The sequence below is a fragment of the Ammospiza caudacuta genome, chromosome 17, assembly GCF_027887145.1.
Source record: "Ammospiza caudacuta isolate bAmmCau1 chromosome 17, bAmmCau1.pri, whole genome shotgun sequence".
Classification (NCBI taxonomy): Eukaryota; Metazoa; Chordata; class Aves; order Passeriformes; family Passerellidae; genus Ammospiza; species Ammospiza caudacuta.
The window spans coordinates 1,608,009-1,679,325 of NC_080609.1; the positions used below are offsets into that span (position 1 = coordinate 1,608,009).

The 71,317-nt window shown below is 47.4% G+C and overlaps 1 protein-coding gene across 2 annotated transcripts; it reads right to left on the minus strand.

Moving 5' to 3' along the window:
- Positions 1–6,421: 6,421 nt before the first annotated feature.
- On the minus strand, positions 6,422–43,602 carry TBC1D24 (TBC1 domain family member 24). 2 transcript variants are annotated; one of them, XM_058815896.1, is made up of 9 exons: positions 43,545–43,602; positions 31,498–31,628; positions 28,024–29,058; positions 23,863–23,880; positions 19,363–19,521; positions 18,355–18,418; positions 14,421–14,516; positions 12,044–12,278; positions 6,422–10,388 (listed from the first exon to the last, which is right to left on the minus strand). In XM_058815896.1, the coding sequence occupies exons 3-9, from the start codon at positions 28,980–28,982 to the stop codon at positions 10,234–10,236; spliced, it is 1,686 nt and encodes a 561-aa protein (XP_058671879.1). In that variant the 5' UTR covers positions 28,983–29,058; positions 31,498–31,628; positions 43,545–43,602; the 3' UTR covers positions 6,422–10,233. The 2 variants fall into 2 exon arrangements, with proteins under 2 accessions (XP_058671879.1, XP_058671878.1); XM_058815895.1 differs by having other exon boundaries at positions 31,392–31,628; positions 43,545–43,582.
- Between the last annotated feature and the right edge of the window lie 27,715 nt (positions 43,603–71,317).

A 71,317-nucleotide genomic window follows, 5' to 3' on the forward strand; every position in this document is an offset into this window, starting at 1 on the left:
GGGAGCACAGCCCGACCCCCTGGCTGTCCCCTCCTGTCAGGAGCTGTGCAGAGCCACAAGGTCCCCCCTGAGCCTCCTTTGCTCCAGGCTGAGCCCCTTCCCAGCTCCCTCAGCCCCTCCTGGTGCTCCAGCCCCTTCCCAGCTCTGTTCCCTTCCCTGGACCTGCCCCAGCCCCTCAGTGTCTGTCTTCTTGTGAGGATCTCAGAACTGACCCCAGGACTGCCCCCAGCGCTGGAGGTGCCCCAGCAGTGCCCAGCACAGGGATGGTCACTGCCCTGGGGCTGTGGCCACACCATGGCTGGTACAGACCAGGTGCCACTGGCTACTCTTGACCACAGGCAGCTTCATGGGCTCTGCAGGCATGGCCTACTGCAGAGACAGCTTCAGTCTGGGCTCCTTGCTGTGCAGAGCTGCACTAATCACTGAGTTTTGCAGAAGACACAGCCAAGATGGCAAAGTTCAGTGGCTGCAGATGAAAAGGGCAAGAGCATTTGCAGATGACAAAAGATCATACAGGGATGTTGGTTCAGAAAAGGGGAAGAGGGAGAGGAGATTCAGTGGAAAGATGTGGGGGAGATATGAAAACAATTGGTTCCTCTTTCTACCATATTCCCTAAGTACAGCATAGAAATTAAAGGGCAGCATATGTTGAACAGATTAAAAGAAGCTGATTTTATATATTTTATTTCTTAGTTCAGAAAGTTTGTGCATTCTTCAGAAAGCCAGAGGTAAGGACAGACATGGCACGAAGCCCAGGGAACAATAAAAGTGACAATCAAGCACTGTGTTTTCCAGCACTGCTTCAAGGTTTTAAAAAAACAAGAGGTTTTACAGTGAACACAAAACCAGCTCTGTGACTCCTTTTGGGAAAGGAGGAAATACCAGCACTTTTAGGCCCTGATGGAAACTGGAGACAGCTGGGATGAGTGCAGCCACACAATGTCCTCACAGCCTGGTCCTGCACTGGACTCTCCCCTTCCAAACACTCTCCTCTCCCTGGAGTGAGAAAGCAGCTGGACACTCTTGGTGTGTGCTGGGAAAGGGAGGACAATACACAGGAACCGTGTTTAGATTGCAGCCCCAGATCTAAGATCAGGACAGGGAGCCTCCACCAAGCCAAACATCTCAACCAAACCTCAGTTTGGTCCATCTTCCCTCCAGGATACACGAGGCTCTGTCCTCACCCATCCCTCACACTCAGCTGGCTCCAGGCTGGCTGAGCCCAGAGGCGAGGCATGGCCTGCACAGTCTCAGGCCTTTTCAAGGAACAGCCGTTTCTTCCACACACAGATTTTTTCCCATCAGCTGACACAAGTCAGGATCACAAGGGGAAGCTGAGCTCAGGAACAGCTGGTTATTCAGAATGCCTGTACATGTGTATTAGTAATATCTGCTGAGGCACTGGCTCACTGGAACAGCCATGGCTTGTTCCCTGGGCACTTCTCATCCCTGTGGTCCAGCCCTCCCTCCCCATTTCCATCTTGCAGGAAAACTTCCCAGTGCTGCAGCAGCCCTTGGATGGAGATTTCTGCATCTCACTGGGAGCTGCAGGCTCAGAGCTCCTGGCTGGGTGGGAGGCAGCAGCTCCATGTGCTGGATCTCACCAGGCAGCCCTGGGGATGGCACAGCCAGCAGGAAGGGCAGTAGGGAACGTTTGGAATTGGGATTTAGGGATTCTTGGCCCCCAGGGGCTTCCACAACAGATCCATCTGTGGTGGCTTTGGTGATGGTGAGGGACCAGCAGTAGGGAGGATGGGCTCAGGACAAGGCCCTTTGGAGAACACCAGGGTTGTTTGGGGCATGGGCAGGGGGCTCCACAGGGGACAGTGGCTGGCTCCAGGCATCAAGAGGGACCTGTTGGATAATCCCCATTTCTGCAACCTTGGGAAAAGGGAGACCCTGATCCCATGCATAAGGAGGAACGGAACTGGTCCCACAGCCTTGACCAGGGGAACTGGCATTGCCTGGGGCCACAAGAGCTCACTGTTGGACATGACTGCTCCTGCCCAGAGCAGTGTGTTTCTGCAGAAAACTGCCCAGAAATTGAAAACTTCCCCATTTTCCCTCTACCATGTGCTTGCAGTGCAGCTCTCCTGCCTGGAGGGGTATGTTCATCATGTGCCTTTCATCATCTCTGGCAAGTGGCTTTTCACACGGATTCACATCCCTGGGTTTCACATCAATGCCCTTCTGAAAACCTCCCAGGCTGGAAGCACACAGAGCCTGGGAAGGACAAGGACCTTGAGCAGCCATCTGCAAGGCTCTTGTAACCTCTAGTTCTCCTCTTCAGTAGGGTCAGATTAAATATTAACCCCCTAAAAACATCCCCTGCCTGAGAAAACCAGTGTGAAGACAGGGCTGGAGCTGACTGGAGCGTACCCTTGTTGTGTGTACAAGGAAACACAGATCCAGCGCCGGCGAGCAGGCTCCGGCTGCCTGAGGGACGGACCACGGCAAAGGTCACGAGCAAATCAGGCCAAAAGCTTCTGCCTGGCGTGCATTTGTGCTGGTTACAGGATAAGAGCCTGCCCTTCCTCTTTTGGGCAGCTCTGGACCCTCTTCTTTATCAACATCTCTCATGACAGCCCAGGAGCTGGGACTGGATCTGACCCAGATGGAGGTTGCTGTGACCCAGGGAACAGGCTGGAGCAAACATCTGCTCCCACCAAGCAGAGGAGTAGCACATTTCCCTCCTAAATATGAGCTAGAAATGCTCCCCAAGAGACTGGTGTGAGCTGGAGGCGTCTCCAGCATTGTCAGAGGGTTGAGCACAAGGCAGGCAGCTGGTCTGGAGAGGTGCTCCCACACTTCCTTTGAAAGCCCTAAGTTGCCCCTGCCTCCACCCCAAGGCTCTGTTAAACACATTAATAAGATTTCCTCAGTGAATCAGTTATTCCTCCTGTGGTTTCCACTTCTGCAATTTCAAAAATCTGTTCATGAGTCTGTTCTTGCTCATTAGGGAAGAAAGCCATCCTGAGGAGACCCACATGCTGAGGAATTCTGGGAGCTATGGCTCTGCAGTCCTTGAGCTGAACTGCTGAGTTCAGCTTCTGAGCTGGAGTCAACCCTGGGACACAACCCATGGTGGGCTGTGAGGAAAGCCATGACTCTGGGAAATACTTTGCCCCACAAGAGCACAGCATCCTGCAGGAGCTGTGGCTGGTGCTCTGGAGTGCAAAAAAACCTTAATGAGCTTGAGAGAGAGGTTGTGCTGTTCATTGGGCAGATCCTTACAGGAGCATCCACAATTATTTCTGCGAGCTGTGGAACTGCTGAAATCCATTCTCCTCTGGCTTTGTCTGAAGGGTGGGTGACTGGGGGGCATTCTGCTCCCCAGCAGGGCTCCAGCCCCACCACAGCCCTTCTGTGTGGGAAGCAGTGCTGGAGTTCACTGCCTGGTTCTGTGGAACAGGCAGCCAAACCTGGGGAAATTCAGATCTCTGAGACATTGCTGCCTCTTTCCCCAACAACTTGGGCTGAGTGGGGCCATGGGGAAGTCCTGCAGCATTTTGGCTGTGGAGGCAGTGAGGAAGCTGCCTCCACTGCTGTGCCCAAGGGTTATCCTGCTGTCCAGCTGAGGGTACAGAGACACAGCTGGTCCTGGGGGTGCCAAAGGCTGATGCAGATGTACCCCTTGTGCCAGCTGGCTGCCAGAACCCAGACTGCAGGGCACCACAGCCCAGCAGGAGCCGCACAGCCACTGGCCTTGCGCTGCTGGAGCTGGCAGGGCTATCCTCAGGCAGGTGTGATTTGTCATGCAGGAAGTCCATGGACAAGATACTGGCCTGGATGTATATAGTAGGAGTCCTAGTAGAATATCTGTATTGTATAAGTGGCCTTGCCCCAATCCTAGTTGTTCTTGATGGGCTGCAGCTGTGATGCCCTTAATTGGGTGGCAGCTGTGGCCAATGAAGATAACTGGGATAAAAGGGGGTGGGTTGGCAGTCAAGGAGAGCCTTGGAGGAGCCCTGATGAAGAAGCAGGAACAACACTGCTGTGAAGAGTTGTGTGTGAGAAAACCACCCAGAAGGTATGGGACTCCAGAAATATGATAACAACAATAGAAGATAGGACAGCTGAGAGCTGTGGCAGCCTGAGAGCTGGGACTCTAGAAATATCACAACAACATGAATACAACAGATGTACACCTAGACCCAGCTCACCAGTGATAGCTTGTGGAGTTTCAGCCCTAAACCTCCCTTGAACAAAACTGGACAAGTTGTTGCTCTGCAGGATTCACAGCGAGCAGCCAACCTTGTTTGAGTTGTGGTCTTTTTTGGGCTTGAATTGAGAGGATCATCAAGCTGAGAGTGCCAAGAATGGTGTACTCAGACCCCTGCAGCAGGTAAGAATGCAAAAGGAAAAAAAATGTTCTAGGAGAGGAATTGGCCAAGAGCTTCTGAGAGTGAGGAAGCAAAAATGGGTCTTCACATAAACCCAGAGAAGTTTAAGGAGGATTTCAGCACGAGGAGGATGTTTAAGGAAGAAGAACAGACTGTGCCCCAGCCACCGCCAGTGGGAGAGTTCTGGCTGCAGCCAGCTGGGCTGCTGGGCTGGTGCAGCCAATGCTGCTCTGGAATGCTCACGGATCAAAAATGTGTAAATTTATGGGACACAGGATCCAGCATCACACAGGCTGGGAGGATGAGGTACTGATCACTGTCTTGCTGGGCTTGCACTTTTCCCCATGGGATTCCAGACCTGGCTCCTTCATCTCATGGCTGAGGGATCGGGAGGATGAGACCAGTCAGAAACCCTTCAGTCAATGACATGTGGAGGGCACAGCTGTAACTCTGGAGGACATTTAACCATGGAAAGGGAGGCGACTCACCATGGGCCATGGACTGAAACTGTGTCAGCACTGGGAGGTGCATCCCCCAGTTCAGGACAGTGCCAGCAGTCCTGGGGCCTTATCTACCCTTGCCCAGCAGCAGGCTTGCAAAGCAGGAACAAACAGGCTCCACTTTTCCCCAGCTGAATTCTGTACCCAGCTCCACCCAAGAGCTGTTTGTGTAGTCTGAAATCAGTCAGCGGCAGCCTGTGTCACCAGAGTACAGACAAGGAGTGGAGCCACGACCCTCCCAGAGGCTCAGGCTGTGCAGCCCAAAGCAGCGCTTGGGAAGGGCAATAGCAGGGCAGAGCTGAAAACACCCAGTGAGGGGCTTCAAAAGGCAGAAAACTCTCTCATTTGCTGCCACAGGCAACATTGTGCCACAGCTGGTTATAAAAATCTCTCAAGGAAGCAGGTATGTCTGAGACATTTACATAAAAGCCTGTACAGAAAATCCAGAAAAAAAAAAGAAAAAGCATAACTGACAAACATCAGGCTCTTCTCATGCTGTGGCAGCACAGCAAGCCACAGCACAGCCTTCCTTTTCCAGTTCAGGCTCCTGTAGCTGCTACCAGCACTGAGACATCATCCAGGACCTTCCCACCTCCGTGCTCTCTGGGCAGGACACCAAGCTTCTGCTGCCTGATGCAATCAAGCACATTCCCCTCTCAGGTCTGTCACTGGGTTTACAGCAGCTGCAAGGTCCCAAAACAGCTGCCTGTGCTGCTCAGCTCCTTACTATCCCTGACTTACACCTCCCTGCTACTAAGCACCTTCATGATTAAGTTTACAGATTTCAAGGGAGTTGTAAAATTCTGTTTTATAGTATTTAAGGCTCAGGTCACCTTTGGAAACCATGCAAAGAAAGCTCTTTAATATTGCAAGGATAGATTTACTGGTGATGGAGGCACAGGACCAGGCTGAGAGGAACCTCTAGTGGCCACGGGCTTCCTGTGCAGCAAACCTCCTGGCAGTGCAGAGCTGTCTGAAGAATTAATCCACTGGGAATTGCTTCTGCCAGCTCAGCAATCCCTTTTCCACACTGCACTGCCTTAAACCACAGCTCTGCTCTTGGAAATGCACAGCAGCATGAGGTGGACAGATTTGGGTATGAGGTGGATTTAGGGGAGTGGGACTATTTCTGAGGGGAAATAACCAAATCCCTTTAGCCTGACAGCAGTTTGTTTAAACCCCCAAATTTTGTGGAATTCCACTTTTTTCATTTACATCCTTGGTCACTGTACGGTCTGATTGCAACTTACAGGTGCTGGTGGCCAGAGGACACCCCTAACCTCCATTTTAAACCTAGGCTGGGCTGGAGCAAACCATGCTCTCTGGCCCTGCAAAGGGAGGAAGGCTCATGTCAGAACTGGCCATCTAGAGACTTCAGAGTCAGTGTGACACCTGACCTCAGGGGAAGTCTTGTGAGATCTGAAATGATCAGGAACCATGTCACCACCTCACCACAGTGAAAGCTCTGTCAGAGAACACACATTCCAGGGTTTCTCTTGGTCTCAGGGTGCCTTTTGCTATGAGCCCTACAGGAAGGAAAAGACAAGAATAAAGGACAAAGCCAGCAGCCTCCACAGTCAAATACCTTTAATACCCAAGATTCTGCACAGTGACAAAAATACCATTGACACAGGGCATGATTCCAATATAGGGTAGAAAACCAACTTGGCAGCACATCACCACTCATCTGAAGAAAACATCACCCCAAATAGTACACACACATTCATTCTGACTCTGAATAGTCTGAAATCCATGACAGAGAGCTGCAGAACAGCCAGGTGCCCACACCTCAGCTGTACCCAACAGCCTGACTCAGTGGCACTGGCAGGAACCCAGCTCTTGCAGTGCCACAGCTGTGGGTCAGCTCCTGACTGTGGCATCAGTGTCCCCACGGGCACAGGAGATGATGCTCCACAAAAAATGAGGATGGATTTCCAAGGGCAAAGGTACACCATTTCAATACACACACATGAAGAGCAGTTCATGGATCTGCACGTCACCCCTCTGTGGCTCACCACAGATCTCTATTGGCATGGTTTAACTCTTCAAAGAACAGTACTGACCCTCACTCCATTTTGACTTCAGATATGTCATCAGAGAGGAAAGGAGAATTTTTCCCTTCCCTTGGCTGATTTGTCTCTATTAACAGGAGGTTGATTAACATGCTGCATCAGAAAAAGGAGTGTGGCAAAGTGCAGGAGCTGCAGGAAAGACATCTCAGGTGCAGTGAAGTCTGTCCAGCCTGGCTGCAGCTGGATCCAGTTCCCATGGTCTGCAAACACTTTGGTTGCCATTTACAGTGAAGTCAGGTTTCTGATGTCAGGAGTTTCTAATGTTTTCTGCCTTCAAGGAATATGACAAAGCAAAAAGCAGCTTTTCAGGAAAGCACAGATGCTCTGACAGAACTGTGGCAACCCTAGCTTGCAGCTCCCAGCCCAAGCCCATCCCGTAACTCTGGCACTCTTGCTGCTGCCAGCAGGATCACAAACAGGGATTACAGCCTCCTTCAACAGGTGTGCAGAGCTGCTAGTAACACCTGACTAAAGCACTTCATGGCTGGAGTACTTGAGATAACTCCACTTTCTGATAAGGTGTCCATCGTAGTCATTGTCTTCAAAACCAGCCTGTGGCCTCCATCTCAAGAGTTTTGCATGAAACAAAGGGTTTGAACTTAGATATACAGTTAGTCAGCAACAACTTAACTAAACAGACAGGAAAAATGCCTCTCTGCTACTGGAAAGATAACCAAGTCAAAACGCTGCTCTTCTAAGGTGTCTCACAACCACACCAGGAATGATGGATGAGGACTTGCACGTGACAAGGAATATCCATTTTTACTGAACACAAGGATTGTGTGAAGTTGCTGCAGCACTGTAGAACTGCTCTCCCTGGACTATTGCTGCTTCTTGCTCATCCAGGCTATTCCAGTTCAAAGCACACAGATCAGTCCCACATGGGGGCTGTGGCAGGGGCAGTATTTCACCAAGCCAAACCAGTCCCAGGCCTGCTCCTTGGATCCTCACACTGATATCCTATGATGAGTTTCTGAAAAACCAGGAGTTATTTCAGATTCTAAACACTCAAATCTTGGTGCTCTGTGCACCAAGAACAGAGCAGGGAAATAACATGTTTTGGAATGTTTCTTAGATATGGCTTAAGACAAGGTTTTGACATAGCTGCACCCAGCAGGGATGGGAGCGAGGAAATCCCATCACACTGCCAGATGCAGCCAAGTTTTTGCAGATAAAATTTATTCATTTGGAGTAGAACATTACACTCCCATAAATCCTACCAACACACAGCTCCAGGGAATTTCTGACAACAAGCTGGAAATTATTACTATTGTGTTTTTGAGTTGCTTTTTGTTCCCAAGGGCACCTCCTCAGACAAGCACAAAACAGGAGATGCAAACCAAACTGAAATCCCACCTACACTAAGTAGAATCTGTACTTTCTGAGTGATTTCTTTTGTCTGAGGAAGCTTGTGAGATACCTGCAAGGGCAAAGAGACATGGGTGGCTTGGAAAAATAGAAGGCAGCATCAGCAAGTGTTTGCAAAAAGCCAGATATGAGTTCTTCCATATCAAAACATAACAGTATAACTGAATTACCTCTTGCAGTTCAATCAAGCCTATGGTAAACCTGTGGAAAGACAACTGGGCAGAACTCACTGTGTGGGAAGGAGAAAGGGAGGCCCAATGCTGACCCACAGGCAGGGTGAGAGAATCCAATTGCAAATACAAATGGTTCAAAAGACATCTTAAACTGTTCTGCACATAGGCTAATTTTTCAAAGAGTTACTTTGACAAAACTTCAAAATGGCATCTTAAAAAGCAAATCTTATTTTTGCCAAGTTTATTCACATACTTTGTAAGAGGCAACTCTTTCCCAAGCCATGAGGTACTGTCATGGCTGGCAAACTGGACAAGCCAGCATGACCAAAAACTCACCTCAGACCTCTGAATATGAATGTGACCTTGTCCAACCTAGCTTTTAACATTATTAAATTTTTTCTTTTAATGAACTTCAAGCTTAAGTAGCAATAACATTAAGTAAAAATCCCACTCTACAGCAATTTTTTAGATTGAACTGTTTAGAAAATCAGCAATTTCTCTTTCCCTTCATTTTCCCTGTTGTGATAAATCTTACTAGTGAGTTACTCACTGAAGCTCTGAGCATCCTGTTGTATACTGTGGACTACTCACTGATGTTTATGTATTTGTGCTTCATGTGGGAGAATTTCCACAACAGATAGTGCAATTTTTGGATAAAGACTCTAGGGAATTGTCTCCAGACACAGGGCATGACTGCAGAGAATGCAGGAATGCTCAAGAATGAGCAAAGCCTCTTTTCATCATCCAAACCCTACCAGAATATACAGGAGGAAAACTGTTAGCTTCTCAGGAGGGATCTCATCACTGGGAAGACATCTGGAGAAACAGTGTTGCCTCTAGTTCTCCTGAGGAATCCATTCACTCCCAGATTTGCCTCCTGCCTTCCTTTCTTTACTTGAGGGGACAGGATTAAGTTCCCACTATCACCAGGTCTAATCCCCCAAACACACAGAGATATCAGCACAGTCATTTTCAGATTTAAAGCTTCATTTCAGTTCCCAGGAAAGATGAGGAAATGAACATTTCTGGGCACTGCAGATACTCTCTGGCTTTCAGCTGCCTGACACAGGGAGTCACTCAGAAGTCATCATACTGATATGGAATAGGAATGTAAACAAAATCAACACTTGGACATATCACTGTCCAGTCTGGATGCCTTTCTCAGAGGCAGACTGCTCTAACATATGCAACTGGAACATGTCAAAGGTTTTGGTACAAGAAGATCAGCAATCATGGTTCTGGTGTGAATGAAGAGCTTCATAACTTAATGGTACTGATTTGTCTATACAACATCTGCTCATAGGAGGGAAGCACTTTTATGAACTACTCTTCTATGTCAGATCTGAGGTCACCAGTGCTCCCTGTGAGGAGACATTTGATATTCCTGGCTCAGGCCAGCTACTGGTGCCAGTGGCTCAGAGCTCTGCAGCACAGCTCAGCCAGGGCTGTGCCTCTGAGGAACTGTGGACTCAAACCCATCCCATGAGTAGGGCCTGTATCTACCTAGCATGGCTCTGAATTCATCACATTTTCATTTTTACCAACAGTCCCTGAATACAGATCTCTAGAGGTAAAGGGACAAACACTTAACCAGATACATTACTTCACCTTGACCTGTCTTAAATAAAGTAAGAGTAAACAATTAGGCCTGCATCCAAGTGCACCACTTAGGAATGACTCACAGCGCTGAGCCCAGCAGAAAGGATGTTCTAACTTAGCTCCTGTATCAGAATTTCCCTTGGACAACTGAAAAACTAGCTGATTAATGATAGTCACATCAACCATTCATGGTGTCCCTGAAGCCCCACACTTCCAGGATGGAGATCTGGAAGCTTTCAGAACACAGTGGCTGGTTATTGAAAGTGTTGCAGTGGCTGGTTCTCCCATGGTTCAGATCTGCATCAAGGTACAGAGCCTGGCCATCACCACCTCCTGGGAAGAGACAAAGACAGGGTAAGGATATCTCCACATTTCTTGGCATGGGAAACAGCTGTACAGATATTTTAGTGCTTTTCCCATGGGGAATAACTGGAAGCCCTCAGTAATGTCTGCTTGCTGTCTTCAGATGTAACAGTATAGGATCAGATGTATAGGCTTTTAATGATAATACCAGAACTGAATGATTTCTTTCAATGGTGATAAAGAAAAGTAATGCAACTCAGCAAGAAGAAAAACTACCTGCATTTGAGATTTGTACTTCAGTGCTGGAGGATATCAGAAGCTACAACTTCAAATTTTTCTCCATTAAAGGAAAACCAAATAATTCTGTTAGTAGTCAAAAATAAAAGCTGGGAGAACAACAAGATCAGTAAGTAGCAGCACTGGCTTGGTCTTCAAAATAATTATAAACCATGTACGTGTTAAAAGCATTTTGGTTATGTGTGGGTCTATGTCAAGGTTCACAGAGCTTTCAGTCAGAAAACAGAGAAGTGAAATAAAGTTAGACAGAAATATGTTAGGAGAACAAAAAGGAAGATTCCCTATTGCTTATTGGGCAACCATCAAAGAACAGTTACTAAAGCCATCTGAAGAATCAAAAGGGTTGGAATTCTGGTCCACAGCTGGAGCTGTGTCCAACACTCACTTCCATGTATCTGCTACCCAAGCCTGTATAGTGTAGTGTAGTAAACAGTAAATATAAGTGACTCTCTTACCTAAAGCTGGTGAAAGAGCTGGTGGGACACATCACACTCCACACCTCCCTGAAAGGAGGGTGGAACCTGATGGGGGTCGGGCTCTGCTCCCAAGGACCAAGTGACAGGACAAGAGGAAAATGCCTCAACCACCAGGGAATTTTTAGGCAGGATATTGGGAAAATTTCTGCACTGAAAGGGTGGTCAGGCACTTAAACAGGCTACCCAGGGCAGTGGTGGAGTCACCATCCCTGGAAATGTTCAAAAGCCATGTAGATGTGGCACTTGGGGATATGGGTTAGTGGTGGCCTTGGCAGTGCTGGGGAAATGGCTGGACTTGATGGTCTTAGAGGGCTTTTCCAACCTAAACAATTCCATGATTGTATGATTACAATCATGCTGCCAAGTGGGAAACCAGCCAACACTTGACATTACAGAGGAAATTATAGGCCAGTTGCTCTCCTAACAAGTGTCAAGTAAATACTTTTGGGAAAATGACAACTATGATTTTAGATCTGTTCCTTGTAAATCCCATTTAAGTGACAACCTTACTAAGCAGATTTTTGCCAAAGTCAGCAGCACCACAGATCCAATAAAGTTCCTGGAGAATTAACATGTTTTATAGCTTACTCTGTGTTTCAAAAACCTTGATGAAAAAGTAAGGTCCTTTTTGAGAACTACTTCTCATTGTGAATTAGGCAGTATGAAGTAATGGCTATACTTAAAGGCACGAATTACTCTCTTCTCTAAAATGCTTGTATGCAGTTTTTACCACAGAAAATTTTGATTTAGAAATGATGTCAGGTTTTGGGCAATTTTATCTCTACCTGTGGTGATACTGAAATAGATAAAGGGGTCAGGCACCATGTTTACAGGGTACATGTTTACCATCTATCTAAGGTGGACAGGAAGAGATGGGGTAGGATCTGCGCTCGAATTCTCACACGGACTCACCTACAATGATGCACTCACTGCTGCCAGCCATGAACATGGAGGCTGTTTTGGAAGGCAAGTTGAAGTGCCTGGCTGCTAAGAAGGGAGAAAGCCGATCTGAAGGATCTGAGGGAATGCTGCTGGAGGAAAGGGTGGTAGAAGCTGGCTGGGCATGGTTTTCTGTCTCTGATCCAGTCGAGGCTAGTTCTGGGTGTTTTATGATCACCCACTCGTAGCGTTCCACTTCTGGTTGCAGCTGCAGAGAGGCAGAAAAGGGCAGAGCTGACATTAGTGCACGCACACTACAGAGTTCTTCTCAGAAAAGAACATTCCAGCACCTCAGTCTCCACCTGCACAGTCAGCAGTAAAGCTTGGCTCAATATTTCTTTTAGGCCAGATGTTATTCTCGATTCCTTTACTTTTTAGGTGGTTGAAGAAATGATGCAATAACTCCCGGGTTACCTTAGTACATCTCTCTTCTCTAGATCATCTTTCTCTACAGCTGCATAAAAGGAGGGTGGAGTCCGTTGGGGTAAGGCTCTGCTCCCAGTTAACAAGAGACAGACAAGAGGAAATGGCTGCAAGTTGTGCCTGGGAAGGTTTAAATATTGTGAAAATTTCTGCACTGAAATGGTTGTCAGGCACAGGCACAGGCTGCCCAGGGAAGGGGTAGAGTGACTATCTGTGTCAGTTTTGCACACCCTGGTTCTTGATAGTGGGGAGGCCACAGAGGTGGCTTCTGTGAGAAGCTGCTGGAAGTTTCCACCATGCCCAGCAGAGCCAATCCCTGATGTCTCTGAAGATGGACATGCTGCTGGCCAAGGCTGGGCCAGTTAGAAATGGAGGTAACGCCTCTGTGATAACCAAGGAGGGGAAAGGAGGTGCTCCAGGTGCTGGAGCTGAGATTCCTCTGCAGGCCGTGGTGAAGCAGATTGTCACCCTGCAGCCTGTGGGGGTCCAGGGGGATGCAGAGATCCACCCACAGCCCGTGGGGATCCAGGGGGATGCAGAGATCCACCCACAGCCTGTGGGGATCCAGGGGGATGCAGAGATCCACCCACAGCCTGTGGGGGTCCATGGGGATGCAGAGATCCACCCACAGCCCATGGGGGTCCAGGGGGATGCAGAGATCCACCCACAGCCTGTGGGGGTCCAGGGGGATGCAGATCCACCCACAGCCTGTGGGGATCCAGGGGGATGCAGATCCACCCACAGCCTGTGGGGGTCCATGGGGATGCAGATCCACCCACAGCCTGTGGGGATCCAGGGGGATGCAGAGATCCACCCACAGCCTGTGGGGATCCAGGGGGATGCAGAGATCCACCCACAGCCTGTGGGGGTCCATGGGGATGCAGAGATCCACCCACGGCCTGTGGGGGTCCATGGGGATGCAGAGATCCACCCACGGCCTGTGGGGGTCCATGGGGATTGCAGATCCACCTGCAGCCTGTGTGGGAGGTGCCCAGGCCAGAGCAGGTGGGTACTGGTGGAGGCTGTGAGCCCCTTGCAGACCTGGTGGAGAGAGGGGGCCCTTGCTTCCAGGCTGGAGCAGCCTATCCTGGGAGGAGTGCACCCCGTGGAAGAGTGACCCACGCTGCAGCAGTTTGGGGACACTGTGTGTGTGTGGGAGGGGCTCATGTTGCAGCAGATTGCAGGGAGCTGCTGCTTGGAACCACAGAGACTGGAACCACACTGCAGAAGTTCATGGAGAACTGACTCATGTGGGAGGGACCCCACAGCATTGCAGGGAAAGGACCCCTCTCCCTGAGCAGTGGAAGAAAACCTGGGGTGATGAACTGACCAAACCCTCCAGGCCCTGTCTCGTTGCACTGTTGGTGGGAAGGAGGGAGGGGTTGGGGGAAAAGGTGTTTTTAAGGGCTTAATTTACTTCTAATTTTCCTGCTCTGATCTTGGTAATTATAAATTCACTCTATATCTCTAAGTTGAGCCTGTTTTGCCTTTGGAGTGTTTTTTCCCAGTCCTTAACTCATGAATCCTTTGTTAAATTTTCTCTCCTCTGCCCAGCTGTAGCAGGAGAGGGTGAGTGAGCAGATTTCATGGGTGCCTGGCATTTAGTCAGTGTCAAACCACAACACCTTAGAAGTGTTCAAAAAATGTGTGGATGTGGCACTTGGGGACATAGTTTGCTCATGAACATGATAATATTTCTGGGTTGGCGATTGGACTTCATGATCCTAAAGGTCTTTTTCAACCTTGATGATTCTATGATCTTTTTAGAAAATGTTCTGTGCAAGGGGAGAAAAAGAGTCACCACAAAACTTAAAAGTAAAATTTTTCCTCCACATAATCCAGCCTCTTGAAGTGGAAGGGAGGTGACAGCTAACCAGTACAGTTGTTCTGTCTGGGTACTGGGCAGCAACAACAAAATTTTACTCACCCTAAACACAAAGCACTCGCCCGTTCCAAAGAAACTCAGCTTGTTCCCTCCTCGCCGGCGCTCGCTCCAGTCAGTGGACAGGTAAGCCCCACAGACCTGGCACAGACAGCACAGTCAGGCTTCCCATTGAAAAAAAAAGTGTGTTAAACCCACTGATACTGATATTTCAGAGAGCAAATGCAGGCTTTACTTCAGTTTGAGTTTCAGAGTTTCTACACCAGTGGATTAAAGCAGCACAAACACTTCTATCTAAAGACAGATTTAAGCTGCTTTAAAGCTGTTGGTTACCTCTAAATCCTAAGAGTGTCACAGATTATTTCATACCTCCGATGCCTTAAAAGAGAAATTTTCTAAACACAATTTTCTAACACAACCTCAGGTACCAAAATAAAGATCACTCCAGGCCTGTACAGCCTGACTCCTGCTCACTCACTCTGGCAATCACAGCAGCAGAGCTGTCCCAAGTTACAGTATGAGCAGCTCTGCCTGAACACTTTTTAGTCAAATAGTGGCCTTGGTGGCTTTCTTACATTTCAAAGTATAGGTTAAAGCCAGCTCAGCTAAGCAAATGCTGAACTAGCTCAGATATTTAGAGCATCCACTCAAACCACATGGGGGCCTCTAGTCTCCAATAAAGGAGAAGCACCCTTTGAGGGCTGAGCTGGTCTCTGCAGTCTTGTGTTTGCACCAGAAGTTTTTGCTACCAGCAGCACACATCACTGCCATGTGCACACAGAGGAAACAATGAAGCTCCAAAAGTGGGATGAAGGCATCTGTGCTTACCCCCCTAGAAATCAGAAAAGCAATTATGATTATACAGAATTGTTCTACGGTACATTTGCTGTTTGGCCTCCACAAGCATTACAAGCAGAGCTCCTAGGACAAAATTTCTGAAGATCAGATTTCTTTTATATAGATAAATCTGTATTTAGATTTAAATGTAAATTCAGATTTAGAATTAAATCTAAATGATCCAGAATTCCATTTGATGTGATATGCCTGATGCGTATGAGAGGCAGAAACTCAGAAGGCAAATTTCCCTCATTCTAAAAGTTAACCATAGACATACGAATAAAGGATGAACAACCCTTTGCAAAACCCCTCCAAATCCATAAGCATGAAAAAAAACCCCAATTTTTTCTCCTAGTTTTTGTTTGTTTGCTTGTTTGTTTTGGCTAATACATGGTTTTTTGAGGGGTAAGGAACAAACCATCCTATAAAAAAACAGAATCCCTTACAAAGCCAGACTTTTGACAGGTTCCAAAACAAGAAGCAAAAGAATTGTTCCCTCCTGTACCCTTCAGACACCAGGGGCATTCCATAAGCCACTGGCATTTCAACACAGGCTTGAATGGACATAAACCACATGGAGAACTATGAAATGGCCTGGAGGGTGAGCATTGTGTAGATGTAAATGAGAGCAGAAATGGGCCTGTTCATGGACAGCCATCCTGCAGAGATACAGTAACTGCAGGTGAAGAGAAGGCAGAGGGGCTTAACACCTTCTTTGCCTCAGTCTTTAGTGGGGAGATGGCTTGTCCCCAGCTGTGCTCCTGGGCTGGTAGACGGGGTCAGGGAGCAGAATGGGCCCCCTGTAATCCAGGAGGAGGCAGTCAGAGAACTGCTGAGCTGCTTGGATGTTCAAAAATCCCCGGGAGCAGATGGGATCCACCCCAGGGTGATGAGGGAGCTGGCAGATGAGCTTGCCAAGCTGCTCTCCATCATTTACCAACAGTCCTGGCTCACTGGTGAGGTTCCAGATGACCGGAAGCTGCTCAGTGTGATGCCCATTCACAACAAGGTTGGGAAGGAGGATTCTGGTAACTAGTACCTCAGTACCCAGTAAGGTAATGGAACAGTTTATACTAAGTGTCACCACACAGCACTTACAGGATGGCCAGGATAGCAGAGCCAGCCGGCAGGGGTTTAGGAGGGGTAGGGCATGTCTGACCAACCTGACCTCCTGTTATGACCAGCTAATCTGCCTGGTGCATGCAGGAAAGGCTGTGGATGTTGTATACCTGGACTCCAGCAAGGCCTTTGGCACTGTGTCCCACAGCACACTCCTGGAGAAGCTGCAGCCCAGGGCTGGGACAGGAGCACTCTGTGCTGGGTTCAGAACTGGCTGCATGGCAGGCCCAGAGTGGTGGTGAACGCTGCTGCATCCTGCTGGCAGCCAGGCACCAGGGGTGTCCCTCAGGGCTCTGTGCTGGGGCCAGCCCTGTTCAGTATCTTTATTGATGACATGGATGAGGGGATTGAGATTTTAATTGGTAAATCTGCAGGCAACACTAAGCTGGGAGCGCGCGTCCATCTGTCGGAAGGTAGGAGGGCTCTGCAGGGAGACCTGAACAGAGCCCACAGGCATGGGCAGAGTCCAGTAGGATGAAGTTTAATCAGCCCAAGTGCCCAGTCCTGCATTTTGGCCACAACAAACCCCTGCAATGTTTTAGTCTGGGCACGGGGTGGCTGGACAGTGCCCAGTGGAAAGGGACCTGGGGGTCCTGGTTGGCAGCCGGCTGAACGTGAGCCAGCAGTGAGCCCTGGGGGCCAGGAAGGCCAACGGCTCCTGGTCTGGATCAGGAATGGATCATCCTGCACCAACAGCCTGTGGCAGGAATGCTGTGGCCAGCAGGAGCAGGGAGCTCATCCTTCCCCTGTACTCAGCACTGGGGAGGCCACAGCTCGAGTGCTGTGTCCAGTTCTGCGCCCTCAGTTTGGGAAGGACATTGAGACGCTTGGGCACATCCAGAGGGGGCAGCGAGGCTGGAGAGGGGCTGGGAACACTGAAGGCCTCTGAGGAACCTCTGAGGGAGCTGGGGGCGCTCAGCCTGGAGAAAAGGAGACTCAGGGGTGACCTTATCACTCTCTAGAACTCCCTGAAAGGTGCCTGTGCTCAGCTGGGGTTGGTCTCTTTCACCAGGCAGCACTGACAGAACCAGAGCACACAGTCCCAAGCTGCACCAAGGGAAATACAGGTTGGATATTAGGAAAAAGTTTTTTATGGAAAGAGTGAGAAAGTTCTGGAATGTTCTGCCCAGGGAGGTGGTGGAGTCACCATCCCTGGATGTGTTTAAAAAAAGCCTGGATGTGGCACCAGGTGCCAGGGTTTGGTTGAGGTGTTGGGGTTGGGTTGGACTCGATGATCTTTGAGGTCTCTTCCAACCCAGTAATTCTGTGTGATTCTATATAGACAGGAATAAAGCCCACAGTAATAAGCAGGAATAAAGGCTGCAGTAATAGCTTAATGTTATATAAAGAATATTTAAAAGTCATGTACAGTGGTACAGACAACAACACCATTACAGGAAGTTCGTGTGTGCCCTCCTGAGAAGGTTCTGGGAAGACTTCTTGGTTAGTTATTAATTTTTTAAACAACCATGTTGCTGTTTTCATGTTATGCTGTCCAATATTGTCACACACAGGAGCAGAAAAAAGGGACATGTGCACTTCTCCTCAGGTTCTCAGAGCTTTCTTGGCTTATTTTTTTCCCAGTCAAGAATGAGATGAACTAAGGCTTTTGTTTTCACATCATGTAGTCTAACATTATTCATACCATTTAAATTCTGCTACTTTCTTCCCTCATATCCTTGAGAAAATGAAAATGTCTTCTATGAATCATAACTTTAGCACAATTCCCACTCTGTCCCTCTGGTTCTGCATTTCAGTCTGTCCAAGAGCAAAATGAGCTACTTTAGTCCATCACCCCACACTACTTGCAAGAGAAAAAGCAGTTAACCAAGACCTGGTTTGCAAGGTCTGCCCAAGAACACATACTTCTATAACCAACAAATAGAATAATTTAAAGCATGGATTCTTAACAAAACCAGCCAAAGCTTGCTTATTCCTTTTATTATAAACAGCTGTGTGTTGCAGCACAGTATTACAGACTGCCCAAACACCAATTTAATCACTTGTCTTTTGCCTCACTCACCTCTTTCGCTGTTGTCTTGATGAGGAGCAGAGTTGGTTCGTGTCCCTCGCTGTGGGAATAGAACCTGAAGTGCAGAGCACAACAAAGTGAGCCCTCCACTGCCACCAACTGCAGCTCCTTTCCTCCTCAACGTCAGGCACTGCCTCCTTCTCCAACTGGTGCCATGGCAAAAAACCACCTGAAGACTGAGAATATTCCTGCAAATACTTTATACAGTCCATGTAAATAATATAGCTGAGTGTAAGCAAATATTATCAAGCAGTTGCTCTCTACTCAGTCCCCTGTACAGTTTATGTCTCTGAAGAATAACTAGAAGCTTACCTAGATGAACTGCAGCCTTTTACAGCATATTGAATTGAAACAGCCTAAAAGATTGTAAAAGCCTAGGACTGATGACCATGTTTGAAGGGCTTTAGGTCCTGAAGGAAATTAACTGAGATGCATTCTCTTTGCTTGCTTTTGCTTTTCCTCATAGGCATATAAGGCTGGGAGAGCAGGTCACTCCCTGCCTCAGTACCTGCGGATGTCAAAGTCATTATTAGGGGCTATAGGGTTATAGTGTTCCATACCAGGTGCAAGGACAACTCACATCTAGTTTATCTCACTTAAACCCCCCCCCCCAATCATTCATAGGTAATTTCCAGTTTCCAGTTCTCTTCTTCCTTGGATCAGTATGAATGTGGTTATCTATCAAAAGTGCCTGCAGAGCAGCCACTGACTTAAACCATTCAAACCTTTAAGGAACCAGACTCAGACCTGCAGAATCTGTGAAGTGATCCAAGTTTGACTTTTCCAATTGATCTTGAATAGTTTAAAATATTATGGCATAGGAAATATCCCAGTCAAATGCTACAGGCAACAGGAATTTGTCACATTTATATTCCATCCTTAATGATATTCTTCAGATCAAATCCTGACTAAGAATGGGCTTTTTGTCAATCCATCAAATACTTATCAGTTGCTCCTTTCTGCCCTACAGTAGAGAAGAGAGAAGAAGGTTTTCCTTACCTGCTCAGACTACAGCCATGTTCTAAGGTGGTGAAAAGCAGGAGGGGCTGGCAGAGTGCAAACCGCTCTGGGATCCATGACCAGATATCCCGCATCTCCTTCACACTGACAATTTCTGATTTGAAATTCTCAGCATGAACTGCCAAGTGCACATTCTGCCTGAGAAATACAACACAAAACACCGAGAAGCAATAATTTAACAAGTTTCAGATTACTGAACTGAAACATGAGAAGACAGCTGAATGCTAACAGACTCCAGCATATAAATTATTGGTCAAAGCTCCAGTCCACGGAGTTAGGTGGTCGTGACCTGGTGAAGGTAATAAACTTACTGCAATTTAACATAATCCTCAGAGGCAGAGATCTGGCTTGACTGTATTTTCTATTCCTCTGTATGGCAGCTGTGGCCTGCACCTTTACACACAGAGGACACAACACTGAGCCACTAAAAATTACCATGGCCTTATATTTGTTGTTTTTAATTCTCTCTGGCACTTGTGTTTAAGCACAGAGAACAGAATACCCAAACAAACAGACAAGATCTGAGAGGAAGGGGTAGTATTTTTTCTACCTCTGAAGTCCTGCCCATATTGTGTGACTAGAGAATTCCTAAACCCCCCAGAAACTTTAGAGGAATCAGTACTACCAGGGTAAGCAATTTTAATCCAAGGCAAATATTTGAAGCTTTTGAGAAGTTCCACCTCTTGGAAACATGTAATTACCAATGACTTCCACTTCATTATGAAACAAACATGTTCCTGGGATCATGGTTACAGATGGAGCTACTGGGAAGGAAATCCCTGTACCCCCCAGAAGGGTCTGATACAGTTAGGATTGATTCATGGCTTTTAAACACTTGAAGGTAACAATCATCACCATCTTAACCAGTCTTCATTTCTCAAATTAAACAAGCACGCAAACCCAGAGCCTGGGGATTAGATGTTATTTGCTTCCACAGTCTATGTTAAATGCTTAAAATGCAATGGAGACAGCCAAGGACACAGAATTTACACAAGTCACTGAATTACTGGGCAGCCAGGTGTTAAATAAAGCTTTATTACTTTGCTCTGCATGCAAGGGTTTGGGTGCAAGTATTTGCCTATTTCTGATGGGTTTTTTTGACAATTACACATTTCTTTTCTCTCAGTTTGATGATCATGAAGGGGCCCTCAGTATTGTACATCTGCATGGATCTGAATACCTTAATTCACTCCCTAAAACATACAAAAGATATAAACTTTTTATTTTTCATGCTCATAGTACCAAAAAATCAGCAGCATTTGCAATGCAGAGCAGTGCCTGCTTGGAGACACTGGGAGCTGCTTTCTGGAATTCACTGTAGGCACCTTGGTGTCAGCATTTTCAATGAAGTGACTATTCATTACTGCTTATTTTAGCCAATTGAATGAAATCAATCTTTGCATTGCTACCCTGCATTATTTAATGCAAGGAACTTCTGTGGGCAGCTATTAGGCAAGCTGTAACTATTTATGGGTTTTAAAACTTCCAGTATCACTGACTAGGGACATTATTTGTACTTTTAAACACAGCAGTCTGAGGCAAAGGAGAGATCCACTGAAACAAAGTAGGGACTAAGCCTTGAACCTCCATGTTCAGAATCTTACTTTAGGTCCCATCCTCTGTGTTCTGGCAGGTCTGCAGCTAAAACTGACATCATTATGGAACAGAGCTGAGAGACTAAGACTTGGTTTCAGCTCAGCAGAAATTAAGATTTTTCCTCCCTCCACATTTAAGGAATTAAAAAATATTTAGGGCAGTCAACTGTTTATTAGAATGAATTTCCAGCAGGAAAGCAATGGTGATAAATAGGTTAAGACTTAATAATACAGGTTTAAATTTACACCTCAAGCAAGTCTCAGAATTATTTGTGTACCTGGACTGTACATCTTTCACATTTCTGTGAACTGTTTGGGCAACTAAACTCCAGTTCTTTTTTCCAAAAGGCTCTCACTCGGAGTATCTTTGCTTTCATACTTTTTCTTTCTCCTGGCTACTATAACCTGATTTAAAGACTTTCCTACCCAAACCCTTCTCAAAGCCTGTTCAGCAGCATTCTGAACACATCTCCTTCAGTACTCTGTGCCTTCCCACAACTCTTTAATGCAGGCAGAGTATCACCTTTTCAAACAGATCTTTCTGATTTACTAGAAAGAATTTACCACTGTATTGACCATTTAAAACTGTACCAGGCATACAGTTCCTGCCTTTTGACTATCACAGTAAATAATTTTCTATTTAATGGCACCATCTAGTTAAACCAAAGAACATGGCCTAAGAATGTGAAACAAAATGATGTGTTATCTCCCAGTAACAAATCACAGCTGCAGATGGTTGAGACTGAAACCTGACCCTGTGTTGAGAAGTGGCCACATACAGCTTGCACCTATCAAACCAAACTCCATGCTGCTGAGCAAAAAAATAACTTTTCTGGGGGGAGTTCCAGATTGCAACTAGTTACAAGTATCCAATCTGTATTAATTGCAACTAGTTACAAACATCTAACCTGTATTAATTATCTTCATTTTTAACACTATTTATCTAATGACACTGAAAATCATCTCCTTCACTTTGGTAGTTGCTTTTCAAAGCAGTAAATGAGTGAAAATGAACAGAACACAAGTGGGCCATGAAAAAACCCAAGTGTTTTGGTTTTTATTTACTGAGGAAAATTCAGTTTAGCCTTCACCACTCCACTTTTTTCTGGGTCATCTGTGAAAACATTGCAGCTTGAGAGACCAGTAAATTTGGACAGCATTAAAGTCTACCACTAGGACTGAACAAACTCAGGTTTTACCTGCATTAGTGTTTTCCTCAGTTACTGGGATTGACATGATAACCTTCTCTTGATTGCTGATGTTAGAAAGACTTGTTCAACTGCTATTATTCCAAGGAATTAGAATTGAAAACCAGCACAATTACTGTTTAATAAAGCAGCGTTTGCTAATTTCATAGAAATGTTGCTTTTCCAGCTATTATCATTAATACTATGTGCTTCAGAGACCTCAAAACTCCCAAAGGTAAAGCCAAGGTTGAGGACATGCAGTGGCACCTGTCAAAGTGGATGTGCCCTGTATTATTCAAAAAACCAAAAATCCCCAACTCCAAAGATTACTCACTGAATGGCACCTTCCTTCTCTACTCTGGCCTGGGTCAAATCTTAGAGGAGATGCATTAATCTTGAAATCCATTATAATTTCAGTGAGGGCATAATTGTGTGGTAAAAGGAGATTTCTTTTTCAGTCATAAATAGCTATATAAGTAATTTGTGATATATAAGCCTGAAACTTAATCCTGTGTCCAGATCAGTGTCAACAGACATCCTGCTCTCCCTAAATCCCCTCAAATCCAAACTGCTTCCTAGCATAAATCAAGCCTTTCTGCTACTTTCAGAACAACCTAACTGCAAAAATAATACACAGATGCTGAAGATTCGCTTGACTGGGATTAACAGATTTTTGATTTATCAGAGGTAAAATCCTCAACAAAGAAGTTATGGTATGAAACATGCGTTGCTAAGTCTCTTAAGGTGTTCTTTCAAACATGAAAACATGAGGAAGTTAACTCCAGCTTTGATTTTATAAATTAGTACAGATGTTAGTGCTCATCACTCACTAAAGTTAACTCAGGGCACCTGCAGCAAGGCCAGAGGATTCTCAAAGGCATGAATTTAAACCCAAACTTCTCTGATATTTAATACTCACAGGGCAGCCTTTCTCTTTCCAAGTTCTCTGCTTATCAGATATCACAATCCATTCACTGGGTTTTGTTCTTTAAGATTTACTTTTCAGGCCAAGACTTGATAAATGACTTCATTAACCATTAATGCTCTACGGCTGAGTAACTCTGACCTCCTTGACACAGAAAAAGTCTTGTCTTGGCTCTAAAAAACCCCAACCTACTTAAAAGTAAATATAAACTACTGTAAATAGAGACAGGTCACTTTTAGGAGTGTGTCTAGTTGGGATCAGTCCAAAAATTTTCCAATTAACTGCAGAAAGCTTCCAAAGAAGATAAAAAGTTGACTATATTTCACACCTAATGCAACAGCATATACCAGGTTTGGAGTTGGGATGATACCTAACAGCTCTTCTGAGCTGTTGAGATGTTTAAAAAAAATGACTTTTTTTTCTTCCAGAGTAGAAAGGACCATTATTATAAAGGCCTTTTATAGCCATAACCATAATCCCAGCATGAACTTTCTCCATTACAGTACTCTTTCCCACTCTGGAAAACACAGGTGTACTGGTGTCTGAAGTGCTGTGCCCCTGGGCCCACTACCCCTGTTCTCACAGCTTTGCAGGTGCTATGAACTAACTTTGCAGGAGGGTATTCTGGAGATGTGGCACAGCAATCTGGTGCTCTGATTGCTGGCCTGCTTCTCCTGCCCCAATGTTAGCAGTATTGATCACCTTGGAAAAAACAACAAGCCAAAGACAGCAGGAATGAGCAAAGTGCAGAGACTCCAGTGTTTTAACCTACCTTTTGGGAGTTGCAAGACTGCATACAGGAGAGGTGCAGTGGAGATGGAATGGACAGAAGGAGAACATACAAAAAGAAAGACAAAAAAGATAGAAAAGATCAGTGACTTCCTACATCCATGACAAAGAAAGTGAAAGGAGCCTGGAGAGAAACAAAGCAAGGTTTGATTTGAGTCATCAAGCACTGAAAAATAATCAGACAGGTTAAAACATTTATATTTTTATTTTCTTCCTGTTTTGTTATGTGATGGGAAAATAAATCATCTTCTCCTTGCACAGGTCAAACAGGGGGAGAAAAGAACTGACTGGCATCCCATGGAGCACTGGAGAACAGCTCACTTCTCCTGCACCTCCATCTGCCCACACTGGGACCCAAACTGAGCCAAGCCAAACTCCCAGCAGCCCTGTGCCTGGGGACATTGAGAAATTTCAGTGGGTTTACAAAGGTAGCCAAGAGAGGGTGAAAATTTTTCAGTGACAACTCTGCCTGGCATAGCAGTAACTACTGGCTTTATTTGGGCATATCACTGTATTTTGCCTTGAAAGCATCACTGTTGTGAGAATTTCCCTGCAACATTTAACACAGCAGGAGCTTTTGGAGCGTCTGTGGTTGCTTGATGCATGTTTTCTTTTTCTCTGGTTTATTTAAATTATTTATTTATTTTTAAATTTAAAGCTCTAATTCCAATTTAAACAATATACTCAAGGATATTACAATTCTCCTGAACTTCCCAACAGGAAAACACAATAGAGGAGTCAATATTTTGCTACAAGTTTCAAATACAAAGGTCTGAACTGCCTCTAGTGTGACAATCCAGTGGCTAAAGACCTTGAAATATTTGAGACTGACAGGAAAATACTGAAGCTGATTCTAAAACAAGCTGTGAGTCTAAAAAATTAACCCTTGGAAGAGACCAGGGGGAGCTTACCAGGTATGTAGACACATGAAGGAGGTTCAGTTAACATTTATGTCATCTTTTAGGCTGAAATGTACTGAGTATGTATTGCCATGCCATGGAATGCTAACTTTGCAACCACTGTAACTAACTCAGCAACACAGCTGGCTGGAAGATCCTACTACATCAGTGGAGATTTAGAGAAAGTGAGACTGTGTGTCTAGAACACCAAATTCCAGATATCACACTCACTGACCCAGGGGACTTTGAGAAGTCACCTCTCTTCAGAGGGCAGTTCATAAAACTGTACAACAGTTCTGAACTTGAGAGTTCAGAAATTGTTGGGAGAAGTTTTCTGCTGTCAGAAGCCTCTGGAAAAACAGAACATGTACTACTTACCTGCACATACATTTGCACTTGCCAAGATGCTATTTTTGTTCAGATTAATATATTGGTGCCTTTTCTATATCCATTGAGAGGCCTTTCAGCTAAGCGTTTTATGAGTATGACTTTTACTGTCACATCAGTGCAGGATTTCATTTACTGGTTTCAGAGTTAGTTCTTCCTCCCCTTATTTCTGAGAAGAGCTTGTGATTTTGCAACAGTTTCTTGGATCTGTATAGTCACTCTTCCATGGTTCTTTCAAAATTATTTTTTCTAATAGTACATGAACCTGCCACAAAACAGGTCACCTCCTACCTGTGAGTACTCTTGATTTCAGGAGGCTTGCAGCCAAATCTATTTAAAAAGTAACCTGAAAATAAGACATATTTCTTCCTTGCTCTGTTAAAACAGCTCTGCAGTCAGGCACAATGTTCTCAGCTGTGACAGCGTCTTACACTAAAGAAACTGCTGAATTCACAGTACTGGGCAGCATCAAATTGACATTTTATACAAATAATATCACATTTAAGAATCAATTTCCACATTTCTTTGGGTATGTTTCTTCCAAGTAATTTATCAGTGCTGGTTTTATCATTGGAGCTGCTGAGAGCTTCCTCTGTGCCTGGTGAAACCAATCAGTGAGCGGTGTTGAATATTGACCCTTTGTTAAACCACTAGAAAGCTGAACATGCCTCTGTGAACGCCGATGTTACAAATGAAAAACGCCGGGAATTCTCTCTTTTTCTGCTCTGGCCTGAGAGCAGGTCACAAGGCCAGCCCGGCCCCTCCCTGTCACGGCTGGGCCGGGTGGGCTCTGCCGTGGGGCCGGGCCCCCATGGGCTGCCGGCAGGGGCAGGGGAGGCCGCGGGGCCCAGGCCGGGCCAGGCCAGGGCTGCAGCATCTGCTGTGACTGAGCCCTGCCCCGCCGCCAGCCCCGGCTGAGCTGGGCTCTGCCGGGCCCTGGCAGCGGCCCCGGGCCGGGCCGGTTCGGCCAAGGTTCTGCCGCCGTCGGGAGGGGAAGCCCGGCCATGCTGCTGCTGTGCTCTGGCCTGGCTGCTGAGATCCTGGCCCTGCCCCAGCGCGGCCCAGCCCATCCCGGCCCATCCCGGCCTATTCCAGCCCATCCCGGCCCGGCCCAGCCCAGCCCAGTCCGGCCCATCCCATCCCATCCCAGCCCAGCCCATCCCAGCCCATCTTAGCCCAGTCGCAGCTCTGCCGGCCTCAGGTGAGCACCTGCAGGCCCCGGGTGAGACACTGACTCTTTCAGTGCACAGATGAGACTTGCAAACCTTCCGTCCTCCCTCAGGTGAGAGAAAAGGACAGAGTGAGAACATGTAGAAGAACAACATGAAGACACCAAGGTCAGTAAAGAAAGAGTCAAGTCCCAGATGGGAGGGATGAGGAGATGCCTTGATCTTAGGGCTGAAATCCTCTTGTAAAGCTATGGAGAAGGATGTAATTGATACATCAGACTCCTTTTCCCTGTGACTCATTGAAAAATATGGGGAGATGAAGCGTTCAAATTGTAGATATGAGCAAAGGCCTCCAAGCTGCAGCAAGCTATGGTATTCACATTTTCTGGAAAAATGCCCTCACCCAGGATTTTTCTCCTGAGAAACTGAGAAGCCTCAGAGAAAAGGGAAAACAATAATTATCTGATTTGCTTCTCCTGTGTTTTGCTCCTTTGGAATGTGTTTGGAGATTGTTGACCCACAGGTGATTGATTCATTGGTTTCTGCTGTGAGTTGTTTTCACTCTTTGGCCAATCAGGGACAAGCTGTGTTGGGACTCTGGAAAGAGTCACGAGTTTTCATTATTATCTTTTTAGCATTCACTAAGTATCTTTTCTGTATTCTTTAGTATAGTTTAGTATAGCATTCTGTAATATAATACAATAGTAAGCAGATGTTAAAAGTAGCTGTGATCCTATGAGAAGCTTGAACAGAAAGACAGGGAAAGAAGAAGAAGACCTCTGTTCCTAGAGATGAAGATAATCTCAGAGATAGATATAGAAAACCTTTGCTCTTGAACAGCTCATCCTAAAAATAGTACACCATATGCTGACAATCCCAATAAACACAGCTGTGGGAAAAGCTGTGAAAAATGGGAAGGACTTCACCATCGCAGATTTTCTGGGTAGCTGCTGTTCATGGAAATTAAAAGCCACGAGAGAACTGCTTTCTTGTGGAGAAGTCTCCATAAATTGACAAGAGGGACTCCTCTGCCTAAGTGAACTGAAGAAAGACTATTCTAGAAGTGATAAACTGAATTGTTTCTGTATGTTGTGAGTGGGAAATAAAAGGTTGTAGGGGGGAGGATAAGTGTTCTAAAGGTTTTATTCTGATTCTTATTATTCTTTCTTTTAGTTACTGTTAATAAAGCTTTCTTTACACCCTTTTGAAGCTTTGAGTCTTCTTTGCCTTCCTCCTAATCCTACCTCATAGCAGGAAATAAGTAAGTATATTATACTAGCATTTAGCCAGCACTAGACACACTACATTAATTGGTGTGTTGGTCAGGAAATCTCAAACTGGCGAACCAAAACCACTACACCAACTTTGCTAAAATGCCTTTTAGTTTGAAAAGTGCTTATGAAACACACTTTTGAGATATGATACTTGTAATTAATATATACCCATATAAATTCATAATTGAGCAAACTACAAGAAACTTCTGTTCCTCTTGTATCATAGTACTTCATTTAAAGTTCCTATTACAATCCCAGCAACACTTGATTTTGGAGCTGCTGAGTTTTTCTGCAGAGAAAGTGCATCAGCAGACACCAGCATGCACCAGTGGAGCTTCCCCACCAGTCAGCCAGGACTGCTCCCCACACTGGGAAAATTCAGGAGATTGCTCAGGTTACCTGTGCTGAGTCCTACCTTTTCTGTTTGACTGTGATGCCCTTCTGCTGCAAAGCCTTCTCATTGGCCATCTGCAGGAGCTGGATCTCCTTCCGAGAGAACAGGCGGATAGCAAAGGCTTTTTCCAGGAGCCTCTCCGGGGACACCGACTTGGCGATATCCCTCACAAAGGCTCGAATGTCCTGCTGGATGCTGTCAGACTCCATGGGCTGCCCAGCTCTGACTTTGTGAAAGAATTTCAGAAGAGCCAGCGCGACACGATAGAGAACTTTGTACCCCTCCACCAGGAAGACGTCAAAGATGCGCGCAACGTACACCATGGGGAGCTCTCCGAAGAGCCACCGCTGCCAGTCTGAGTACACCTCCAGCACGTCCTCGGACACTGCCACCATCAGCTTGTGGGCTGCCTGGCAGTACTTGTTCACCAGGTCCCCGAAGGTCATGCAGGAGGACTCAAAGGCCAGGAAGGTCTGGTCGATGAGCCGCTTGGAGGGGTCATTGCAAGCCAGGATGCGACAGACCTGCTCGAAGCACTCGGCCTCGTCCTTGCTGTAGTGCAGGAGCAGCGCGGTCACCGAGGGCAGCGCCGGGCAGAACGAGATGTCCGGGAACTGATTGGCGACGCACAGGATGATCTTCCTGACGGCCCCGACGCCCTCCGCGTTCAGGCAGTACGTGGGGATCAGGCTGTTGTCCACGAACTCTGGCAGTGGGAGGGAGCTGCTGCTGCGTTTTCCAATGATCTTCCCCACGATGTCCCGGTACACGTTCGCATCTGGGGTCACTGTACGGCATGGGATATTGCTGATGAGTTTGTGGTACACTTTGGCTCTCAGAGAGTGGTTTTTGGCCCAATAGCCCTGCCGGGCGAGCTGCTTGAGCTCATGTAAGTCTGTGCAGGTGAGCTCTTTTGTGTCCTGGCTCTGGGCACTCACATCCATTTTGTCCCAGTCCACAAAGCGGCTGTATTCATCCATGGCTCCCGGAGAAGCAAATCACATAAATCATGAAAACTGAGACTTTAGTAAGTCATCGATGGACTCTTGGATTTTTCTGCAAAAGGGAAGTAAAAAACCAGACATTTGAGTAACAGATAATGTCTTATTTTCTTTATGAACCCAGATCTGTGCATACTTGTTCCTGCAAAGGCAAAACTGTTTTCTAAAGCAAAGAAAGTTAAAGATGCCTTTTTATTTTTAAGCCAAACTTTTCTTCCATTCTGTCAGTAACTCCTACTGCAGTAATTGATCAAAGGCCAGCCAAGAGGCTGATCCTGAGGACATCTCTCCATGAAATTAATTTCCCTAACTGAAAGTCCAAGCTGAGGCATGGACCTTTACATTAACATCCTACTTAAGAGAACAGAAGACTCCCATTGAAAAAAAAAATATTGCAAAGTATGTTCAATTTGCAACCTCTCTTTCCAATTCTCTGGGGAAGTATAAAGTGAAACTTATACTAGAAGGATGCAGTCTCATAGGTAGTGTATGCTGTTCTCAGACAGTGTGGCCACTGAGGAGATACACTGTGCTCCTACTAACCACAGCCACGTCCTCCAAGTAATTTATTTGTCATAGCACTTGTGTGACCACAGAGTCACCGAGACTAGCTTGTTAATCTGGTACAATTTTCCTCTTCCATTGGATAAGATTTCTTCATGGAAAGAGTGGTCAGACATTGGAACAGGCTGCCCAGGGAGGTGGTGGAATCATTGTCCCTGAACAGTGTTCAAGAAGCATCCCTGGAAGCATTCAAGAAATGATGGGATGTAACACTTAGTGCTCTGATCTAGTTGACAGGGTGGTGATTGGTCAAAGGTTGGACTCAATCTTGGAGGTCTTTTCCAACTTCAATGACAGTGTGCAGCTGTACAGTCAGCCAGATCATTGCTAGTGCCAGAAGAGAGACTTGTGCAGGACAAGAACTCTGCTTCCAGACTGCAGCACAGGGTCAAGTCAGTTTCAAACACCTTCATTAAAGCACTTAGATTTTCTAAGTGCTGCTCTGGATGCTGGCCATGCCCTGTGACAGGGGCACACAACAGCTCTCCCATTGGAGATGCCACAGAAACCTTTGTGACAGCACCAGGAGCTGAAACATCAGGTTCTGGCCTCTAGTGCCTTGTGCCAGGTTTACCTGATCTACCTGCTGGCTCCAGGTTCAAACACACCCGTGTCTCAGCAGAGAGTGTGGCTGTCACCACTAAAGGCTATATCCAAACCAGCTTTAATCAGCCAGTGCAAAGCCAGAAGGGGATGCACAATAACCTCCACTATTGCAGCAGCTCTGCTGGGTGCTGGAACCTCTGCCCGTGTGCCCTCAGTGTCCAACTGAAGCTGCAAACGTGGCTGTGGAAGCCGCACACTGCAAAGGCAGACAATCCCTATAAAATCCAACAGGCCCATAAAACTGTTCTGTCCAATTAAAAAGTTACATAGCAAGGTTAAAGCAATGAAAATGTTTACTGAAAGGCCTCCAAAGAACTCTTAGCCATTCCAGTATTGATACACTGAAAAACACATGGAACTTGACCTTTATTGGCATGCTTTTCCATTCTGGAGGCCTTTGAGCCTATTAAGGGAACTTCTAATGCCCTGGAAGAATCTGCCACAGGCTTTGAGAATGCCTCACTGCTTAGGGTGAGAGGAAAAGGTTTTTTCCTATGGTGCTCTGCAGCACTATGCTAATTTACCTCAGCTCTCTGTAGGTCACTGCCCTCTACCCTGCCCCTTCCCTATAGGTCATTGCCCTCTGCCCTGCCCTTGTACTGCCCCTGACCCCATACTTAACCCAGGACACTGCATTGCTTCGTTGTCTTCTGTCCCTGGACTCCTCCAGCATGACTCTACAATAAGCTTTGCTGGAACTCTACACAGACACCTTTTCCATCTTTTTTTGCTGACCTATCTGTGGTGTGAGTGTGGACTGAGGAACTGTCTGTGCCCGCCCGCGTGGCTTTCTCAGAAGATGCTTTTGGGAAGGTAGCAGCAAACACCATCCATTTTCCACGCTGCTACATTCCATAAATCAGGTGCTTTAAAATGATTTGAAGCTCTTAAGGAAGATATACCATCAAGATGAGATCTCATCCTCATAGCTGCACCTTTGGAAAAGAAATCAAACATTTTGCCTGAAGCAGCCATAGCAGCCAATCCAGACAGTTCTAGATTCTGAGTAAATGCTAACCTGGGTATTTTGGAATCACATGCTGAAAGTCCCAAATTTAATTCCTCTTTCAAAAGTTTGGCAGCAGCATGCAGGAGCCTTTCAGAGAACGCTTTTGGATGGCTCTTCTCTACTATATTTAATTCAGTGCTTTTTTAGAAAAAGAAGACTGGTTTTAGATCATCATTCTTACAGTGTAAGAGCGATACAGAAATGCTCACCATTTCTTTTTGTTGCATTCTTCCACATCTAAAACCAATTCTCAGGCTGTAATTAAAGGAGGCAACACATAGTCCTGACTCCCGTTCTGAAAGTGAGATATCTTACAGGGTTCAGCTGTGGGGTCTCCGTGTGAGCTCAGCATGTGTTTCCTGCAGATCCCGTAACAGCAGGACACCCGTCCATCGCAGAGCCAATGTCAGCTCCAGGGAAGTGAACATTTTTCAGTAATTCTCCACCTGGGAATCACAGAAACACTCCTTTTTAATACAAATCCTAAAATAACGTCCTTTTGTAGAAGAGAAATTTAATCCTACTTTGCAGTGGCAAAAGCATGGGAAGCATGAATCATTCTGTTCCTGGACATTTCAGCATAGAAACTATCCCTGCCTTGTGCTTGCTGGTGTCTCCAGCACACTTCTACCTTCTGCCATCGTCCCTTAGGACCTGCTTAGATTTATATTAGGGAGGGTTAAGTAAAATGTTCATCATGTAAGACAACTTCTAAGACACCCAGATTCATTTTGGCTTTTTCTTTTTTCCCCTGTAAACCTTCTTCTCCTGTCTTATTTCTTAACATACACAGGCATACTTAGAGGCTGCATCAAACAGACATTTTCACTCTAGCAATTATTGCCCATTCCAGGAACTAATGACTTTCATTAATGCGTGCTCTTGAAGCTCATTGAAATCCATGGCAGTCAGACTGCCATAAGTTTTAATTTGAGCTCACAGTTTTATACATTTTTTGGCTGGGATAAATCTGTGGGGTCTGCAAGTAGGTCTGGCTGCTTATACTTTTCACAGGTCTAGATGTTGCAATAAAAAGTGACAGCAAAGTAATTGGGCATTGTCAGGGCTGCCAGAGCATGACCAGCTCTTAACTGTGCTTGCAAAACCAACAGAACTTGTGCGCTCCAGTGTAATGGTGCATAGCTCCTGATACCTTGCCAGCAGCTACTGTAAGCCAGCAGGCCTCAGACAGGGAGGATTTACTTGCCACAGAAGAGCCCAAGAAATCTCAGGAAAATTCCAGCCAGCCTTCAACTCCTCCTCAACTCTTTCTGAACCGTCCTCCCCCTCTCCTGTGAGGCAAGTTCTCTCTCTTCTGGTAAAGGGCAATGTTTAACTTTGGGCTGCTGGGAAGAGGAGACAGAAGATGTCACCCTCAGCAGTCAAGAGCCAGTCAGTCAGGGCTGTCTCCTGCCCATCCCTCCCACCACAAGGAAATGAGCAGGCAGTACAGAATTGTATTTGGAGGGAGGCTGGAGTTTCAGTTAGGGGTAAAACTGGAGGATGGCTGTGTGAGATTGCAGTTGTGCCACAAAGTCCCATATTCACCTGAGCTACCTTGCTTACCCCTCCATATAAAGGAGGGTAAGACAGGCAGAAGAGAAAAAACCATTTCAGAATAAAATGTATATATAAAGATATGGCTATAGGCAGGCAGAGACTCATTTACAGCCTCTTATTGCAGCAAACCACTTTCCCTCCTGCTTTAGAGAAGTCAACGTCATGTTATGGTAAATGTCCCCTAACTGGAGACAGGGACACCAGGAGGGGTGAGCACCTGAACAGCACAGAACTGAAATGCACTCCAGTATGAGTTGGCATAGAATGATAAGGGCATTGGATAAAGTAGCAAAAAAAAACCCAAAACAAATTAAAAAAAACCCCACAAAAACTAAACAAACAAAAAAACAAAACAAAAAAAGGCATTATTTGTAACAACCATAGAAACACAGAACATTCTGGGTTGGAAGAGACTTTAAAGCTCATCTCATTCCACCCCTTGCCATGGGCAGGGACACCTTCCACTATGCCAGGCTGCTTGCTCCAAGCCCTGTCCAACCCTTCCAGGGATCCAGGGGCAGCTACAGCTTCTCTGAGCAGCCACAAAACTTTGAAGTTCTGTACTAAGAGTAAGCGGTCATTATCCTTTCTAATCAGACTGACTTTAAAAAAAAGTAGGAATTAACATAGAAGAACAGAACCAGGAGAAAGAGCTTTCTTCTTAGTACCTACCCTGCAATTGTGGATTGTTAAATGTATTAGTTTTTAACTGAGCTCTTCAGGTAAGTGCAATATAAAAAAAAAAAAAAAAAAAAAAAGGCAAGTACCCAAGTGAGAAGTAGAACCAGAAAAAAGCATACTGAGGATCTGCCAACAGTGGCTGCAGCACAGGCAAAAGCTTTTTCAAGATTAAGTTTAAACTCTGAAGCAGGCAAGCAACCATTACAATTTAAACCCAAGCAAAGACCACAGCAACCTGCATGATTTTAAGTCAGTGACTGAATTTTCAGGAAATATTTAGCTTGCTATTCTAGCCACATTTTCCATTTCATTCCCTTAGCTCTTCCCATTGTCTTTTGGCTGCTTTCAGAAGACTGCTGAAAACTGTCTGAATCTGTATAAAACACACAGCAGTGAAGCCAAGTGTGACAGGGAAATTCCCATACTGTCTACAAAGAAAAATTCTAAGAAAGTGTTTAAAAACATATCAGAAAAAAAAGATTTGAATTATTACTTACTTTCAGTATGGGGAATATAAGCTTACAATTTTACTAAAGATTACATGGCTGAGGGCAAGTTCAACAATTTTATTATTTAGAATAATTATCTTATTATTAAAGGGGTTTGTTTGTTTTTTCTTTACAAAATGCAGGAACTAGGAAACTGAAATATCTGAACCACAACTAACTCAGAGGGCAATTATTTTTTCAAAGTGAGAGCACATAAAATACTCTACAGTAGTGACATATTCACAGTCTTAACTTCTTAAAAATAATTCCAACTTTGGCTGAAGCCTGCGATTACATTATTTGATATTGCTTTTAATAAACATAAGAGAGTGTCCTAAAAACCCGAGCAATAATTAATCAGGAGATCCTGGTTCCCCATTCCATTTCGGTATTCTTGCAACTTTGTATTCTGAAAGTCTGCCTACAGCTTAAAAGATTATTAAAACACTTATTTTAATCCAGTGTAGTTGCTCTATAACAGGAACTACCAAATTTGAAAATCACATTTTTCCTCTCGTGCATGAGCAGTTACACCACCTTGGATTTAGCTCTTTGCTAAGTACAGACACAGTTAGATACTGACAACCAACATTTTAGCAGACATTTTTTTAAGGTTCTAATAGAAAGCTATTTTTCCTTTTTGCTGCCCTTCAAATCAAGAGTAACGCAATCCCCCAGACCTGCAGCGTATCCTTTGGTGTTTATATTTCTGACTGGTGTTGTAGGCATGGAAAAGACTCAAATTTATTCTTTTTCATAACCTTGTGCAGCAACTAATCCATGCAGAAGGCACATGAAGAGATAATGAGAACTGCTTCCTCAAGACTGCTTGCTACTAGTCCTTTTCCCAGTAAGAGGAAATGAACCCCAAAAGTCTGAGATGAATTCCATTCTTGAGGGGTACTCAATCACCTCTGAGATGTTTGCTTCATAAAGAGAAGTCTGACAGAAGCACAAAGCAACTCAGCAAGGTAGTAGTAACTGCAGAACAAAAGCCAAGTGGCAGGCAGCTTTTCTCTCCTCCCCCAGTATTTCAGTGCATCCTGCAGCTTTCCCAATGCTGGACTTACAGCAGCACCCTTGACATCTCTGCTACATGGATCTGGCAACAAGACTGGACATCGCTGCTCCCCCTGCACCCAAACACCTCCTGATCACAAGTACTGTACAGCCTCAATGGTAACTTTGCCTCCCCTCCCTGGTGCAGATGTGTCACAGACATCTTTTCATAAAAATCTTTTCTTTAGGATTTTTCCCTCTTCTGGAAGGCTGAGGCCCCAGAAAGAGAATGTAAACAATGGTCATCTGCTGCTGTGGAATGCAACAGGTGCACCTGTGATTGGCCCATGTTCCATGTTTACAATTAAGGGCCAATCAAAGACCAAGCTCTCTCTGGGACAGAATCAAAGAGAGCTCTTTTGTTTATTCATTCCTATTCTATTCTTAGCATAGCAAGCTTCTGAACTTTTCTCTCTATTCCTTTTAGTATAGTCTTAATGTATTATATATCATGAAATAATAAATCCAGCCTTCTGATCATGGAGTCAAGATTCTCGTCTATCTCTTCACCCCTGAGGAACCCTTGCAAGCCCGGTAACACAGATGTGTTTCAAAGCTTGAATTAAACACTCCATTTAGCATCAGAAAGCGACCATGTCATGTCATGCAGTGTTTGGGAGCAGTAGCTGCATTGTGCAGTGATGATGCCTTCCAGCAGAGTACACAGAGCTCGATGGATTGCTTTAACGTGGTTAAATGCAGTTCGATCTCTCTGTGCCCTGGGCACTCTGCACTCACAAGCTGGGTGCCACAATAAAATTCCTGACAATGTTCTATTACAAGTTTAGCAATAGTGTGATAGCAGATTATTAGATGCTTCCTGCTGGGTTTTTGATATGCTTTAAGGACAAAGTCCTCACAATTTCCCAAGTAACTGATAAAGACCTGATATCAGAGCACTCTACAGGGCAAATACTTTTAGGCATTTAGATGATTTCTCTTGGGATATCACCACTGTGTATGAAGCACAGTAACAGAGTTTGTCCTAGAATCCCATGTTTTCTTTCTTAGGAACATACTATCACCTTCTTAAACAGTCTAAATTATCTGTAATTAATTTGTTGTGCACTTCATTAAAGTTCAGACGCATATTCAGACACAGCACTTCCTCACTGCTGGACAGGTAAGTGATAGTAGCATATATTTAGGAGAATGAGTATGCCATAAAATGATGGAACAGTTTGGGTCAGAAGAGACTAAAGATCATCTCATTCCACCCCCTGCCATGGACAAGGCCACCTTTCACTATTCCAAGTTGCTCCAAGCCCCATCCAACCTGGCCTTGGACACTTCCAGTGATGGGGCAGCCACAGCCTCTCCTGGCACCCTCTGCCAGGGCTTCGCCATCCTTTGAGGAAAGAATTTCTTCCTAACATCTAATTTATATACATCTCATAGCTGCAAGCACTTACAAAGCAACCCCTCCTTCCCATCTCTGGGTTGGGATGACACAAGCACTTCTGATGTCCCTGTGGGTGCTGTGAGCAGTAAGATATCAAAAAGGCACACACAGAACTCAACAAGATAAAAGTCTGGGGAAAAACACAACATATTGTTGTTGAAAAAATGTAAGAGGAAAGAAATAGTTAATGGCTCCACAAAGGTCCAAAAAGGCTAAAGAGCAGAGCATTGTAAGAGGATATTGGAGGCAAATGTTATCAAAGCCATAGATCAGTAGCTTTCTCTCCTGCCTACACCATAAAAACACTCAAGGAACAAACAGCAAAATTAAAGAGAGGGTAATTCCTACCTTTTTTCCCTCCAGATGAAAACTGTACTTAACCGCAAAACTATCTTACATGATGCATTAAAAATGATTCATTATAAAAAAGATATCTGTCAAAGTAGTGCAAAAAGATCAACACAATTTTCTGACCACGTAGTCTGAGTTTTCCTTCTGGTCCTCTCAAACGGTAAGGCTGAAAAAATCCTTCATGTTGTGCTAATTATTTGTCTTTCCTCGGTTGCAAAATGGAAATAACTGCAAACATGTATCCCCTCAAAGCAACCTCTGACTCTGAACATACAATCTTTGGTCTTATTATTTTTACTTTCCCATAACACTTGTATCTTTCTCTGTTTGGAAGTACAGTCAACTACGTAGAACCAAAGACAGTGTTGACTGTCAGTGATAAACCTGATATGGTATCAAATCCATACACAATAATACAAATCCCTTTTCCCCCTCTGTTGCACTGGATGCTGTCAGTTTGACATCTATCACCTTGAGACTATTTTCCACTACATTTACTGGCAGAAAAACATATTTAAATATCTGTTGATGATATGTTCTTCTCTCAGACACAGTGACTGCATTGGTTTCTGTCAAACACTGATTTATTTATTTTCCTCTTATCTAAACCAGAGGGTGCAGGAACATGTACTTTACAGGTACATGCAGCCATGTGTTATTTCTTTTACATTTAGAGTTTCTTCAGGTCCAGAACAGCAGTTCACAGCATGAATGGAAACACAGGTATATTTTTACAAGCAGAAGACACAATCTGAGATACCCGGAAAGGGCTTCCCTAGGAGAGATGTTTGCCAAGAAGCCTTTCCCAGTGCATGGCAATATATTGTATATATATATACAATATAACAAATACACATGTCATTTTTAAAAACTAATGCTCAGAATAATTTTCCCCACAATATTAATACTTATCAAAAGTACACCCACACAGATGACTGCTGGACATTCTCTCTTGAGAAAGGTTCAAAATATGAATGGTGCCACTTAAAGTCTGTTAAGGAAACCAGCCAACATTCCAATTCCCCATATCATCTTTAAAACAGAACAAAAAGACAATTTAGTAAAAAAAAATCAAGTATCTGTGTGGATACTTATGCCAGTTTAATTCTTCTGGAAAATTAACTGATAATACATGTTGATAGTGGTTTAAGACGTCCTCAGCGCAACAACACATGAACATATAAAGACTTGAGGGGCAGTGCTGGAGAGCTTAAGGTGCACCTAAATTGGGAAAGGTGTGGATGCAGCTGTAACCCTGGTGTAAGGGAGCACACAAATCCTTATCCATGCTGAGCATATGGAAATCACTACACACACTTCTTGTATGTGTGGTAAGCAAATGGAGATGTACACTTCATTCCTGCACACAGTTATCCCCACAACGTTTTTATTCCAGGGGAGATCTGTGCTCCCAATACTTCAGCCAGCAGCTAAAAACAGGGAAGGGAAACCTTATTATCTCAGAGTATTTCATGATTGTTTACATTAAGTATAAGGGCACAGCAGTTTTCTCTTGGAAAGCAAAAGCCAATTTACAATAAGATGAGTCTATAAAAAGGAGTTAAAGCTGTCATTTTAGTCAGAATTTAATTTTATTGCAGCCCTGCAAAACCCTACAGATTTTTTTCCTTTCTTCTGTCCTTGCTCATAAGAAAAGCTTCAATAATTTGGTATGCCCTGTAATGGACTACCCTTTGCTGAAACCAAGTGTAGATTACCCTACACAGGGGAGATATTCAGACACCTACAACACTTTACAAGCAAAAGAGAACCTAAGCTCATCCAAAAGCTCCACTTTGGGGAACTGGAACAACACATTGCTGTATATTGGTACTTATTTCTGTCATCTTTCTAAACTTATGCTTGATTAAAATAATAGCAACAAACACTCCTGTGTGGCAGCAAATGTTCAGAAACAGCACCTTGTAATGAAAAACTGATGAGTATGAAATCCCACACTAGTCCTGCGTTACTTTGATTGTGATTTCAAAATCACAACAGACAGGTTGCCAAGTTTATAATCTTACTATTAGTGTATACTATACTGCTAATCTTCCAGTCTTTCTGGGGAGAGAACTTTGGGTGACTGGCTCTGTCATAGAGTTCAGAATCCAGGGCACAGGTTTTACAGGAAGGTTTGCTGTTGAGGGTGCTCTGTACCCATGTGCTTGCTCTGAGGAAACTTGAAGGGATTTAACACACCTGACACACTGTTGAGGAAGATGAAACAGGAAAGCCTTATAAATATGATTGTGTGGCAAAAGATTTTGAGAATATAGAAACTATAAGCGAGACTGAAATGAAAGCAAGCTTTGAGATCCCTCAGTTACTGAACACCTGGAAAACAATGGTGTGTCCAGCTGAAGGTGATCCCCTCTTGATGAAACAACACCCTCTGCTTGCAGGCAGGCCCAAGGGTCAGAGTAGCAGAAGGGGTCCAAAGAGCAGTTTATAGAGTTTAAAATGTAACACAGTATGGTAATGTAATGATTCTTACAGGCTGTATGGAAATGCTGTAGGATTTGTATCTTGTACTAGATCGGTTAGTAAGAATTAGAATATTCAACACAGAAGATGATTTATTGTATTGTAATGGGAACCTCGCTCTCTCACCCTCTCATCCTCTCTCCCCCCTCTCTTCTCTCAGCCTGCTCTGAGCTGTGTTTGGCAGCTCCCAGCAGGGCCCTGCCCCCAGGCCCTGTGCAATAAACCCCAAGTTCCTGACCTGCAGCAGAGATCTCTGTCTCCATCCCACAAGGCACCTGCTCCTCTCCAGTGGCACTGCCCCGGCCAATGGGTTCCAAGCCTCTCACCCGGAGGATACAGGCATACTGAAATGTAAACCAGGAGCAGAGTCCTGTCTCCACATCCAGGTTAGAAAACAAAGATTTTCTTTATAGAATGAAGATATTACAAAACAAAACTATTAAACAAAAAGAATCCCAAAACTCCTCTGCCACTCAGACTGAAGGGCTTTTATTAACCCTTATCTTAGAACTTGTGACTGTACAGATCTTCTTATAACTTACTCCCTTCTGTTTGGTCTGTTTGTGAGGTGAAAAATAACCTGTAAAAACTAGACTTTTTTCAGCAGTGCACTGGGCAACACTGATATGCATCAGGTGCACCACTGACCTCCACAGCTTAAAAAAAAAAGTTATCTGCATGCATAGCTTCAACCTTCATTCCTGAAACTGTGCTGTAGAAAACAAGGTGACAAACACCCTCACCAAAGAGAACAGCTAAATAACCACATTATCAAAGTGCTTGCAGCATCAACAACTCATTTCAGTCTCTAAAATCACAAGCAGGATTACTACTTGGGGCGGCTGTGTCACAAATACTTTTAGCCCCCTCTGATTCTCTACAGGATGTACAAAGCCTACATTAAATAGGCAATCTCTGGAAAATGTCTCTCCTCCAGGGACTAATAGGTACTTGCTGCACAGGTACATGATTTTGAAATTCCAGCTCTGCAGTGTTTGGATCACCAGTTCTGAAACAAACCCAACTCCACTCTGATCATATGCAGTGGACTATGGGGTTAGAACAGCTGATTCACTGAGAGTTGGTATCTGGCCCTTGTCCTATTAGGTAGAAAAATTCAAACTAATCTGAATGTTATTTTTCTTTTCAAAATGTTGATAGCCAGCATAGCAGATTTGGCAATAACAGTACAAGTTTTCTGAAACACAGTCACTACACTTGTACTTGTGGACGATTTATTTCTCCTTTAAGTTGTTTTCCCCATAAAAAATAACAAAATAATGAAGTGTTGAATTTTGGCAGCTACACCTGAGTTACACTTATTTGACAACATAATCAGGAGAGGGAGAAAGGATTTTACACTGACAGAGAGTAAGTTTAGATTAGATTTTCAGAAGAAATTCTTTCCTGTGAGGGTGCTGAGGCCCTGGCAGACACAGAGAAGCTGGAATCCCTGCTCCTGGATCCCTGGAAGTGTCCAAGGCCAGGCTGGATGGGGCTTGGAGCAACGTGGGACAGTGGAAGGCATCCCTGGACATGGCAGGGGGTGTAACAAGATGGGCCTTAAGGGCTGTTCCAAGGCAGAGCACTCTGTGGTTCTGTGGTGATGTAGCTGCCTGCACCTCAAACATCATTCAGCACACTCCTTAACACAGACATTGGCAGTCACCCAGATTTCTCCTGAGTCTCCTTCACAAGACACTGGGAATCAACAGCTCATGGTCTTTTGCAACATTTCTGAAAGTTCAGGCAATTGTTCTCTAACTGCAGAAGTTTAAGCAGAGGAGAAACAATGAGTTCTGTTAAAGCCTAAGAGTATGAACACCACAGCTACAAGCACTTCCATTAATGTCAGGGATTTTAAAACATTCGAGTCCAGAACAGGACCTTACCAGCACATATCCCCACCAACACATGTGGACTCCAAGCCAGTCAATCATTAATTATAGTGCAATAAGATCTACTTTTGTATCAGGTGACTGGTCAAGCACCAAAGCAGGAAATAGCTCAAGAACACCATTTCTGCAGCAAAACCTACTGCACCTCCATTCAATTGTGTCAGACTATTGCAAATAAACCTGAAAATAAAGGCATCCCCAAACAAATTTGCGAAAAATTGTAGTTCTTTAGTCCTGATTCAAGGCTGTACAGACAGAATAAAAGGAGCTGCTTTTCCTTCAGACCAGTAACAGAGTTTATCAATTCTGAGTGGTAACACAGACTCATCTGTGCCTGAGCATGCAGCCAGACATCCCAACAGCAGCAGTTGCAGCTGCCTCTCCAACCTGACAGGGAAGGCAGGGGGAATTCTGCAGAGCCAGAAGAACAGCAAGAACCTAAGCTATGGCATGTTACCAGTAACGTGCTGTCACTGCCTGTGTGTCTCTTCAGCACTAAAGCAAAGGCACTTACAACCTAAACAAATGCCAGACAATGCAAACAACACAAGCCAACAATAATGTCTAAACAATGCAATATCAGACTGCAAGAACCTTGGTGTTGGAGATGGTGAGACACCCATGCAGTGTGGACTGCTTTGCTTGCCTTAAATACATGGACAGTTATTTTAGTACAGGGAGAGCTTCTTTTCCCATTTTCTTTACAGTCCAAATAACAGGGGGATCAGAGGATGGAGGCCCTTAAAGATTTCAGATTAACAGAACAAATAAGCAAATACAACCAAAGGGAGAAAACAAAGATCACAAAAAAAAGGAGTGAGCTGGGAAGAGCAGAGGTACTTAAATATGTGATGGATCCACAAACAGCCTGCTAGAAACATTTACTTGGCAGCACTTAATCATTAACAGCAAAAAACCCCAAAAGCCCCAAACAAACAAACAAACCCCTCAGAAACAAACAACAAAACAAAAACCACAAAACCCCCACCACCAAAAAATCTCAAACAAAACAAAACAACAACCCCCTCAAAACCAACAAACAAACAACAAATAAACCAACCCAAAAAATCTCAGGGAGAAAGCTGTTTTTCTTTGAGTTAAAATTTCTGGCCATGGGAACGCCTGCAAACTTTCAAATATTAATGACAGAAAAGACTTTCAGTACAAGGATTTCCAACAGCTAATTATTGTTCAATACTACCCACAGCTGTTTTGAAAAATACAAAGGATATAAGTATCAGGTATTGCTTGGAAGGAACAAAAAGTTACTATAAAATGTTGCTGGAATCCTTGAACTAGAGTTATCATTGTTGTTCTTGAGTAACCACCTCGGAGAAGTCTTTTGCAACAGTCTAACAGCTAGTGATTACAGAGAGAAGGAAATGCCAACACCAGGGAATCCCCTGTTCTGGTAATACAGTGCCCTAGATATGATCCATGTTATTTCTATGCTCTGGGTACTCCTGTATGCTCTGAAAATCCTACTGGGATTTCCTCTAAGCCAGAAAAGCTTTCAGATGCTCCAGCTTCTTTTAGGAATTGGACATAAAAACACAAGGATTGAGATAATACAGTTCAAAGGAGAAGGTCTCACTGTCCTCTCCTCACAAGCACCTGAGAGGAGTCCTCCCTCCCGCTGCCCTGGGACCAGAATCAGCATCAGCTGCATCCACCCGGCCATTGCTCGCTTGTTCACAGGCCCAGAGAGGCTGGGGAGCATTTTGGCAGGTCCCAGGCAGCACTCTAAATTTGGTGTTTGGTGGCTAACAGTGCGCCAGCCCAAATATTCCAGCAGCAAATTTCACTGAAGCATGGGCCGGAAAGACCAAGGTGAAAACAAACTCTCAACAAAATTCTACTTTCATTACAGAAATTTCAAAAACATTGAAGGCGGAGGCTGCAGAACACAAGAGCCAGGCTTAGCGAGCTCTCCCTGCCGAGACGCGCTGCCCGCTGCGGGGTGGGCTGGCAGCATAGGTGTAAACCGTGCGTGCCGGGGGAGCCTCACCAGCGGGCAGATCCTCAGGCACTGCCCGGCACCTGGGGCTCGCACAAACCATTCGAACATCTTCCAGCCCCTCCACGCACCCAGCCAGCCCCAGGCGCAGCCCAGAGCCCCCACGGCCGGCTCGCCGCAGGGACCAGCGCCCGCTCTCCGGTCACCGACACCCCCGGAGGTTCCGGCCTGGGTTCCGGAGCCCACGGCCAGACACAGCGGCTGGGGCCGCGCCCGAGCCTCCCCCGCAGCTGGTCCTTGGTCTAGAGCACAGCCAGCGACCCGCGGCCCGGACACGGGGGCCTGACGAAGGCCAGCCTCGGAGCCGGCCCCCTCCGGCTCCCTCCCGGCCCCTCGCCGGAGGATGCTGCCGCGATGCTACCGCCCGACACCGAGTTCCACCCCCCTCGGTGGACTCCCGGAGCCCCGCGCACCCTCACCGCTCTCCGCCGCTCCGGGCCGCGTCCGGCGGGACCGGGGGCGCGAGCGGCCCCGCGCCTGCGCAGAGGGCGCGGCAGCTGTGGGACGGGCGCGCGCACGCGGTCCTGCCGGGCCGGGCTGGGCGGGAGCGCGCGGGGCGTCCGCGGCCCTGGGGCCAAGCGGCGCTGCGGTGAGGGGCGGTGAGGGGCTGTGAGGGGCTGTGAGGGGCTGTGACGGACTGTGAGGGGTGGTGGGGGCCGTGGAGGGCTGTGAGGGACTGTGAGGGCTGATGGGAGCTGTGACGGACTGTGAGGGGCTGTGACGGGTCGTGAGGGGCTGTGAGGGGCGATGGAGGGGTTGTGAGGGGCTGACAGAGGGGTGGTGAGGGGCTGTGACGGACTGTGAGGGGCGGTGAGGGGCTGTGAGGGGTTGTGAGGGGCTGTGAGGGGCTGACAGAGGGGTGGTGAGGGTGGCTGTGAAGGCTGATGGAAGCTTTGGAGGAACAGGAGGCTGTGAGGGTTACAGGGAGGGACTGTGAGGGGAGTGCAGGCCAAAATTTAGGGAGTGTGAGGGGTGACGGGGACTGTGAGGAGTGGTGGGTGTCAACGAGGGGCGATGTGGGGCAGACAGGGTGGTTGTGGCAGTGTTGTGATAAGAGTATAGAAATTTGGTGGAAAAGAAACCCCTTGTTAGCCAGCTGGTCATTAGGGATCAGAGAGGGTGAGGGTAGCTGGGCTTAAGCTCTTATTATAACTTGTTTGGTACTATAAGTGGTTGTGTTCAATAGGAAGTTCCATGAGCACAGGTCCTCAAGCAGGGCATGTTCAACACTGAGTCTGGTAATGTTCAATAAGAACTTTCACCATCACAGGTTCATGAATAGTATGGTTTATTGAAGCGGCAGAAGTGCAAGGGGGAATGGAAAGGGAGAATAACTGTAAGGTAGTATGTTTTAATTAGATTTTCAGAAGAAAATCTTTACTTAGAGGATGGTGAAGCCCTGGCACACGGTGCCCAGAGCAGCTGTGGCTGGCCCTGGATCCCTGGCAGTGCCCAAGGCCAGGCTGGACAGGACTTGGAGCAAGCTGGGACAGTGGAAGGTGTCCTTGCCCATGGCAGGGGGTGGAACCAGATGAGCTCTAAAATCCCTTCCAACCCAAACAATTGTAAGATTCTATGAAATAATAGATTCGGAATTGCCCTAGATGGATGCACTAGCTGTGGTAGACTTCTAACAATAGCAGTAGTGTAGACTTCTAACAATAGCAGTAGTATAGTGTTAGCTGAGGTAATAATAATCGTAATAATTTTATGTAGAAGCTTACAATGAATGCTTGGGAGGAGGGAGAGGAGACTAGTAGCCCATCATCTCTTTCTGAGGTCCTTTTGGGTCTTCCTTCTAACTAGGTGAAATTTTTACCCTCCATATATACACCCCAATCTTATCGCCGTCCTTCTTCTTCACATATAGCATGATCTAAGCAGAGAGCAATGTAATACTGTAATATATGTGAGACTAAGGTGCTTAATGAAGGCAATTAGCATATGCAGGGTTTGTTGGGTTTTTTTTTTGTGGTTTTTGTTTTGTTTTTTTGTTATGGTGTCCTTCGAAGTTCTGGTCATACAACTTTGTTCTCATTTGCTTCATTCTTCAGAGCGAGAGCAGGATCATTGCATCTGCACAGGACCTGCTCCTTCAGGGCCTTTCCTGGCATCAGCTGTGCAGCTCTCCATGCACAGAGATAACACAGAGGGTACACAGCACACACTGTAGGTATTGAGCCTCAGCCCTTGCTTGGCTCCTGGGTCATTATCCCACAGAGAGCAGGGCTGTGTGAGGAGAACTGGGCTGTGCTTCTGCCCTGGGGCCTGCGAAAAGCTCAGCGCAGATGTTAGAAACAATTGCCGCCTTAGGAAAGCTTTAAAATCTGACTATTGTGCTCAGTAACAATATGTTTTTGCAAAGCCTACAATGGCCAGGACAGAAATTGGTTCGTTTTAAGGATGAAGGATTTCCATAGTGTTTATTTGACTTGGCTTGGCAGCAATGCTCTGTTTACGACTGGATAAATAACTGCCACATTAAAGATTATTAACTAGCTATGCTTCAGTGGCCAATAAAGCACTAATCTTTTATATGGTGTTGTATATGTACACAGCTTGGTACGGCTGGATCTTGCCAAAGAGATAACAAATCCCTTACCTGGAAGTTTTACAATCTAAAGGAAACCACAAAGGACCACAAAGAAAGTACTAAACATGATAATGAAACATAAAATACACAGAGGACTTGGAGCCATTTGCAGCTGCATTTTAAGGGTCTTAAGAGGGTGTTTTATATTTACCTTAAAGCTCCTGAGCAGAGAGGCAAGATAAAATCCTAGGTTTGGTTTGGAAGGGACCTCAAAGCCCAGCCAGTCCCACCCTGTGCCGTGGGCAGGGACAGCTTCCATTAAACCAGATTGCTCCAAGCCCTGTCCAACCTGCTCTTGAGCACTCCCAGGGATGGAGCAGCCACAGCTTCTCTGGGCAACATCACCCTCACTGAGTAAACCTTCTCCTAATACCTGGTCTAAATCTCCCCTCTTTCAGTTTAAAACCATCCCCCCTTTTCCTGTCACCACAGGCCCTGCTGAATAGCCTGTCCTCACCTTTCTTGCAGACCCCTGTTAAGTCCTGAAGACAGACACAGCAGCCACTGTGCTGTGCCAATTGGTCAGTGGGGTCTTGGGCTGTGCTGTGCCCTGCCTCTGCAGCTGGCCAGGCAGGGCAGGCCTGAGCCCCAAACTGGGGGAAGCAGTAAGCAGTCCTTGCAATGTGCTTCCTTTAAGGCTTCCTTGTGACTGGCTAATCTGTGGACAGCAATGGGCTCGTGTCATGGAGCATGAGAGCCACTTCCAGAAGCTGTGATAAGAAATCGTTTGTTTATCCAAATATAAATTGGAATATAATACATTATTTTATATTCACTTGTGTTTAATTCTGCAGGGCCCTAAAGGACATTCCACACATGTAAAGCATTATGTTCCTTCTGCTAAATGAAGCTGAGCTAGCAAGGAAAGCAGGTTTAAAAGAGGATGAAAGTAGATGGAGAGGTGTGAGGACAGAGATAAGTGTGGGCAGCATTTTACAGGAGGATAGAAAACTTTCATCTGTCTTCAGTATTTATAGATCCTTTCACTGTAATATGTGAGACATGTATTTTGCATACTTGGGCTCATGGTGCCCCTCTGAGGTAATGCAGCACTGCTGTTCTCACTTCCCTCCCAGGAAACTGCAGCAGAGACAATGTGTCACATGGGGAAAAGGAAGCTGGGGATTGACAGGCTTTGGAAAAGCAGGAGCAGGCACAAGGAGAGGGACCAGACTCACAGAGTTTCTCTCCTGAAATGCGAACCATTATTGGAGCTGAACATGCTGTTTAGCCAGACAGCTGTTCTCAGTGTTCCGAAAGTAGGAAGGCTCTCTCCGAACTTCTGTCCTCATGCTCAGTGGTGCCTTATTGAGAGATAATTTAGGAGTATAATGGTGACTAAAGCCTCTGAATTGCCTGGTGTTTTTACCTAATTCTGGTACTCTGGGTGCAGTAGGGGGATAGAGTTCAAGGAGGCAGAGATAAGATAAAGGCACAGAGATAAGATCAATGTGGGGAAATCTTTCAGGAGGGGCCTGTGTCAATGCATGATAAAAGGAGACAGCAGTCTGTGGATTTATGGTGAAGATGGCAGATGATACAGGTAGAATGGGTGTGAAACTTTGGAGCCTGCGTGGCTGTATGAGTAATCTCCACCAACCTGTGTTCAGGCTGTTGGACTGTCTGTGGCTGTGAGAGAGAGGGTGAAGGCCTTGCTTGAGTAGCTGGCTGATGGCTGCTGCAAAACATGTTTGAATGCAGCCACTCCTCTTCCTGGAGGAAGATGTTCATTGCTGGCAGCTTTACAGAAGCCAAGGAATGCCAAGGCTCTCTTAAGTCATAAACCCTGCAGTGGTTCAAATAAAGAGAAAGACCTGGCTAGCCCCTGGGCATGGAGGGCAGTGAGTCTATGGAGACTTTTGAGGGATGAAAGAAGGATCTTTGTTTATATCTAACTAGTTCCCAGAGTTATTTCATGTAGCATGAAATAAAGTAGTTCTGCAAGTGCAGTGTTGGGTGAAGCCTGTGACCTTTGGGCTTTGTGCCTTGATGGTGGCTTCTCTCTCCGTTCTCTGAAGAACAAGTGAGTTCATACTGAACCATTCCTTTATGTGGGAATGCTATTCCCCCTGATCATACATTTTCCAGAACCTACAGGAACAGAAATTTCTCTGCTACGTACAGTTGTATATCTCACATTTTCTTATTAAACCATAGACTAGGCACTGGATGTAATGGAGGCCTTTTGACAGAGGCAGTGGAGGGACTGGAAAGCTGGACTGGGAAACATGAAAGCAAGAAAAGAAAAGCAAGTGAGGAATGGCTAAGTGGATGAAATTATCCATCTCATGAGACCTATCCTCATGTGTGTCCAACAGCCTTGGAGGGGAGATTCGCACTGGTAAGGTGGGCAGAGGAGCAGCTGGAGAATCATCAGAGAATGCCAGGAAGAACAGAAGGGTCTTAGGCCCAAACCTAAGCTGGGCTAGTAAGACAGTGGCTTTGCTGGTCCCGCAGCAATGGGATTTGCCCTGGGTTGCTTGCATGGGAAGCTGATAAGCCTCGGCAAAGTCTGACCTCCTGTGGGTAAAACTGGGAATTACCATGGGATAATTAAGCAAATCTTTTTCCTATCACGTGCCAGCATCGTAATGAGAGATTTGCTCAGTGGTGTGGATCACTTCTCTTCCACTTCCAGCAGCCAGACGTGGTTCTTCCCCTCTAGATGAGCTGCTGATGTTACTCCTGGCAATGAAGGTGAGGCCGATGGTCCCAAAACTGGGAGAGTGCTGGTGGATTTTTTAATGACACAAAAGGAATGTGGTCACGAAGGCAGCCAAGCATTTCTCTGTCACTGCAACAAGAACTCCGTGGACACTGTGTTTTCCATTTGGTTGGATGGGTTGCAGTCAGCTTTCCCTGTTTCTTTGTCCCTTCGCCACATATGGCAGCTCCTGCCTTTTAGGAGTGACATTAGTCACATTGTACCATGAATGTGAAAGGTTGTCTTCTGGTACTGGGTGATCCTCTTGGTGTGGAGAGGGGATTTGTGAGAAAGGAATTAGCAGTTTCCCTTTAGGATTACTTTAATCCCCCTCCTCCATGAGGAGACTGCAGTGATGTGTAGTACATTCCCAGCATATTGCACCAGGTATTCCAGAATGGGATATTGCTTGTTAGGATCCAGCTTTGGCTGCAGGTGCTGCTGTGGTGTTCCACACCTGCTAGGATCCAGTCCACAGAGATTCCTCTGGCTATTGGGCATCTTTGGAGCACTCTTACCAACTCTTGACTCTGGAGGACGAGAGCTCATTGCAGAAGGATCTTGCACATGACAGTTTTCCTCCCCCTGTATGGTGCCTGCCTGATGACCTGTGGGATCTTAGGGAATGACTCATAATCCAAGGGCTTTTCCTGGGAAAGTGGCTCTGTAGGAGTTTGGTTTATTCCAAGTGCAGGTGTATCTTATAAGCACCACGGACTGTTGGTCAGTCACATGCTACAGACATGGATAGATAACTAAATATTGCTTAATTTATGCCCTGCACTGTCTGTGATGTTGGCTTGATCCCTTTCTTTCCCCTGCACTCCACCACACCAGCTCAAACACAGCACTGCCTTTTCACAAGAGACTCATTGCCTTTCATCAGGCAAAGCAGGAACTTTTTTTTGGAACTGGCATCCCTCATGGTATTATGTTTCTGTCTGGGCTGCTGGCTCTGGGTCTTCAGGGTCTCTGGTGCATTTACCTCATAGTGCGATTGAGCAGCAGCAGTGAGGGACCTGCAGAGTTCACAGCAAAGGTGGCTGGACAAGAAAGTTCAAAACCAGGCTGTGACCCCATGGATCTGCCTTTTAGAGACTTGAGAATAGGCGTAACCTCCCTGGGTGAAGGATAAGAGAATATGGTGCCCAGATAGCCTCTGCCTGGAGAGGGATCCTGTCTGTCCCAGCCAAACAGCCAGGGCAGGCTTAGCTCTCAAGGGGGCTTTACACCAAAATCCATGGCACTGGGTGCTCTCAGGCCTGCCTGTGTTCTCCTCTAAGGCAAAGCAGAACCTTCAATTAGTGTTTCCAGAAGGTGTGAGATAGAGCTGGAGGAAAAGCAGGCTTGGTGGTGCTCTGGCCCAGGCCTGGTCCTTGCAGCCTTCGTACCTGTACTGGAGCATGAATTGCTACTCTGTGCTGGTGCCCCTCACCCCTCTGCAACTCTGTTTTCATTAGTGTGTGCTCTTTGGTTAAGGACCCTTCTCACTTCCAGCTGAACAAACACTTTCCATCGCGTGTAAAATCCAGCTTGGTGCTAATAGGCGTCTCCCCCACCTTCCTCCCTCCCCTTTACCACCTTTTCTGCAGTTGGCAGGACAAAAAAGTGTCGCTATTACCTGACTTATTATCAGCACGGGACTGTAATTTATGACATATGCTTGGTAGAGTGCCATGCTGAAAACATTTATGGCCCTCTTTGAGTCCTGTGGGGTGCTGGGGAGGGCAATGGCTGTGGAGGGGAAGCCAGTTGTTCCACCCGTGCAAAATACAGCACAGTCCAAAAGCTTCCTCTGCCTTCTGACAGCAGCACTGTGGGCAGTAGGCTCAGCACCCTGCTCTGATGTCAGTGGGTTGAGACACCAGTGCCCAGAACAGATGCAAGATTTTTCTCTCCTTAGGAAACACACAGTTTCTCCCTTGGGAAATTTATTGAATTCCCCATCTTTATAGCTTTTAGTCCTGTACAATCTTACCCCTCAGGCAGGATCTCAGAACCTGCCTTCCTTTTGTTCCTCATACAAGTGTCACCTGCTCTTTTCTTCCCTGGCTACAAGTCCCTATTCTCCCTTGGGAGGTCTGCAGCAGTTGCCCTATCTGCAGCAGGTCAAGCACAGGAGCTGTGGAAGGCAGGCATTACAGCAGGACAGCTGCCCTCCAGCAACCAGATTTATCTGGTTGGAAGGAAACAACCTGATCGTTTAGTTCTCCATGTCTGAATTTGAGCTGAAAGTGTGGTATGGAGAGAAGGGGGCAAAGGAATTGTCATTGCTGTAGGTGGGCTAGATTTGAATAGCAATAGAAAGGGCAAGGGAAAGTCCTGGCAGCAGTGACTTTTTTCAGTGACTGAAGAGAGACTTAAGAGAAATAAGACTTTATATCTCAGTCTTGAGATGAGTGATATCAAAATTTGGCATGGGAAAGAGTTTTTTACACTGGGCTATTTGCTGATAACTGAAAAGTTAATGTTGACTGTTGGGCTCCTCTCAGGAAAACACCCTTGTTCATATTTCAGAGGTATTTGGAGCTTGGCTGTCTGGTCTGTCCACTTGTTGTGTTTCAAAGGATGGGAGTAGAGATCATCCAAAACATTTCCCAGTTTCAGGAGCATACTTTCCCTGAAGCTGCTCAGTTAGAAGGATCATTTGCTTGGCCTGCAGTGAGGTAGGCTCTCTGTACACTGTGGGGAAGGATCACATGGCAGTTTGTCCTCTTTCTTTGGTTCAGGCTTTGCCAGCTTCTGGGTGAGAAGTAGGTCTCTGCAGCCCTCTGCTTCAACAGTGCCATGTGTGCATTCATGTAAAGGAGACGTTCTGGCTGGGCTTGAGTCCTGGATGCTCTCTGCTGCTTGCTGTTTTGAAGGTTTGCAAGATAAAGCCTTGAGAGCCGGGTGACATAAGGAGATGTGTGAAGCCCACAGTGCCAAGCTAATGCTGCTTCCAGAGTCATCATCTCTAGCTGCTGTTATTTCTGGATGTCTTGTCCAAAGGATCTCAAGGCTGAAGGTTTGGTCTGAGAGAATGCCTTGAACTGCAGTTGCTTCATTCCTGCTGTGTTTGGACAGAATGTGTGTTTTGGATGGCATTTATTTCCCCAAACAGCAGCTATGTAGAAGTTTGCCATCTGGTGTAATTTTGTCCTCTGAGTTCCATCTGCCCTGTGCAGTGGGGAGAGACTGAAGCCTCCCATGAGTGAATCAGCTCATTTTGTCTTAAGCACTATTGGGTGGAGCAGGTTGCTCTGGAGCTGATTCTGCTTTTTCTCACTGGAGCTTAGATATTTAGGTGCCAAACTGGGTGCTAAAATCAGAGATGAAAACCCTCACTTTCACTTTTTGTGTGAGGGAGGGCTGGTGAGAAGCTCACATTGTCTATGGGGTCTGAGCCACCTTTAAGTCTTGTTCTGTTGACTGAGTCCCAGACACCCCATAACCAGGTCAAATCTCTGCCTGGAGCCCAGAAAGAGACCCCCTTTCTCAGATGGTGAGAAGCAGATGGATGGTGCTGGATCCTGCTGAAAACGGGGAAGAACCACACTTGAAAGGTTTCTCAGTGTCCTGCAGAGTGAAAGCAGTTTAGCTGTCAATAAACCTCTGCTGGGTGCAAGATTATTCAATGGGGAAAGGTGGGGGGAAATGGCAAAACATGGCAACCTGTCTTAAGAGAGTTCACTGTATATGCACATGATAAAAATCATACCTTGGGATCAGCTTCCTTCTCTGCTTTTTTGGCTTTTGGCATGTGTAGCCAAGCTCTGGCAGGCAGGGAAAATTTCCTTCTCCCTAGGGTAATTAAAAAAGACCATTTCCCCATTTAAAGAGTGGGAGGGAGGTGAGGATGGAAAGGGGAGCTGAGCCAGGCAGTGGGCAGGCCCTGCCCACACTGCTGCATGAGTTAGCAGAGCCATGGCTCTCCCACCCCCACCACTTTTCACAGCGTTAGGCACGTGGGATTGAGGGGGGCTGGATGGGTATGAAAGCAAACACACATCTGGAAGTTCCTCCAGTTAATTGGGCAATTATTCATACCATTCTTGCTGGAAGCAGCCTGCTACTGCTGAGCCAAAACCAACAACAACAGACTGTGGGCGTACTTCATCCCTGCTTAGAGCGGGAGGCTTGTGTGGCAAGGTGGGGCTGCAGAGGGCAAGTTCAGCAGTGAGCCCACTGCTCCTGGGCTGCTCTGCTTGGCTATAGAGGTGTGTGGGGAAGCCCTGGAGACCCTGATGTGATGAGATGCTTGGTAAGCACTTGCTTCACAGTGCATGTGGGCCCCAGGTGGGGAGGGGGAAGCTGCTGCTCTGGAGCAGCATAAGAACCCAAGTCAACCTGTGTTGGGTTTTATTAGGAGCTTGGCAGACTGTGGTGTTGGTGAAGGTAGTCCAGGCCTAGCTATGCTTTGTAGCGCTTTACTCCTCATAAATAATGGATTCACTGCCATTTCTGCCCAGCTCCCAACTGAGTGAGGCTCTGGCAGCTCATGTTCACCTTTTCCATCCCTCCTCCTTTACCTTTCTCACATCCTTGGTTCCTTCTTAGTCTGACAGCAGTGTCTCTGGATGTCCCCATTCCCTGCCTGTTTTCTGGTACAGATGCTGTGTAGGTGAAGTTCTGAGGGAATGCAGAACTAGATGGCCTTGTTCATTCCCCAGGATTTGCCTGTGGGATGGAAGCTGGGAGTGACCACCTCAGTCTGAGTGGCTTTCCCTATGACAGGGTTGACAGACCTCAGCAGATCCTCAGGGAGATGATGTTCAGGAGTACCCTGACACCATCAGCCTTGAAGAGTTCTCTTCTTCTCATCTCTATATCTGGTGGGATCACTTCTGAGGCTGAATTCTCTGGGATTGCATATCAGTGTGACAGACCAGATCTTGAAAGCGTTTCCCTGGAACTGTGGCTGACTGCTCTTTGAGGGCTTTGCCATTCCCTCCCTGCTGCCAAAGCCCACAGGAAGCCTTCCCCTTCCAGCAGAATCTCTTGATTGATAAAAACAATCCCCTTCTTTCAAACCGTGCCTGCTGCACAAGCTGGGGGTGCTGCATTTGGCCCATCTGCTTCCCACTTTGCCTGAGAGCACATCTCTGGCACTGGGAGTCTTTGTGGCAGCCTCAGAAGTGCATGCTGTGCTGGGCTCCACCAGCATAATTGGAGCCAGCTCCAACCAAGCCCAGCTGGGATGTGAAAGGAGAAGAATTCCCATGGTTCCTTCTTCCTTGTCTTTTTCCCTCTGCCACGAGATGGGTCTTCTCTAAAGAAGAAATTTATTGCCATTAACTCAAGATCTTCCTTAGGATAACATAAATCAGACAGACAGTTTGGCTCCAGGACGAACGTGCAAACGTAAGCAAGGCTGGAGTGGGTCACGCCATGGAGCCGTTGAGTACAGCGTTTTCTCCACAGCATCACTGGAGTAAGTGCTGTAGGAAAAGGCTGGAAACAATGCATGCATGGCATGTGCTATCTTGCCTCTTCTCTGATGGTCCATGGATGTGGTGAAAGGTTTATCTAGTGGGTGATCAGCAAATGTTTTGTATATTTGTTTGTCCAGTTTTGAAGTGTCTTAGATGGTGCTAACTCAGAAAGGCTTGGGGGTGTAAAGTTCTCTGCATGAGCTTTAGTAGTGGTATACAAAAGTACTGTGAGGACATCTGAGCATCAAAAAACACTGTAGAGAGGGGAGCATGATTCCCAGTTTTACAGGAGGGAGTGAAGAATGTAAATGACTTATCCAAAATATCAGTGGGAATCCTTAACAGAGTGTGGTGTTGAAACCAGATTCTCAGACTCCTGTGACTGTTCAGCTTTCCTCTTTGATAATCACCCACACAGAGATCTAAGTTAGGATTGGAACTTACCCTCGAGCTAATGCAGAAATAAACCTAACTGAAGGGAAAGCCTTCCTTACTGTCCAGCTGGATGCCTGTACTGTAGAAGGAAGACATTGCCAGGTGGAGAGGCCAACCAACAAAACCTGCTTTGTCAAGGATTAGGAAATGGAAACATTGCTGAGGGTCCAGCTGAGGAAATACGATTCTGAAGGTGCTCAGAAAAATCAAGATTTGTGGTGGAAAACTGTTTCAGGGAACAGGAGAGAGTTAGGGACAGGAGCTGCTGTTCAGCCAGAAGGGAGAGAGTAGAGCCGCCAGCCATGTGGAAGGGATGGGAAAGGTAGGAGGGTATGTGGAGCTGGGCACTGAAATGGAGCAGCTGAGATACAAGCATCAAGGGACAGCTCTCGCTCTCACTGAAGGGAATGGACTGACTCCCATTGACGTCAATGAGGGCTGAACTGGGACCCTTGCGAGAAATATATTGAACACAGACAAATCCAGCAAAGTCAAAACAGATGATGCAGGCTGCTTAATACAGTCACAGGGAGCTGATTGCGAAATCTCCTAACAAGGCAGTTCTGTCAAGCAGCCATCCAAGCCCAGTAGGCTCCGGCCTAGGAGAGGAACATGGGAGGCTGTGGTCCTGGAGAAGGCATACCTAAGATGGAAAGCTGAAATGGCGTGGTTGTGTCCTCACCGTGCTTCAGCATAACCCCACTCGCCACCTTGTTTGTGTGACCTTCTCAGCTATCTTACTGTATTCCAGGTGCTTTTTCCTGAGCTTCCCCCGTCCCACCAATGAAGCTGTTCTGAAGCTGGAGGTGTGGACAGACTGGACAAGTTTTCAGAGAATACACTGCTGTACCTCAGCTGGCAGTGGGGGACAGCTGAGTGTGCACACGCCTAATCCATGGCACATGGAAGTCAGTTCAACTTAGCCAACGTGACAGAACCGCACTAAGCTGGCTGAAGTGACCTTATTTGCACGGACTAAGCAAATGCACATGGACTGTGACGCTGACACGCAGTAACCACTTACCGCGTGATAGCCGGTTCCTGTGCTTGCGCTCACTCTCTGACTCATCACCCCAAACTCTTCCCTTGCTGTGCTTCCCAGTCCCTTGTTCCAGGTTCCCAGTGCCTGGTTTCCTCTGCGTCAGGGATGTCTGTGATCCTACCGCAGCCCTGTGTCTGTCCAGGGAGTAGTTTTGGCAACTCTCCTGCTCTGCTCCATGGAGTCTCAATGATCTGCTCCAGATTCAGGCTCTCCCAGTCCTCTTCTGAGGGTACTAAGCCAGCCAGCTCCCTATGGGACCCCAGGTCATGGCTCCCCTCACTGCGCAAACCCTTTTCAGCCCAGCAGGCCTCCTTGGGCACCAGGACCTGTGTCTCCTCCATCTTTACTTTTGTTCCCCACTTGGAGAAAGCAGAGAGTCCAGACATGGCTCTACCCATAGCAAGAAGATGTGTAGCACTCTAATGAGGTCAGTGGAGAGATCTTGGCAGTATCTTCTCTATGGCACAGTGAGAATTTGGAAAAGTTGATGGAGTTGAAAGGAGAGGGCAGGATGAAGTTACTAGTGTGGAATATGAAGCTGAAAATATAAGGAGCTGAGTTTCTGGATGCTCCTGAGGATGTCTCATCCTTGACCAAGCACTGGTTCAGGCTGAAGAGCAGAGACTTCAGTGAAGCCACACTTACTCCACACCATGTTGAAACAGAATTCAGTCCATAAAGATCCATTTCCCCTACACCTGGAGTTGTACCACAGTTGTTGCTGTGTTATGAAAAAAGGGACAGATCTAAATTAACTGATTTGTAAGTAGAAAATTCAAAGGAATGGGAGCAGGAGTGGAGACAGGAGAGTGCAGGAGTGGAGACAGGCAGGGGGCATTGTTGCTCTTAAAATAGTCCTATACTGTATGCACAGTTTAGATGTTTTGAGAAGAGTGGAATTTCACTTTTGATTCCGCATGGATAGACTGGACTGAAACTTTACCTTCCTTTTCACCCTGGATCCACTGAAATAGCAGCATCTTGTACAAGGACCAGCGTCCTTGATGTGCAAGTAATGTTTGGTGGGGAATCCAAGAGTGTACACAGGGACAGGTTACCTGCAGTGGGCATTGAGGCATTGCTTGAACTTTCAGGAATGAAATGAGCAAAGCCAGAGTGCTGGGGCCAGCAGACAAGAAAGACACCAAGAGGGGCCTCTTTCCACTGTGCCTGATGCAAATAAAGGCTACGGAAAAGTGTGGGCTTGCTGTATGCTGGGGCAGAGGATCTAGAAACAAAGGGCATGGAAAAGGCAAACATTCAACACCTTTTTGATACTGGTACCCATAATGTTTAATGCCCTTTTAAATGGCTTAGTGTGCACTCTCAGCGAGATTAGAGACAACCAGTTGATATCCCCGAGGGCACAGCTGGTAGTCAAAGGGCACTTCACAAGCTGTCCTCTATCCTGTGCTGTGATAGGCATTTCAGCGCTGATGGCCTGGCATTTTCTGCTGCCTGCACTGCTTGTTTGCTTCTTGCTTCCATTTCAGGTAGCTCTCTTTTTTTGAAGATGGTGGGAAAACATTCCTTCTCTAAGTAAGCAGCTGAAGGGACTGTGTTAGACTAGTCACACCTCAGTGAGTTAATTTGCACTGTGAGCCATAATTTTATGTTTGTGGGTTCTGTGAGCCATAGTTTTGTGTTTGTGGGTTTCCCACAGTTACAGTAGGACCAGGATGTACTCACAGCATTGTTACATGTAAGCTACTGCATCAGCCTCATGCACTTCTGCCAAGGGCTTGCCTCTGTGCAGTGAGGTGGGAAAGGACCTGGATATGAGAGGAGGTGTGGGCTTGAAGGAGCCCTGCTCCACATTAGTTCTGCAGCCACAGCCTGGCACAGAGCTTCTTCCCTCTCCATGCAAACTGGCACATGAGGACTGTGTCCTTGGAGAGGAGCAACCCGAGGTTCACCCTGTGTGGTGAGGTGAAGGTGTTTCTGGAAGCACACAGGAAAGCAGCAGCATAACTATCTCCTTAGCTGGTCCCAGCTTACACCAGTTATAGGCCATACTGTGTCTTCTGGAGTGTATCTGGAACAGCCTCCTCCATCAATGTTCCTACTTTTCCTCATTCATGAGCATATCATAAAATGAGGTGTTATTATCAATAAGACTGATTTTTCTCTCTCCCTCATCTTTTTTTAGCAAACACTGCTCCTCTCCACGTTCCACAACTCTTTACCTCCCCTGGATATCTGTATGGGTATGTTTATTGATATGACAGCATGCAGCAGTCAGTGCTGCCAAAGTCAATGTGTCTTGTGTCTGTGGAGGATAGGCTGAGGCTGTCAGCTTTGTGTCTCCAGAGAGAAACCAAGACTGTTTGTTGATTTTGCTTTTAGCTGGTATAAGATAAACAGTGAAATTGTATTTTTTTGTTCTTCTTCCTATGATCAGCTTAAGCACTGTAGTGGGCACATCAGTCACTGACATCAATTGTTTCCCCTGGATTTTGTTCTGAGTGTTTGGTGAAGCTTGGAGAAAAAACACCATTATCTTTGAAACTCATCTGGAAGGGTGGGAAAATCATGACCCTTATGCTGTTCTGGGGCCTAGTCGTGGTTGATACTGCCTGACATTTTGGGGTGCTGGTCTCACAAGGTGGGAGGCTGCTTCTGCCCATCAGATACAGGTCTTCTCAGTCATTCTGTTTATCAATGGTAAAATTCCTGTTTTATGGTGGTGACATCCTATGTGCAAAACCAGAGGCAGAAAGCCTGGGCAGCCTATTCAAGAAAACCTTACCTCCCAGGACTTTCTTTTCTCTGGTCGATCCTCCAGTGTTCTGGAAAGTGTGAGTCCTGCCTAAAGATTCTGCATGAGTAGGTGTTTGGGGAAACTCTGTGTGCTCTTTTCTGGTGTCTGATAGAAGCTGAGCTCTCACAGCAGCTTTCTGCTCCTCCTGTGCAACTGGTAAAGAGAGGAATCCCATGGCACAGGTCGAGTCAGACCACTGGCTTCTTGATTGCTCAGTCTGATTGGGTGAGATTTGCTGATGGATTCCGAGCTGTTGGGGATAGATGAACAAACACAAACAGCATGATTGCTTAACTTTTATTTCCATTGGAAACCACTATTCCTTATGGAGTTGCTCGTGACCAAAAACATTGCAGAGGTCATACTTCCTGGTACCTGCGTGGGATCTTTTGTTGGGGTAAACTCATTCTGTGCCTTTGGAACCAGCTGACAGATCCTGATATGCAGCAGCTGGCCTGAAATGGCAGATCCTGCTGCACCAGGATTTCAAGGAACAGGCAACCAGAGGAGAAAACTGGGTGAAGAAATGCCTGGTCTTGGGCTTCTGCCAACAGAGAGCAAGACCCACTGACACAGTAGGGACACAGAAGGAAGACCAGTCATCTTCTCAGGTGTTGGGGCCTTTTAAAGTGAGTATGCTGGCTCTGGTAGAATGGGCTTCTCCAGAAAGATCCTTCCCACTGGACTTCAACAAGCAGGAGGATGAAGATATTGGGAGAGGTGACTTGGGTAGTTTTTGGTCTGATTTTACTCGCAACTTGGGACTTTTGTTTGTGGTACAAATGTAAAAGATGAAGCCCGGTCTCCCTCTGCAGCACAGCAGAATCAGAGAATCTTAGAAACCCCTGAGTTGGAAGGGTCCTACAAGGATCATCAAGTCCAACTCCTGGCCCTGCACAGGACAACCTCAACAATCTCACCATGTGCCTGAGAGCCTTGTCCAAATATTTCTTGAACTCTGAGAAGCCTGGGAATGTGACCACTGCCTGGGGAATCTGTTCCAGTGCCCGGTCATCCAGGGGGTGAAGAACCTTATCTTAGTATTTGATCCAAACCTCCTCTGACAAAGCTTCATGCTTTGGTTCTACACCATGTGTCAACAAATTATGCCTGATCAGCAGGATTAGAGCATGTCACAGTTTCTTTCCAGGCTTTATGTCCAACTTTCCTTCCCACAAAACTCAGCAAGGGAGAGGGCAGGTTAAAGAGTTTGCAGCTGGTGTGAATGATGGTTTAGCACAGACAACATATTCTGAACCACAGAAATGGGGAGTGGAGTTGCTGCGCTGATGTGATTCAAGGCTCTTTAAGAAGAACAGAAGAGATAAGGAGAACCAGGCAACCTATCCTTGGAAAGATAAACAGAACAATACAAAGTTACTGTTATTGTTGAGTTAGGAAGAACAATTGCTGAGAGCAACAAAGGTGTTTCTAGACAAAGAACTGCAAACATTTTAAAAGGGAGCCAGAATAAAGAGACCATGAACAACTGGGCAGGCTGTGACCTCCTCTGAACCTGAAGGAGGAGCCTGGCAGAGCTCCCAGGCACATCATCTCCACATGTCTGATGCTCTGCAAACATCTGCCTGGCACCTTGAGGTCTTGCTAAAGGCAGTGGTGTAGCACTGTAAGTCTAGGACAGTGCCTGACAGCTCAGCTCCTGCTGCCTGGGCTGCCTGAATTTGGCATTGAGTGGGATGGATGACTGTTATCCTGCTGTGGACCTGTGATGTGATTTGATTCCCACAAAATACTGGTGCTGAAATATGTTTCTGGGTCCTGCAGTTTGGGTACAGCTGCTGTTTCTTTGGACTGTCTCACTTCTCAATCTTCATTACAGAAGTCCTCATGTCACATTGCAGCTGACTCCCTAACATAATACCCTTGGAGGCAGCAAAGATGAAGAGCTGAAAGACTTATGTTTACATTACAAAAAATACTCTTTCTGGCTTCTTGTTTTCTATCATGGCCAATCACACTGCCAGTCTCCCTTTCCCAGTTCTTCTCATGGCACCTAGTGAGATTCTTGAGGTTGTCCTGTGCAGGGCTGAGCTGGTCTTGATGACCCTTGTGGCTCCCTCCAACTCATGGTAGTCTATGGTTCTGATTTCTCTGCCCCTCTGTAACCATCCATTGCCCTTCTGCCCCACCCTTCATCTCCCCCCCTGCAGCCTCCCTGGTGCTGTGATGCCATGAGGGCAGATCTGCTGCCAGTGGTGGATGGAGATGGTTTGTGCCATGCCAGCACTGGCTGTGGGCTCTTTGTGCAGTTCCTGGCTGAGTCTCTGCGTGTTAGCTCTGTGCATTGCAGTCATGCAGCTCTTTGTGAAGCTCCTGGTTGCAGTATTCCATGCATTTCCCACTGAGTGCAGCACCTATGCAGTCATGGATGAAAGCTGGCAGCAATGTGCCAAGCAGAAACAACACATGAACATGTCAGCTCTGTCTTGTGGTGGTTGCCCCTGGGTGCTTCAGAATAGCCTGGACCTGGAGCCATGTGTTTTCCATGTGGCTCCCTCTCCTCCCTGAGTGGGTTGTACAAGGACCTCTCTGGAGGTCCCTTCCACCCTCAAACATTCTTGCAGTAAGAATTCCCCCCTGCAGGGAAGGACGTTCCAGTATGGGGGTGGCATGGGGTCTGTAGGTGTGGGGTGATGCTCCCCTGCTGGGGCAGGTAGTCCTGTATTCAGACTCAAAGAGGAGAAGTGCAGTGAGTCTTGTACCAGGAAATGAGCTCAGGGAGCTGGGTACTCAAGTGATAAATTGCTGGAGTGTGTAGATGTGTGTCCTGTAGCCCCGTGTGGGACCTGGCCTGGAAACCAGGAGCACTTTAGAAACAAGACAGCAAAGATTTGCCTAGGGTCCATGGAGCACAATCTCAAGAAACCAAATGTTTGCTTTCCTAATCCTGCTCCTCGGAGCCTTGGCTACCTGAGATGATAGTGTGTCTGTTATTTCAGTTGGGCAGGCTGAAACACCCAGAAATGATAAGGTTTTTCTGCAGAACCGACCTGAAAATCTTTCTTGGAGGCTGTATGTACACCAGCCTGCCATGGCAAAAACTATCTATGTATGAAACTATTTTCCAGGAGAGTGGGAAACAGAGGTGCTGAGGTAATTGCAGGTTCCCCCTCTGAAAGCACTGTCCTTGCTGTGGATTCTATGCTGTGCTGGATAACAAAGTTTCATGGTATTTATCAGGATCCTTGCACACCTTGTCTCTCAAGGCCACTGTTGTAATCTGACCTCAGCTTCAGCATGCCTTCTGCTTCCCTGAGGATGTGCCTGAGCTGGCTCTAACATCCCCTGCAGTTGCTCTGAAATAGGTAGGGAAAGACTGTAAAAGTGGCAGAGAGGTTCACTGGACTGCTCCTTCCACCCTCCAGATAATGCCACTGAGACTGCCTAGAATGTTTTGGTGCATGAACAAACTTCTGCAGCAAATGGCAGTGAGGTGAGTGATGCTGGAGGCCTCCTTTGTGATTTCAGGGCAGAGCAGAGGCACCCTTGGGGCTGAGCCTACTACAGGCTAGCTCTCTGATTGTGCACCTGAAGGTGCATCCCTACAAGGGTAAGGACAGGATCCTTATGCTTTGCAAACCCTTTCTGCTTGTGGCTGAGGACACCCAGGATTGAAATAGAAGGACAGCATAATTATGTCATGTGGCACCTGATGTTCACACTACATCATGACCTGACCCTGCCTGGAGTCTACCTGCAGGCAGAGGTTTCCCTTGGTCACAGCAGCTCTGCTCTGTCTCAGATGCAGCTGTCTGTGAGCAGGCTCCACCCAGGCCGTGCTTCCATCAACACCTCTGGCACTGGGGCTGCCCAGGGGAGCTGGCGTGGGACAAGCACACACAGCCAGGAGGTGTCTGCAGCCCCTGCTCGCTGTCCATCCTGACATGGTGCCCTCACTTTCCTTCCCCCACAATGGCTCTGTGTTGTGAAACATTGACTGCCTTGCACCAATGAGACAGCCAGGCAGCAAGAGACAGCAAAGGTTTTTTGTCTGGTCACACAGGGCTCAGGTTGCCCTGTGCTTACACACAGCATTATGAGCAGGACACAGGTACAGTGTCAAAAGGTAAAGATGTAGGGATAGGAGAAATACTAGGAAGAAATGGCATCGTCCCAGAGCAGAGAGAAGCAAAAAATGTTACAGAGAAGACAGTGAGGAGCTGCTTCAGAGGAGCCTTCTGCTGAGCTCTGAGGCCTGATGCTCCATAGGCCAAGTCCTCAGCCAGTGCACAGATGCAGGCATTGAACTGCACAGGGACATTGTGAGGTGGCTGTCACAGACCTGCACCCACAGCTGGGGACCTGCACCTTCTGAAAAATGTTCCTGCTGAGCTCTCTGAGACCCTCAGAGCACACCTGGCCAGGGCTGGTCAGGACAGCCACAGAGATCCACCCTGGCATAGGAGCAGGGCCTCAGGAGGGAGCAGCATCTCAGCCACAGTGCTGGCAGTGGAGCCTGCCAGGGAATTTCTGATGATTGTAGAACTAATCTGAGATGAAACACTTTGGATCAAGACCACAACCAAAAATATTTCGAGTTGGATCAAACTGATCCAAACAAATCTGTTTGTTTCCTGCTTTCCCAGCAGACAGTCAGTCTTAAAGGTCACAGAACTGAGAAATGTGGCTGGGCACAAATGGATTTTCCTTTAGGAAAATTACAATGACAGCAAATTCCTGACCAGCTTTGCCCTAAGGGCAAAGAAGGGGGTGATTCACCTCTCCCAATTTTAGATGTCTTTGTGGGGAGCTGAGACATGGAGCCCTGGAACTCAGAGAGTTTTGCATCTCTAGCCAGCACAGAGGTCCCCACTCCCCAGGGGACCAAGGCCAGCAGAAATGATGGCTGGTCTCCTGCATATTCCCGCATGCTGACTGGAGGCTGCCCTCCAAACTGCTGACTTTTGGGAAGTGGGAGCCTTTCCAAGCCTTGGGGACTGTTGTTGACATGGCGTGAAGGTATGCAGACAGGTTGAGGCAGAAAGTGACATGAACAATCAGACTTATCCCTTCCGACAACTGCTTTTTTGATAACTGCCTGTATTGTTAGCCAGCATCAGCCAGTGACTCAGAGATGGAAATGTGCAGGGACAGGCTTTGTAACTGTCCCAGCTGCTGGGTCCTCATTCTTTCCCAAAAGCATGGCCCTGATACCCTGATCCACACCCCTGTGGGACCAGCTCTGGAGCAGCTGGTGGTGGCAGGAGCAGCCTGAGGGCTGCTTTCCTTAGTGGGTGTCTCACTGTAGTCACTCACGTTGGAGGAGATGCTCGGAGCTGAGAGCTGCTGGCTCCCACCTGAGTGCAGGTCACTGATTCAGCCCGAGGGCTCCCAACTCTGTGCTGTGAACTCACCTCAGCATCCGGCTGATCTCCGAGGTGACCTCACCCACCAGGTTTTTCCGCAGGTGGGATTGCCCCCGGAGGCCGCAGAGCTTTGGGAGAGCGCAGCTTTGGTGCTGGCTGCTCCGGCATGGCTGCTGCAGCCGGCCGTGTGTGGCACTGAGCAGCTCCGGCTCCGTGCAGCTCCGCCCGGTGCGCTGGAGCGCGGCTGTCCCGGGCAGGTGCGCTGAGGGGCGGGCCCAGCACAGCCCCTCGGCAGCCAGGGATGATGCTGCTGCTGGGGAAGCAGTGCAGAGTCCAGACGTGTGCAAGCAGCCGTGTGCACGTAGCGCTGTATACAGGAGCACACTGGGGTACTTGGCCTGTGTTCCTCATCTCTGCTCCTGTCCTGTGTCTAACTGATGCAGGCTAGCTTCTAACTAAGAATTTGCCCTTCAAATTCAGTAATGTCATTTTAACTCACAGAGCACTTTTAAGATGCTCAGATGTATTTGGCAACTGTGTTTTCTTTAGTAGTAAAATTACAGCATATGATATTAAAAATCTGTTTTCATTGCCCTTGTTGGAAGGGATGCCAAATACAAATCCATTTAGATAAATGAACTGGGTTTATAGACTTCCTTTTGCTGAGCCTATTAAACAGGTGACAAGCCAGGGCCTTGGAGTTTCTCTTTCTCCAGTGGGAGCTGGGTGCTGGATCAGCAAGTGTTCTGACCCTGCTCACTCAAGCAGGTGGGCAGAGCTGCCTGCCCAGTGCATGCTCAGTCCCACCTGGCCTGGAGCCAGCTGGGAATGGAAGGGAGCAGAGTGTTCAGTTTGTGAGTGGTTGAGCTGGAGGTGGCTCCTCTGAGCCCCAGGAGGTGCCCCTGTGCCCTCACTGGGCTCTGCAGTGACACGGCCGCACCAGGAGCTGCCTGCAGACTCGCTGGCAGAGAGCTTGGCTGCCACGGCCTGCAGAATGCCCTCACTGCCACTGGGGCTGGTGTGCCCAGGGCCACAGCAGAGTCTGGGGCAGAGGAGAGGTATCCCAAACTGCTATAGAGCTGGATAGAGCTGAGACCACTGAGTGTTGCCTTTGATGGGTCCCTCCCATCCTGTTTCCCCCCTGAGACCCCAGTAGCTGCATTATCTGTGGAAGATGCCTGTGTTCTGATGAATTCCTCTCTCTGTCTCTGTGGCTGTTCATTGTGCACAGGTCTGGCACCTGGCTTCACACCTGAGGCACCTCTGTGCCCTGCAGAGGGGAACGGTGCCCTCGTGGGAAGGCTGTACATGGTGGAGGTGCTGGCCAGGGTACTCCAAGCTTGCTCTCCATGTTCACACTCCTGCTGATCTCCACACCTGACTTGCCTCTTCCTATCACAATTTTCTCTTCAGGAAAATGCAGAATTTGTGTTCATGGACTGACTCTTGTTCTCCAAACAACTTCAATGGTGCCCACTGCACGTCCCAGTCTGCCCTGGCCTGGGACACCTGTTCCCATTCCCAACCAGTTCCTGCATTTCTTACCTTCACTTCACCCCCTCATAACATCCCAGAGGCCACTCTTCTGGAAGTTCTTCCAGAAACTCAGTGATCCCTACCACAAACCCCTGATGAATGCAATTTCCCAGCCCAGTGCCACGGGAACAATACCCTGCAAGGTCTGTAGGTGCAGCTCCTCAGGTGCTGGGCATCTGTGCTAGTGCAAGCCCACAACATACAGAGCTTGTTCAGCATTAGCAGCATTGAGTCATCATGATAGTCCAGAACATTTATAGTTTTGTTTCGATCATCAAGACTCTTTTTTCCCAAATGATCTGATATCTTGGGGATACTGCTGCTGTGTCTGGTCTGGGTCTTTTCAATTGGCACTAGGAAGGAGAGTGGAGGAACCCCATCTGACATGGCCTGATGGAGCATGAGATTGTCCAAGGCCAAGAATGTAGGGATGGCAGAACGGGACACAAGGGAGAGACAGAGAAAACCTCTTTGGTGGCATGAGGTGTTCATTCTGTGTCTACAGTGGCAGGCTGGGTACTGCTGGTGGGGTCAGGCTGCTTTACCTTGGGCCTCTTAGCAGGGATGTCCTGGTCCTCAGGGTCCTGAGGGAGGTGAGAGCTGCCCCTTTCCAACATAATGTATCCTTGCTGCCTGTCCTGCAGCCACCCAGCTACATCCACCTGGTACCTGGGGAGCAGCAGCTGCCCTGGCTGGCACTTCCCACATGGAAGCACAGGAGGAGGGAAGTGATTGGAAGCCACCCAGTGAGTCAGTGGCTTAGCTGGGAATAAGGCAAAAGTCTTTTGCTCAAACCACTCACTCAGCTTCTCTGGGGAGATTGAGTGCATTCAAGGGGGACTTTGCTGCTTCAGCAGTTTCCAAAGAATCAGAGCTCTAGACATAACACAGCAGATGCTCTGCTCCAAGACGCACTTGCAAGACTGGTTGCTTAGAAAATGATAATGAGCTGAAGGGATGAGACAGCTGCTCCCTGGGGCAAAGCACAAAAGATCTGTGCAGGGGAGAGGGTGGTGAGACTCAAACCCTGACTCCAGCCCTTCTGCAGTCACAGGCAGGGTGAGGTACCCAGATGTTTCAGTGCCGGGTCTAACTAAGCAGTCAGAGCAGTTTAACGATTGACTGCACACTGTATGTGCTTGGCCACGTGGCCTCCAGCAGGGCTGGCTGTGACACCAGGGGATGGCACAGCGCTCTGCAGCCCAGCAGACCTCCCTGCATCCTGTGGCTGGAGTTGGGCACTTCTGCTCACACTTTGGCGTGCTTCTCCCCGCTGGCACCCAGAGGCGGGATCAGGCATCTGCCAGGGCTGTTTCCTCCCCAGAAGCACATGGCAGCTCCACTGTCCTCTTCTTCCTGCTCCACTGCCTCCCTGGGATTCAGCTTTTGGAGCAGCTTATCTCTGTTTCCAATGTGCAGGCCAAGCCAAGCTGTGCATGTTCCTTGTTTGTGAGTTGTTTCAGCCCTGCCCTGTGCCAGCTGTGGTGGGAGGCAGTGGCTGGCAGCTGAGCCCACAGCCACCACAAGGGTTGAACTTTGCTGAAGCTGTGTGGTGGCACAGCCGGCCCGGCCGAAGGTGGCTGTGGTGGCCGGAGGCACCAGCCCTGGAGGAAGGGCTGTTTGTTTACTTGGGGCTGTGGGTGTGCTGGCCCAAGTCTGTGGGGCGTGGGCCCAGCTGCAGCGTCTGGTGAGCAACTGAGAGAGGACGGAGTGTGCGAGGCATGGAGCTGTGGTTTCTGCAGGCAGAGGAGCTGGTGCACAGCTTTGTCAGTGTCTTGCAAAGAAGCAGCCCCTGGGTTTGGAAAGGAAGGAGGGGGAGAGTCCTAGCTCTCTGTGGTGCAGCTGGAGAGCTTGTTTGGGTTTCCAGTGGCTGCTCTGGAGGTTGAGCTCATGTATGCTCCCTGTCCTGCTTCAAACTAATAGAGCAGTGGCGGGAACCCAGTGGCTCCTCTTGCTCTGGAGCTCGGAGATTCCCCATAGCTGCCACTCTTTTGGCTTGTCCCCAGCCCAGTAAGCCCAGTGGGTGGACCTGTGTGGATGTCCTGCTTGCTCTACCATTCTAGAGCCCGCACGGGATGCAGCAGCTGGCTGGTGATGTCACTCTAGCCCTAACCCTAACCCATCACCTCTCTGTGGCTGTCTGAAATAACCTGGCACATGCTCTTTTTTTCCTTTCCCCAGAAAAAGCGAAGTACAGCCCATTTCCTGAGACTGCAGGGGTGCTGGGGTGGAGACACTGGGGAGATGCTGGCACCAAGCTGTTTGTGTCCCAGCAGACCAGTCTGTACCTCCTCCTGGCCTGGACCATGCTGAGGAGGGTGGATGGAGGAGATGCTGCAGTGCGAGCAGCTGTGGAGCTCTTAGAAGGAAAGAGGTATCTGTCCTGATGCTGTCACTGTGCATTAGGGACAGGGATGGACTTCTTCACCCTGCGGTAACCAGACCATGGTGCTGGCAGGGTCTGACTGGTTGCCTGTGGTGGAGCACCCCAACCGGCTCCCTCCAGCAGACATGGATGTGCTCGGTGCTTAGATGGGGAGATGTAGTGCCTGCTGCTGCTCCTGTACCTAGGGAAAGCTGCTGGGATGGCTGCAGAGCCAGCACCCTTGGGGAGGCAAGGGGCTGGATGTCTGTGTCCTCTTTTGCATCTCTTTAACAAGGCATCCCCCATGTGGGATCCCGTTCTCTCTGGACTGCACCTCTTCATTCTCTTCTGGCTGTTGGACGCACAGGGGGTTGCTTACAGCCCTGCCAGGCTGGCAGTGAACTGGGGGGGGCTCCAGATGGCATGCCATGGCTAGCCCCAGGCTTGGTTGCCCCCTGACACAGGAACCCCGTGGGAAAATTATTCCCCCACAGGCAAGTCACAGGCAAGTCACAAGCAGTCACAAATCAGGGCCAGGGTCTGTTCCCTCGCCCTCTCTGCCCAGTGTTGGGGTATTTTTACAGTCACTGCTTGAATTCTGCCTTCTTTGAGAGCAGGGGCAGGGAAAGGGGGAGGCTGGAGACATCTCTGTCCTTTGGTGCATGGTCTGTGGTGAGGCAAGGTGTCCCCAACCTGCCAGTGCAGCCCTCAGTCCCATGACCAAGTTCTGTCCATGCTCAAGAGCTGCAGAGAGGAACCGGAGAAGAGCAGCCATGGAACACAGCTGGGTTGGGACGTGCCCGGACACCTCTTGGTGTGGAGTCTGGCAACCTCCTGCCAGTGGTGCTGCTGTGGTGGGATGGGCTGCAGCAGCCTCCCGGGATGAATTATCACCCTGCAGCTGCTGATGACAACAAGATCAGCATGGTTACGCTTCCCTGACAATCTCTTTATACCAATTTCATGCCTCAGATCTACCCCAGATCTGCCCTTTTTCTATGGGGAGAATAGCACGCGAGGGGCTTCTCCTCCACCCCCAGACCCTGGCCTGCTGCCACCGCCTTCGGAGGCCGTGGCAAAGTCATGCCACACTTTAATTGCATCAATTAATTCCTGAATACCAGCCTTGCTATGGCATGGGGCAGGGCAGGGGGCCCGGGAGCGAGAAGCACAAATGGGCCGTTGTATTGTCCTCCCGTCTCATCGCCTGCCAGGTCCTGCTGGCCTGGCCCCATGCTCTGAAATACTTCAGCACTTGGCTCTAGCTCCCCTCCAAACTGGATGCCCAGGATCCTTTCTGAAGAGTCCTTGTGCCAGAAGAGAAAGAACTGGGAACTGTGGAAGTCAGGGAGGGTCAGGGGCCCAGGGGAACGGGCAGTGTTGTGCCCATCCCTGGGGTTACACCAGGAGTGCTGTGGTCCATGGATGGGGGGCATTTCCCAGGGTGTGAGGCTGTCTCTTGGCTGTGCCCCTATGAGGATGCTCAGGACAGCCAGAGGTTACGTTGCCCCCATGGCTCCGTGAGGTGTTGCTTCGCCCCAGGTGAGATCAGTTGCAATGCCCGTGGCTGGAGAGCTGTCAGTGCCCAGAGGGCCATCCTGCTGCACAGTGCTTTAGGGAAGTTCATGTGTGAGCTGGCTCCCATGACTGTGCCCCCTGCTCCCACATCCTGTCCATGCTGACTCTTGGTTTTCCCAGGGGAGTGAAGCCTCTTTAGTGCCACCAGGCTGTGTGAGGCCTCCAGGGACATGGGGGATGGCCAAGAAATCCATGCTGGTGCCTGGGAGATCCAGTCCTCAGCTTGCTGTGAGCAGCCTGGGGAGCTCAGGGCATTTTGTCTCTCTGGGTCTTGTTTGTTGCAGTTGGAATGGTGGCATCATCCCAGCCCAGGGCCCCCTGACCAGGAGAGGTGTGCTAGTGGGTGCTGGGCAAGGACCAGGGGCTTGATGAAGATGGGGAAGAAGGCACCTGAATGCTTGGTTGAGCTCCTGCAGGGTGCAAACCCTGCAGCCACTGGAGCTGCTTTGCCTTGGGGCTTGGGATGTACCCTGCAGAGCCACCTGGGTGCCATCTGCCCTCCCCACCAGGAGCCCCAGAGCCTGCATCCAGAAACACTAGAAAATCATGGTTGGCCATTGCTATGCTCCTTTCTTGTTCAACATTTGCTGTCAGAAGAATTCCTCTGGTGGCTGCCCATCCCTGGAGCCCCCTGCCTGCTCTGGGGTAAGCTGGGCAGGGAGAACCCTCAGCCTCATGTCATGTGGCACTCAGGAAGTCAATTTGCTTTCACTCCTTTTCCCTCTCCCTGGAGCTGAGGCCACACCTTGCCCACGTGCCCCTTTTTCTATGATATTTTATCCCCAGGGGTTGGATGGTTTTTAGCAACATGCTGAGGCCGTGCTGGGGCAGGATGGGCTGAGCTGCCCACTGGGAGCTGTTTTGGCTGCTTTGGCTTTGCTAAGGCATTGGCTGCTGCTGGCCCTGATCCCAGCAGGAACATTTGGAGGAGGCAGTTCCATTCAGCCCATTGTCATACAATCTGCAGGAGCATTTTTGGGAGGGTTTTTACTCATCTGCTGGCATTTACCAGCCATAGGTCCTCCCACCCCACCAGGGGCTCAGGCCTGTGTTACTCCTCCACTAGTCCTGGGGTGCTGCTGTGCCCATGTGCCCGCCCTCAGAAGAGCAAGATGGCACATGATTAATGGGTATGGGAAGGTCAAATGATCTTTGCATGGATTGCATGCAGCTGGACCACAGAAAAGAAGAGAAAGAAAAGAAAAGAGGAAAAGGAAGAAAAAAAAAAAAAAAAGGAAAGGGGGGAAGGGGAAAAGAAAAGAAGAAAAAGGAAAATAAAAATATAAGAAAAGAAAAAAACCCCATAATAATAATTAAAATAAGAAAGTGGAAAAAATAGAAATAGGAAACAGGAGGGAAAGAAAACAAGGGGAAAAAAATTTAAAAAAAAACCAGTGATCAAAGTTCCATGAGGAAACAGCCCTGGCCTATGTGGTGCTTTTGGCTTGGAGAAGTTCCCAATGGGATGATGTGCCTGTAGGGCTGTCTGGAGGAGAAAGCCAGGCTACACTCCTGCCTTTACATCCAGGCTTCTGCATGGATGAAGATTTTGGGATCAGGAATGGTCAGAGGGTGGAGCATATCTCCTGTGGGGAAAAGCTGAGAGGTTTGGTGTTTTTCAGCTGAGAGGACAGAAGGCTCTGGAGAGACCTTGGAGCCCATTCCAGTGTCTAAAGGCGGCTTGCAAAAAAGGTGGGACAAACATTTTAGCAGGGTTTGTAGGGATGGGACAAGGTGGGATGGCTTTAAATGAAAAGTGGGAAGATTTAGATTAGATGTTAGGAAGTATTTTTTTTACAATAATGGTAGTGAAGCCCTGAACAAGTTACCCAGAGGGCAGTGTGTGAGCTCACACAGAGTGTCAGGGCAGTGTGTGAGCTCACACAGGGTATCAGGGCAGTGTGTGAGCTCACACAGGTGTGCAGGGGGCAGTGTGTGAGCTCACACAGGGTATCAGGGCAGTGTATGAGCTCACACAGGTGTGCAGGGCAGTGTATGAGCTCACACAGGTGTGCAGGGGGCAGTGTATGAGCTCACACAGGTGTGCAGGGGGCAGTGTATGAGCTCACACAGGTGTGCAGGGGGCAGTGTATGAGCTCACACAGGTGTGCAGGGCAGTGTATGAGCTCACACAGGTGTGCAGGGGGCAGTGTATGAGCTCACACAGGTGTGCAGGGGGCAGTGTGTGAGCTCACACAGGTGTGCAGGGCAGTGTGTGAGCTCACACAGGTGTGCAGGGGGGAAGAGTGTGGGCCTGCACAAATGTTCCTGGATATGCAGCCCTTGGGCTGGTGTGTGCATGGGGCGTGTGGGATCCTACTCACAGATGACAGGAAGATCTGGGTGTGAGCTTGCATGTGTGTGTGCAGGTGTGCTTCTCCTGGGGAGACAGGAGCAAATGGAGCCCCAGGGCCTGAAATAAAAAGAGAGGATAATT

Excerpts from the sequence above, each read along its gene's own strand:
- TBC1D24 (XM_058815896.1), bottom strand. The coding sequence starts at position 28,982 with ATGGATGAATACAGCCGCTTTGTGGACTGGGACAAAATGGATGTGAGT. Across the intron at positions 14,517-18,354 it reads TCAAGACAACAGCGAAAGAG|GTCTGTGGGGCTTACCTGTC; the intron begins GTGAGTGAGGCA and ends TGTCTGTGCCAG. Across the intron at positions 10,389-12,043 it reads CAGTGAGTGCATCATTGTAG|GAGGTGGTGATGGCCAGGCT; the intron begins GTGAGTCCGTGT and ends GTCTCTTCCCAG.